General features: G+C 54.1%; 5 protein-coding genes across 5 annotated transcripts; 2 read left to right on the forward strand and 3 right to left on the reverse strand.

Moving 5' to 3' along the window:
• Window positions 1-3,584: 3,584 nt before the first annotated feature.
• On the reverse strand, window positions 3,585-7,364 carry KRTDAP (keratinocyte differentiation associated protein; the record flags this gene model as incomplete). Its single annotated transcript, XM_079907819.1, has 6 exons — window positions 6,993-7,364; window positions 5,576-5,617; window positions 5,438-5,479; window positions 5,216-5,260; window positions 4,297-4,344; window positions 3,585-3,623 (listed from the first exon to the last, which is right to left on the reverse strand). Exons 1-6 carry the CDS (start codon window positions 7,077-7,079, stop codon window positions 3,585-3,587), a joined length of 303 nt encoding a protein of 100 aa, XP_079763945.1. The 5' UTR covers window positions 7,080-7,364.
• A 5,711-nt stretch (window positions 7,365-13,075) lies between these two features.
• On the reverse strand, window positions 13,076-25,479 carry DMKN (dermokine; the record flags this gene model as incomplete). The annotated part of the gene is made up of 14 exons (XM_079906631.1): window positions 13,076-13,289; window positions 13,828-13,875; window positions 13,984-14,073; window positions 15,024-15,095; window positions 17,616-17,672; window positions 20,449-20,496; window positions 20,652-20,699; window positions 20,844-20,894; window positions 22,426-22,520; window positions 22,638-22,776; window positions 23,891-23,989; window positions 24,462-24,521; window positions 24,640-24,831; window positions 25,102-25,479. 13 exons carry the CDS (start codon window positions 25,477-25,479, stop codon window positions 13,828-13,830), a joined length of 1,377 nt encoding a protein of 458 aa, XP_079762757.1. The 3' UTR covers window positions 13,076-13,289.
• A 6,073-nt stretch (window positions 25,480-31,552) lies between these two features.
• On the reverse strand, window positions 31,553-35,105 carry SBSN (suprabasin; the record flags this gene model as incomplete). The annotated part of the gene is made up of 4 exons (XM_079906632.1): window positions 31,553-31,766; window positions 32,642-32,686; window positions 32,795-32,860; window positions 34,287-35,105. 4 exons carry the CDS (start codon window positions 35,103-35,105, stop codon window positions 31,743-31,745), a joined length of 954 nt encoding a protein of 317 aa, XP_079762758.1. The 3' UTR covers window positions 31,553-31,742.
• A 4,501-nt stretch (window positions 35,106-39,606) lies between these two features.
• Window positions 39,607-49,429, forward strand: GAPDHS (glyceraldehyde-3-phosphate dehydrogenase, spermatogenic). The gene is given in 13 exon segments (XM_079906633.1): window positions 39,607-39,790; window positions 42,355-42,472; window positions 43,212-43,308; window positions 43,486-43,592; window positions 46,433-46,452; window positions 46,455-46,525; window positions 46,606-46,724; window positions 47,131-47,185; window positions 47,189-47,212; window positions 47,502-47,653; window positions 47,814-47,976; window positions 49,036-49,133; window positions 49,190-49,429. Coding segments are annotated over 13 exon segments (1,200 nt in total). The 5' UTR covers window positions 39,607-39,723; the 3' UTR covers window positions 49,299-49,429.
• A 25-nt stretch (window positions 49,430-49,454) lies between these two features.
• TMEM147 (transmembrane protein 147) lies at window positions 49,455-51,606 on the forward strand. Its single transcript, XM_079906278.1, has 7 exons — window positions 49,455-49,848; window positions 49,929-49,998; window positions 50,492-50,551; window positions 50,637-50,773; window positions 50,911-50,995; window positions 51,086-51,207; window positions 51,290-51,606. Exons 1-7 carry the CDS (start codon window positions 49,772-49,774, stop codon window positions 51,411-51,413), a joined length of 675 nt encoding a protein of 224 aa, XP_079762404.1. The 5' UTR covers window positions 49,455-49,771; the 3' UTR covers window positions 51,414-51,606.
• Window positions 51,607-52,645: the final 1,039 nt, after the last annotated feature.

Raw genomic sequence — 52,645 nt, forward strand, 5'->3', positions numbered from 1 at the left:
GATTGTTCCATATTTCAACATATATCTCTACACCCTATTTAATGAGTGGCATAATGTCCACACAGAATGCATTGGTTGTTTTTATAAAGTGTAGAGTGAAGTATGGCTACTTCTTGGCTTCTTTCTCATCCTACACATTCCCCAGAGAGAAGAGGTATCTTGTCTTCTGTTCTTTGAATCCTCTGAATTATCTCACCCATGTTGGTACATTTTTGTCAGTTTCACTTGATCTAGAGTGCATCCGTTACCCACTTACACAAGCATGTCTGCAAGTTCTTTTCCTCCAGATTCCGGTCTTCCTAGACTCCAGCTGTTTCTTTACTCTGCATCCCCCCAGCACTCACAAATTACTCAAAGCCATTTTCTTGTTTTGGTCACATATTGGTGTGGAACGCTGCATACATAAGTATGTATAAAATGTGTATTGGCGGGGTTCAGGACACCCTACCCCAAAATATGGTGCCTCAGCATATTGAATATTTCAAGCTGAAGGAATTCGAGAAAATAGGTGCAGGAAGGACTTACTGACGTTCCCTAGAAGCAAGTCATAAGACCCTCATGTGAGAAGTGCCCTCCCTCTACCCAGGGGAAAGGATCATCCTTGTCTCGAAGATAGAGGGACCCCCCAAGAGGAATCTTAGTGAACACACCTTGCTAAGTTTCCCCAGTTTCCTACACTGAGCTCATATCCCTTTTGTCCTGTCACGTTTTCCCATGACTTCCCACTCTCCATCAAAGCTAGCACAAGGGCTTCCCTGGTGGCGCAGTGGTTGGGAGTCCGCCTGCCGATGCAGGGGGCGTGGGTTTGTGCCCCGGTCCGGGGGGGGGGGGATCCCGTGTGCCGCGGAGCGGCTGCGCTCGCGCGTCCGGAGCCTGTGCTCCGCAACGGGAGAGGCCACAGCGCTGAGAGGCCCGAGTACCGAAAAAACAAAACAAACAAAAAAAAAACTAGCACAAAAACATACAGGTTTGACTGCTTCTTTGGGTCTTCATTTACTTACGATTGCTCCCATGTCACGTAAGACTTATACTAGATAAATTTATATGCTTTTCTCCTGTTAACCTGTCTTTCGTCACAGAGACCAAGCCAAGAACCTCGAAGGGTAGAAGGAAAAGATATTTTTTCCTCCCCTCTGATATGTTTAAGGAAAAAATTAAAACATTAATAATAGAAGCCTTCTGTCACTTCCATCCGCCTCCCTGTGCCCCTTCCCTGTCACATGATGGTCTCTCCACCTACGAGGTAACCACTATCCTGAATTTTGCATTAATCATTCTCTTGCTTTCCTTTCTTGGTGGTCCTCCAGCCGTTAGCCTCACCTAGAGAGCTTGTTAAGACATGGACTGCTGGGCCCCGCGCCCAGTTTCTGATTTAGTAGATCTGGGGTAGAGCCCAAGAATTTCTGCTTCTCGGAAATTCTCCGGTGGTTCTGTTGCTGCTGATGCCAGGACTACACTTTGAGAACTGCTTTGTCTCAAAGGTACTCTTGCCTTCTCTGTGATGACTTGTGTCCTCCCCTAAAACCTAGCCACTCAATAAATGTAGCTTAAGGACTTCCCCTCCTTCTTCCTCTACTCCATTTCCTATCACCCAGTTTATGAGCACTCAGTCTTTGCAAAATATTTTAATTGATTGTGACATTTGACCACTTTCCATTTTTTTCTTTTCCATTAATGAGCTCATTTATAAGTTGCTTCTCATTAGTGTGTGTGTGTCTCTTGTTGTAAGTTAACTAGAAGGACGGGTATAAACAACATTTACATGTCTTATTCATCTAGACTTTAAGCTCCTTGAAAGCTGGAACCAAGTGAAGGGATTCAGAACATGCCACCCCAAAATATTCTTCTTTAATTATTGATTACTGATCATTTTGAGCTGAAGACACTTGTGAAACAGCAGATACAGGAAGGGCTCTCCCCCTTTCTATCTAAGAGCAGGATGTAAATTTTTCCTTGAGAAAGGTGCCCTCCCTGTACCAGGAAGAGAAGGACATTCTTATCATCAGAGACTGGGAGTTGACTCCGGTCTGTATAAGCAAACTTACTAAAATAACCCTTATCTTCCATTAGTTTCCCTCACATACTTCCTAGTCACTGAGCCACGATTTATTGCCCCTAGTCCAAGGGCCTTTGCTTTGTCACATGCCCACAATTTATCATTCTTTTTGTAAAAAGGTATGCACCTTACAGGTTTTTGGACCTAACAACTTCTTTGGGTCTCCATTTTCCTTCTGTGAAGACACCTGTGTATATGTAAAAAAAAAAAAAAAAATTAAATTTGTTTGCTTTTCTCCTGTTAATCTGTCTCATGTCAGTTTAATTATTAGGCCAGCTGCAGCATTTAAGAGGGTAGAAGGAAGTTTTTCCTCCCCCTACACAAGTTTAATTTCCCTATGTAGTCTACCACTTCAAGTAAGCTACAGGCCATAATTTGCAAATTCAGTTGCTTGTAAGAGCCAAAAGACAATTAAATAAATGAAACTTGACAAGTGGAACTTTGTTGATCTGGAGACCACGTCCTAGGTAAAGAGGGCAGCTATTACTTGGATTTAAGCCAATCGCGGGTCCCTTGTTTTCTCATTTTCCCAGTTTTCAAGAGAAACCAGAAAAAATCCCAACTAATTCAACATTTTAAGTACACAGAGCAGGCACACAGAGTACACAGATTCCATACAGAGTACACCTGCAGGAGCTGAAACTGAATCCATTCCACATTTCTAGACCTTTTCAGTAAATGGATGGATGGATGGATGGATGGATGGATGGATGGATTGGTGAGTGAGTGAGTGAGTGAGTGAATAATGAGTGGTAGCTCTGGGGGAGGGGAGCGGTTAGTGGAGAAAACAAGCAATTGTTGAGCACCTACTCTATGCCTGGCCCTGTGCAAAGGGCTGTATATACCTTATCTCATTTGACTTTCATAACAAAACTTCAAGGTAGTTATTATCATTCTTGTTTATTTCCACACTCATTTCACAGATAAAGAAAGGAGGCTTAGAAAGACCCAGGGTCACACCACCAGTTTTCTTTATTTATAACCTACTTAATTTTAAAAACAGGATTTCAGATGAACTCTTATGATTTAAGCTGGGTCCTGAGGCTTGGATTCCAGATAGCTCTGTTATACCGAATTGCCACCATCAGAGGAGTCAGGTTCCCAGAAGGCACGTCGGGGAGGGTGCCAGGAGTTCAGGGGGCAGGATTGCTTCCTTGGGGATGTTACCAAACCACTCACCGCTTCATGCTTCTCAAGGATATCAACTAGTACTAAGGTGCTAAGACACAAGGGGTCTCTTGCCGGCTTGATATACCTGCCCTTCCCACTTTCTCCTGTCTCACTACTTCCTACCCTCTCAGAAGTCAAGATTTCTGCCTATCAGCCTTGGAGCTCACTCCATCTTAATTCCTTTCTAGAGCCCAGTAGGATAAGGGCAGAGATGCAGATACGGGAGCCGTTTGTTTGGAAAACATTTTATTGGAGTTACTGAGGCAGCAAAGAGTGATCATAGATAGGATGGTGATCAGATCCCACACTGGCCCCCTCTTTCAGTGGTATCAGCAGTGCTGGGTCTCGAAGGGGCTGGTCATTGGGCATCCACAGCTTTACCCATCATTCCTCTCAGCTGTGGGGAGAGAGGGTACGGTCAGTTTGGAGACCCTTGGGGGCGGGGAGCCAGAGTCCTAAGAAAGCCCAGGATAGGGTGGCGCCCTGGTGGAAAGGAATCTCTGCCCCAGTCTAAGCTCCTGTTCTCCTCTGAGTTATAGTAGTTGCGATTTCCCTTAGCTTTGTTTTTCTTAATCTTTATTGGAGTATAGTTGATTTACAATGTTGTGTTAGTTTCAGCAAAGTGAATCTGTTATACATATACATATACCCACTCTTTTTTAGATTCTTTTCCCATATAGGCCATTACAGAGTATTGAGTAGAGTTCCCTGTGCTCCACAGTAGGTCTGTATTAGTTATCTATTTTATATATAGTAGTGAGTATGTATATGTCAATCCCAATCTTCCAATTTATCCCTCCGCACCTTTACCCCCACCCCAGGTAACCGTAAGTTTATTTTCTACATCTGTAACTCTATTTCTGTTTTGTAGGTAAGTTCACTTGTAGCCTTTTCTTAGATCCCACATATAAGTGATATCATATGATATATGTGTTTCTCTGTGTGATTTACTTAGCTTTGATCAGAAGAAGCTTTATCCTCCTTTCACTTTCCCCACTCTCCCACTGAGATCCTCTGCTTTTTCCCTCACCCCCAGCCTCCTTTCTCTCCTAATGCCCACTGCCTCTTACCTTAGGAAAAGCATCCCAGTTGACGAAAGGAAGTCTCCTTTTGACAGACTAAAACAGAAAAAGAGAATGAGAGTGATGTGTTACAGGTCAGGTGAGCATGGATCAGTAAGCGCTTGCTGAAGACTCTGTAGCGGTGACGGTGTCATTGTTTTATAATTACAGTAAGCATTAATATTTCCTGAGCACTTCTTCTGTGCCTGCCTTATACTGACTGCTTTATGGGCATGATTTCATTTGGTCTTCACAGCAGTCTTTTTTTTTTTTTTTTTTTTTTTGCGGTACGCGGGCCTCTCACTGTTGTGGCCTCTCCCGTTGCGGAGCACAGGCTCCGGACGCACAGGCTCAGCGGCCATGGCTCACGGGCCCAGCCGCTCTGCGGCATGTGGGATCTTCCCGGACCGGGACGCGAACCTGTGTCCCCTGCATCGGCAGGCAGACTCTCAACCACTGCACCACCAGGGAAGCCCCATAGCAGTCTTTTGATGTTGGTACTGTCATTGTCTCCACATCACAGATGAGGAAACCGTGGCTCAGAGAAGTTAAGACATTTGCAAGAGGGCATGTAGCGAGTATGTGCGGGTCACGCACTACAGGCTCTAATTCCAGCGCTACCACTGACTTAGCCTTCTAAGCTTGGGTAAGTCACCCAACTTAGAGCCTCAGTGTCTTCCTGGAGGATGAGGGAATTCGAATAAACTCTTGACTGATTAAGTTTTTCCTTTTCAGAGATTGTCTTTGTGGGCCACGTTAGGAAAATAAGGTCTGGCCACGACAGCCTCCCCGGGAAGTTTTCTTCAGTTGGGCAGCATCTAAGTGGGACAGTTACTCCCTCCCAGGAAAGAACCAAAAGGGCTAGACTAGAATGCGTTGCCACTACCCGGACCAACCGTCAGGAGAAAAAGGGCGCCCAATTGCTTACCTCGAAGAGGGCCTTCCAGTTCAGGAATTCATTACCCTTAAGAACCTTTGCAGAGAGAGAAAGAGACCAGAAGAGAATCAGTTCCAGGGAAGGACAGAGCTTAGCCCCTAGCCCTCTGGGAAAGGTGAAGGACCATGACAGCTCTGCAAGCTCTCTACTCAGGCCTCGATCTCCTTTAGGATTTGGATATATATGGGGGCCGAATTAAAGAATTAAACTTACAGGTCGCGACTTTTCAGTGTTCGGAAACTGGGCATAAGCCGTCTAGGCAAAGCAGCAGGGTGTTCAGAAAGTTATTTAGGAACATGAACAGATGGGGGACGAACTCGTAGTCAGATGGTGGGAAAACAGGTGGTTTACCTCCTTGGTTCCTGCCACATTATTACCAATGGTGATTCCTTCCTGGAAAGCGAAGGGGAGAAAGGAGACAAATGATCGATCACACGATGGCAAATCCCCTTCCCCAAACCCTCTCTGCCAGCTCTGCTCCCCTCCACAGGCCAGTCCCATTCTCCACCATGGCGCCTCCGTTAACCCACTCTGTCCCAGTGTGGCGATGATTGACAGATGTACACATGTCGAGAAGGGATGGGAGAGTGGCACGGGGGAGATAGAGAAGTCGGAGCCCAGGCCTGCATCCACCGTCGGCAGCAGGAGGAGAGGGCGGAGAAGGAGGATTCCTCCCAAGAAAAACGAGCTAGTGCAGTTCTGCTGTGGACTCGGGGTGTTCCCGAGACACCCACGCTCAGCCCACGGAGCTGGGCACAGGAGATTGGAAGGCAGGTGGGGGCCAAGTTTCTGAGGTGCCCTGTCTGCCTTTACTTCTGGAGGTGGGTTTGCTTTGTGGCTTGAATTGCCACCAGAGTCTGAGTCTCCGTCTCCCTGCTCCAGCTGGAAGCCCACCTCCCACCCCCGTACTTCAGTGCCTCCGATCTGTTGCCATCCCGACCTTAGCTGCCCAGCCTCATTGCCCCTCATTTCTTCCTTCCCACAACAGAGGTCACAAACAGGTAGCCTACAGCCTAGACCCAAATGTTTAGATCTCATCACAATTTGGCTTGTTTGTTTTTTAATTTGAATTAAAGGTTTTTAATTAGTAAGAATTCAGAAATCCGATTTCCAGTTTCTCTTGAAAATTTTTAAACTCCGGCCACACTGGGCACATTTTCCCACTTAGCAGCAGTCAGATGGCATAGAGACTGTCCCCTTCCAGGTTGGGCAAATTCATTCCACCTCCCCTGAGGCCCCACCAGCCCTCTTGCGCACGGACATCACTTGCTGGGATCCTAAGCAGTGGAGTCTGTGACCCCTATCGTAGACTTGCAAATCCGACATGCGCATTCCCCCATCCCCCTCACAGTGCGATAAGGTGGGGAGAGAGGAACCTCAGGATTTTTCCTGGCTGGAGACTGACTCCTAAGGATTCTTGGTATGGCCTAAGCTCCAGAGGTAGCAGGGCGCTTCTAGCCACCTGAGAGCCATTCCCAGGGATACAAACAAAACAGATGTGGGGCTGAACCCAGACGACCAACTTCAGCCCCTGTCTCCTCTCAGGATGTCCAGCCTCTACCCCACACTTTACCACCCTTTCCAGAAATATAAGCCTCTCTGCCCCTTCCCAGGAAAGCTTTGTCTCCTTCCTCCTTTCTTCCCTTCCTCAGAGCCCCAGCTTCTCATTCAGCCCCTGGTAATAGCCAAAGATAAGAGCCACTTATCCAGTGACCGATTGAGTCAGCTAACAGGTATAAGAGAAAGAGAACCCAGGTGACGTGCTCACCTCAGAACTGCCCAGGGTAGCCCCCTGAGCAGAGTGGAGCGCCAGGAGAGAGAGGAGAACCACAGCAGCAAGAACTGGGATCTTCATGGTGTCAAGTTTGGGGTGTTCTGAGGCAAGGCAAGGCTTGCCCTTTATATTCCCAGGGAGGCAGATCTGAACAGAACTGGGGTCCCCACCCTACTGACTCACCCCCAGATCCTGTCGCCCACCCCTGGGGCTCTGGGAAGGGGAGGTGTGGACTGTTTCCCACTTGCCTTGGATTTCTCAATTCACATTCTGCCCTGGGCACTTGGAAGGTAGGCTGGCAATGGGGTTCTTCATGCCAATGGAGCTGAGATGGAGACAGGTTGGACCTGTCCCTCCCAGAGACTGGCCATGGCACCCAAGCAACCTCTCCTTTTGTCTTTGTCACTTTGCCTTATATCTCTTCGTTCCTCTCTTATAATTCCGGCTTTTTCCCACCCTATCCAATTCTGTCTAAACTCCCTATACTGGCATTGAAGGCCTTCCATACTCTGACCTCAATCCACCCTTCTAACTTTTCCTTCTTTCATTCCCTTTGCACATACTTCACATTCTGGCCAAACTGGACTCCTTACCAAAGATATCCTTCTTTTTCCTCCTCCAAGCAGCTGCCCATGCTACCCCTTATGCCTAAAATGCCCTTCTCTCATCTCTTGTTCTCAGAACCCAACATCCATCCTGGATTAAGCTTCCCAGATGTCTCCCATCATCTGTCATCCCCCTTCCCAAACTTTTCCCTTCTCGTAATTGCCATAGCAATTCATTTGTATCTCTCTGGCATTGTACCTAGAGTAACTTGTGTTCTTCCCTCTTAGAATATCAAGTTCTTGAGGTCAGGAACTATGTCTTAATCACCTATACATCACCATGCCCTAGCACCATGCCTTTACACAGTGGAGGTGGATTCAGCATACGCTAGGTTGGATATCTTAGAATTCAAGCATCCTTCCACCAAGTTGTGCTTTCTTCCTTTGGGGCCGGACCCATTATCCAGCTGCCCATCTTACACTCTTGGGTCTTCAGAGAGGTAACTGTCTTGAGCTAAGAAGGCAAGGAATAGAGAAACACAGGGACTTCCCTGGTGGCGCAGTGGTTAAGAATCCGCCTGCCAACGCAAGGGACACGGGTTCGATCCCTGGTCAGGGAAGATCCCACGTGCCGCAGAGCAACTAAGCCCGTGCATCGCAACTACTGAGCCTGAGCTCTAGAGCCCCCAAACCACAACTGCTGAGCCCATGTGCCGCAACTAGAGAAAGCCTGTGCAGCAATGAAGACCCAACGCAGCCAAAAATTAAAAAAAAAGAAAAAAAGAAAGAAAGAATAGAGAAACACAAAAGAGCAAAAATAGGTCTTAGAGCTACCCAGTTGGGCTCTAGGTCCTGAACTTTGAGCACCCACACCATTTCGTTGAGCTGATTCTGCTCCCCACCCGACTCCCCCAGCTTGACAGTTGTATCACCTCAAAGTGACAGAACATCCTAATCGAGTAACGTTCTCCACAACTGAGGCTCAGGTGGCCCAACCGGCTCCTGGTGTAAAAGGGAGGTGCTGGAACACAGACGGGTGCTGCCAGGACAAAGCAACACCTCATTTCAGCGTGGGCTCTTTACCCCGTCCTGATGCAATACACAGAGATAACAGGCCTGGAGGCGTAGCGGGCTGGGCTTATCCACCAACAGTCTTCATGAGCCCCAGAACCTGGTACTTCAGTTCGATTCTCCTCCTGCCCCCACTCCCCAGTCCCCGGCATCCCGCCCCTCTTCGGCCTCAGGAAGCCTCCTCCGTTTTTCTAACGGTACGTCCCCTTTCGCAGAGCTACCTGAGGAGACGGTGCTTGAGGAAAACTCGCTAAGCACAGATGACCGTGTCACGCAGACGTCACACAAGGCTGGTGTTCCTAGAGGGGACGAGTGAGAAAATGACAGATGGGTGGAGCGCCTCCCCAAAAGGTTTTTCTGGAGGACACAAGTTTTTATGTGTAATGAATTCTCACCAATTCATTAACAGGGACTGAAAGAGCTCATTCACCGCCGTTCTGTCGGCATAGCGTCAACTGTGAACGAAGTTGAATGAAGCATGAGCAGAATGAAGGATCAACAAAGGAGAGCTGATATTCGGTGATGAAGTCCAATCAGACCTGCTAGTGGAGGAGCACTGCAGCCCGGGTAACTCCAGAGCAACAGAGGAGCCCAACGCCGTCATCCGCTGGGCTCCAGCTTACTTTTCCAACAAATTCATTTCCCTGTTTCCCTTGTTCCTCCTCATGCTAATGCGGCTAATAATAACGTTAGCCAATTTATTGATGTCGTTCTCTGGGGCAGGCCTTGTGCTAGGTATTCTAAATGCATGATCTCACTGAAATATCACAGTGCTTCTGTGAGACAGGTACTAACAGTTATCCACATTCTGTAGGCAGGGGAACCACAGCACATAGAGGTTAAATAACTCACCCTAGGTCACACAGCCAGGGCGTGGCGAGGCCAGTGTTAGACCCCAGAGTTCCAGAGGCTGCACCTGTACTGCCCCTTTGCTGTACTGTGTCCTACCCAGGGCCTCGGCCAGCCCACCTGGCGCCCTGTATGAATGAGACCCATGCCCTGAGAGTCGGGGGGCCAGGCTGCAGGTAGCCCCCTTTTGTCCTCTCGACCAGGTATCCTTTTGTGGTGTGCAGCCCGCACAGCCACAGGTGGCAGCTCCGAGCAGACATGCATTCGTTTCAGTGGGTTAAGCTATGCTCTTGCCAAATGAAAACCGAGAACTGAGAGATGGATGGTACTCAATGAGCATACGTCTCAGGGTGAACCTGCGATTGACTCAGATTCCAGATGCCTCTTATAGTATGAGCATCTTGTCACAGCAAGTGTGTGTTTAAAAGACAGTCTTCTAGCTCTAGTGTGTGAAGTTCTAGTGTTTAAAGATGGGTTCTTTTATATAATGCCACTAACTACACGCCTACTCCTTCATGTGCACAACCAAAGGAATGCTGTTCTTTTTCTGGAGGAAAAGAACTGGCCGGGCTAGACTTATGATCGATCTCCATTTGGCATTTTCAAGGGTAATTTTGGCCTTACATGATTTCTGCTGTAAATGCTAATCTAGAGTCTGGTGTCTCTCTCCCAGTTCCCTCCCCTTCCCCCACCTAAACTGCCTCAGTGAGTTTGTGTTCCCCGAGTGTGCAGTGTCCAACGGTGGGGCAGGCTGGGGGAGAGAGGGTAGGGGGATCCTCACTGGCAGAGGGTCCCAGCGGTTGGAGTAACGGGTGGCAGGAGAATCTACCTGGGATTCAGCGTCGGCTGCATCACAGAGGGTTAGTGGAGTCGGACAGAGGCACAGAGCCTGGCTCTGCGTCACCCCACCTCCAAGTCTGCTTGATCTAGTTCCCACTCCGAGAATACCAATAAACCCCTGTTTTCCCACAGGCCTTCGCCCACCCCACCCCAAATCTGCCAGAACTTGAATGTGGGTAGGAGGCCAGGCCCAGCCTTGTTGCTACATTACAGACACACCTAGGGGCTGGGAGCCAGCCTCCTGGGTTCAGGGAGGGAACGGGGTTTTGAAGGGATGCACACTGGGGCCTCAGGGTCTTGGCGAATATCTAGGGGAAAAGCCTAGAATCATTGGAGAGAAAGGGGGCTGGGGTGTGGGCTACTGGGGGGCAGAGCCCAGGGCATCCCTGTCCCGTCCTGTTCTCCCTCTGCCAGGGTTAGGGTCACACCCAAGAAAGCAATCACGTTGCCCAGCGGGTCTGGTTTCTTCCTTCACCGCCCACCCTCTGCCCTGTGCACGCTTTGCTTAAACTTCTCCCAGGAAGACCTCTGGATTGAGCCCCCTTAATTCTGATCTCTCCTTCCATCCTCTAACCCAGATATTTATTATGCAGCCATTTTGACTCCTGGTGCCGAGGATACGAGATGGACAGGGTACCTGTCCTGTGAAGCTTGTGTTCCAGTTAAAGAGAGACAGATTATAACCTCACAAAAAATTAGGAAACAAGATCATTTCGAGAACATGACAAGGTCTGTGAAGAAAATAAAACAAGGTGACGTGAGAGCGATTGGGTAGGTGTCCTCGGTTCAGCTGGCTTGGGGTTTTGAATTTAGACCAAAAGTCGTTAAAGTTTCAACCTTCTGAAGATCTCGGGTTCCAGGGACAGGTAGCAGCGGTGTTCCTCGGGAGCCTTTCCCAGCAGGTCCAGGTTGACATTGGAAGCAGAGGTGAACGGTGCGGAGCCACGCCGAGGGGATGTTACTCTACAACTAATGGAGCTCGTGGGGGATTCTGAGCAGGGGAAACTCCCCGGCTGCCGTGGGACAATGGACGTTAGGGGAAAATCGAACGTCGGAGGCTCCGCCGTGAAGCTGCTTCAGAGGCTCCGGCAGGACAAAGGGGAGGCTGCCGTTTTATGAGAGTCCTTCACACCTGAGGGCCTTAGCCTGTGCTTTAAACTTCAGAGGGTGGCTTTCAGCCTTTTGGACCAGGCACGCCCCAAGTCCAGAAACAATGTTGACCCCTTCAGCTTCTCCCTCAGTCCCTCAGGGACCGGCACGTGGAGACGAGGTCCAGCAGTCTGTAGCCCTCACCCCACACCCCAGGAAGCCCGCTGTCAGTCAGCGGGAAGGACTGAGCCTCAGGCCCCGGGACGGACCGCGCTCTCTTCCCTGTGGCTGCGAGGAGGTAGTGCAAGGCCCTCCCTTCCCAGGTGAAACCCAAGGTGAACAGAAGGCAGGAGCCGCAGTTTAAGGACAGAAGTGAGAAGAGGATGCACATCAAATTGGTTCCCCCAAGTCCTTTTGGGGCCCGACTCCTTTCATTTATTCATCAACCGTTTGAGGCCCACCCTGTGCCAGCCCCTGTGCTAAGCCCCGGGAACGCAACAGTGATCGAGGCAGACAGCGGTCGTGCCCTCGGGGAACTTGCAATCTCTGAGGGCGTCACTGAAGCTGGCAGGGTGCTTCCCGTCCTCCTTTCATTTCCTGGGTCCGCCAGAGGCGGTCAAGGACCTCCGAGGTGTCAGAGAGCGGTGGGGCCCCTTCGTTTAGGCTCACTGTGTGGGCTTGGCGGGACTTTGCTCAGAGACGCTAAGCACAGACTCCCCGCCCCGTGCCCAGGGCTCCTCCGCTGGTGATCAGCCCGGGCTCAGCCTGAGCCCCAGCTTCTGGCTGTTTCCCTGGTGCATGAATGGAGTAGAAGTTTTTCACCACCCCTCTGTCTCCTGGAGAGCCTCTACGGCATGTGACGAGGGACTGGGGACTCGCCACTCCCCCCAGCTTCCTAAACACATCAACCCAGACTCACCCTTGTCCACACCTTGGCGTGTGCACGAGGCTGAGGCTGCGGCGTATTCTGCCGGTCCCACGCTCTTCCTTCGCTCTTCCTTCTGCCCTGCCCTGACCCTCCAGGATGGGTCTCCTCTCTTGGAAGAGCCCCTTAACTCCCACCTCCTGATTTCAGTAGCTCCCCTGTGGCTTTTTCAGGCCAGCGGAACATCCGTGACTGCTCCAAGTGCAGTAAGCCTGCTAGTCACATGTAAATTGGGCAAAGATGATTTTTCACAGATGGAGAAACCCAGGCCCGGTGAGATCCGCTACTTCTCATCAGGACGTCCCAGTCTTCTCTCTCTCGGCCCATCCTGTATACCCCTCTCAGGAAGAAGGCGAGTTACCTGCCCCTGAACCTCCCTCTTCCCTCCTCCCTGATCCAGGCCATCAGTGTAGTATTAAAGAATAAAATTTGCCAAAGTTGGGCTTCCCTGGTAGTGCAGTGGTTGAGAGTCCGCCTGCCGATGCAGGGGACACAGGTTCGTGCCCCGGTCCGGGAAGATCCCACATGCCGTGGAGCGGCTGGGCCCGTGAGCCATGGCCGCTGAGCCTGCGCGTCTGGAGCCTGTGCTCCGCAACGGGAGAGGCCACAACAGTGAGAGGCCCACGTACCGCAAAAAAAAAAAAAAAAAAAATTTGCCAAAGTCTTAGGGAAACAAGACTCATGTTTTATTTCCACAGAGAAACTCTAAAGTAGGACGTGCCTCCTGAATTTCTGTCACGGTAACTTCAGGTCACAAAATGGAGCAGGTGAAGCAATGGCTGGTGTATCCACTGAGGCTGACGGTCAAGGAGACACCACAGTGGGTGGGAGGAAACAAGGGATAGACAGATAGGTACCCAACCTAGAAAAAGCAGGTGTTAGCACCCATACCAAGAGCTGGGGGAGGGGCACAGTCAGGTCCCTTGATGACTGACGGTTCTCAGGGCTTCAGTCGCAGTTGCAAGTGATTTTCTAGAAGACAAGAAAAGAGAAAATGGTAGAACACGGCCACTCCTAGAGCTGCTGAAACCAGGCATCCTCTCACCCAGCTTCTGCGCCCACAGTTCCCTCGTGTCCTGCCTATGTCACCTGCGGTCCCCTCACTTTCACTCCTCCCTAAAGCAAATATTACCTCTTCCCCACCGGCGACTCGCGTCTTTCTGCCTCTGAGCCTTTAAACCCGAAAGGTTCCCCTCACTACAGTCCCCCCCGCCCCCGCCCTACAATGCCTGTCCTGTTCCCACTGCTTAACCGAGCCTGCCTTGCTCTTCTCTGGCCCTGCCTCTGTCAGGCCACCACCCAGCACTCAGAGGGTGTTCCGAGTGTTCTAGGTCATCTTCTCATGAGCTTTTCTCCACACCCCACGCTGGGGTCTCCTCCTTAATACCTTTAGTGTGTCCACCCAGAGCAAAGGGAGGGCCAAGCCCCCAGCCCTCCCTCCCCCCGCCCACCCCCGGGGCGGCGGGCCTCAGCTCCTGGCTGCAGCCTTGCACAGCTCACTGACACTCACCTACCAAAACTTCACCCACTGCAGCAGGTCAGGTCGCGCCCGGGAAGCCTGCAGGACGAGGAGAATGTCTGAGTGGACAGAGCGCCGTCCCCGGCACACCCTCTGGCCTCAGACCCCTTCTCTCGCCAGCCGGATTTTCTCTGCCCCAGTACTTACCGAGGAAGAAACCGTGACTCCGCACTGTAAAGAGAAGATCAGAGGAGGTGAGGTGAGGACCTCCGTGCCCTCTCTGTTCTCGACCATGTCCTTAGGGCTCAGGAGGGGCCCATGGCGGGGACAGGCTCAGGTCAGGATCACCCCAAAGGTCCTTTGGTCTGATTGTGGCCCTTCAGCCACAGCAGATATCTCACCCTGAGCGCATTTTACCCAAGATGATATTGAATATGGTCCCTGAGCACACACTGACCAAGGGGAGTGAAAAGAGGAAAGGTGGTCTCCCTCTGCCTGCTAGGGGGATAGAAATTGGCCACGAGCAATGGGCAGAAGTGGATACCCACAGGTAGTGTTAACTACACCTTCACCTCCTTTCAGTCAGCAGCTAGTTTCTGATCTCTCAGTAGAAGTCCTCTCCCCAAGGAGAGGGGAGGGAGAGGACTTCTCTCCCTTCATTACTCTGAGAGATGGAGGGATAATACTGCCTGTTTGTGCGTTTCTAACCAGCCTAATTAGTATGTAGCACATTCATTTACTGAATTTATCAGATTGTTTTCTTTGCACCCGTATAAAACAAAATCTTCACATTGTTTTTCCTGTTATCTCCTTTGTGAAAGGAAGCATTTATTTTCCCACCAACCAAGAGTCTCTGGGCTGGCCTCCTCTCCCCAAGAAAGGTCAGCAGACCAAGGAAACCTGTCTGTCTGTTTTGCCGTGTGTCGTGTGATTTTTTTTTTTCTTTTTTGAGCCTTATATTCCTCACTGAGAGGATTTGGGTCCCAGTTTTCTCCATGGCAGGCGATGCACCCACGGCTCCCCTAGAACCTTTTCTGAGTGAGTGGGTGTGAACCTTCTACCCTTCTCTTCCAAACTGCTCTCAGGGAGCTGGAGTCCCCCTGCACAGGGGTGGGGAGACATGACTATCAAAGTGAACAGGATTCAGCCTCAGCTAGCCTACCCAGAGGACCTTGGCAGTGAAGGCCTCCCCTGTCACCCCCAGGCAGACCCCGTGCAGTGGGAGTCAGGAAGGTTGCAAGCCTTACCTTAGTGGGGATCTGGGCTGAGTGCTGCCCCCCACTGGCAGTAGGGTATTTCTGCTGGTTATAATCGTAGTTCTGCGGAAGGAAGCAGGGGGCGGGAGAGAAGGGATGAAGGCATTTTGCTCCCACATCCCGGCCCTGGCTGGACCTTTCTCAAAGCCCCTGCCTCCTCCCCTCCTTGTGTCATGTGTTTTCTTCTACAGAATCTCCTTGAGCCAGAGCCCACGCCCTCACCTCGCTTTATGGTCCCAGCCCAGATGGCCCTGCCTCTCTCATCCCTCTCCACCTCTCCCAGCTCCTCAAGTGTCCCTGGGGAGGTGAGGCGAGGAGACCAAGGAAAGAAGTGAAGTCTGAATCAGGTGGTCGTGTGGCAGTTACTTTAGAAGTTACAGCTGCCACATCTTGGCATCCTGTGCCAGGCTGAGAAAATTACAGAACGGGGGGCATGGGGAGAGAGAACTGCAGATTGGCCAGACCCGGGAGCAAGGCTGAGAGGAACCAGGGACCTTCTAGGGCCTCCTGAGGGAGGGGCTCACCTGACCAGCAGCGCCTACCCTCCTCTGGTCCGATGACGCACGGATGCAAAGGGAGAGGGCGCCACGGTGAGGGTGGCTCCGTGGTGCTTCAGGCCTTGCTGGACTCTCGAGGCTCCAGCATCCCACCACCCAGGCTCTGCCCTCCCTTTAGAGCCCCAGCACCCCGCCCAGCCCACCCCACCCCTCTCAGCGGTCTGTGATAAGCGCTGCCTACAGAGAAGGCCTGGAGGAAACTGATGGCCCAGATAGACACAGGACAGATCTCTACACTCAGCATTGGGCAGCCAGGGTAGAGAACGGGTTGGCAACACCTCCGCCACCCAGGCACCTGGAGCCGGAGCTAGAATAACAAATGAGCGGTACCCGCACAAGCTCCCGGGGCAGAGCTGGGCACCTCAGCCCCAGCCCGCCTTCTGCCTGCAGCAAACCCCGCTCCCCTCATAGGACTTTTAATCCCTGTTCCCAAATGCTGTTCTCTATACGGTCCTTGGAAGGATGGTCTGTTATTCATAGAGGCGAAGTGGAGTACGTTAGGTTAGCTCTGGGTCAAAGGAGAGAAAGGAAGGGGAGAAATACAAGAAAGGAGATGGAGCCCCGTTAAGAAGCACTGCAGGTGCGCTGGCCACCTCCACTGCCCCAATCGAGGCAAGAGGAGAATCTCCTCAGTAGGAGGGAAGTTTAGTTCCTGCCATTGTCACTTCTCTACTAGAAACACACACACACACACACACACACACACTCTCTCTCTCTCTCTCTCTCTCTCTCTCTCTCTCAGGGTCAGAATGTTCTTCCCAAGTCTGGCTTAACTCTCTGCCTTACCCATACCTGAATTCCAACCCCACTATTAGGCCTTACACCGTGGGCACAAACTGGTAGACCGTAGGCCTCCAGACATTTTTTGCTTGGTCCACATGTTTAAATTAAATTAGTTGAAAACCAGATTTCTAGCTTTTCTTGAAAAATCAGACAATGTGGCCCCATCTGTCCAGCCTCACGTGCCCACATGGACAAGTGAGTGGGCAGCCCTTGCCTCAGTGCCCAAGCGTCCTGATTCCCGAAGGCCACTGGCCATGCGGAATGGACGTGTGGCCTTTGACAGGACCCAGAGGCCCTGCCCATCCTTCCCAGAACCCAGATAATCAGACCCCCTGCAGCTGCCTGCACTCGACCATGACCCTCCGTCCTCCCCCCATGCACACTGCCCTCCCGCCGTCCTTCAACTTTCCTCCTTAGTGACCCCTTTCCAGCTCTGAGAGTTGGCCCCAGTCCCAGGTCCCTCCCTCTTCCCCACCCCATGGTCCCCTCCACCTGCTCATGGCAGCTGTGGCTTCCCCCAAGCCAGGCCACGCCCAGCCGGAACAGCAGCAGGCGGAGACAGTGGCTGGCTTCATGATCTTGTGCCTGTGGAGGCCCTAACCCTGGACCTCGGCTTTTATCCCAGGGAGGACCTCCCACTATGCTCCTTCTTCAGTGACTCACAGCTTCCCTCTCCCATCCCACCTCCACCGGTGAGGCGTTGCGCAGAGGGAGGAAAGTGGGAAGGGAGGAAAGTGGGAAGGGAGCAAGGCACCCCCCCTCAGCAGGGATGGGGAGGAACCGGAACAGAACCTGCAAGCCACTGCCCAGGGCCCAGAACCCCACGTCCTCAAAGCTGAGCTTCCCGACCCTGAAATGAGGGGTCCCACTGCCCTTACCTCAGTAATTGCGTTCCAGTTCAAGAAAGGAGTGCTTTGTTTGAACTTCTGGAGGGAGAAGGAGAGATGAGTGGGCCATGAGGAAAGAGAATTCCAAGGGTGGAGGGGGGCAGCTGGTTGGGAAAGTTTGGCGCTGGGTGTAGTTTGGGGTTAGATAAAGATAAGCCTACCGGAGACTGAGGGTGTCAGCATTTCTGGTGGCATTGGTGATAAGACTTGGGTGAGATTACCTATCTCAAAAGTGAGAAGAGGGGGAATTTTGTGACAAGTAGGCTGGAGGGAGGGGTAGCTGCCTTGAGGGAGGGAGGGGAAAGGGACAGGATGACCAGGATCCTCAGTTCTTCAAAGACGGAGAATTCTCCTACCTCCCAGAGTCGACAGAAGTAGAGGAAGATGCGAGTCCTGAGGTCTGGGATTTGGTTCTGTGGATGAAAGTGGGGAACAGGTGAGCAGGGAGTCTGACCCCTGCTCACCTAAGCCCCTCTGCTCCTGCGACCACCATTCCTCAGCCTACAGGATTCACTGTGACTAAGGTCCAGGGGGAGCTGGGTGTCTTTAGGGACACCAGAAAACTGTTTCTGGAAACAAGGAGAGAGAAGCTAGGTCTCTGGAGCCACTGACCACCCCTCCGCCACATACACAGCACACGACACCATTCTTCTCTAGCCCCATTTACCCCCCGGCCTCAGGCAGAACACAGCTGTGGCAAAACCTCAGGACCAGAACCTGCCCCTGACATGCCCACCTTTGCACCTGTCACGCCACCTCCAGCCCATCTCCCAAAGCTGTAGGGCTGAAGTCTCCCCTTCCTAACCCCTCCTGGAACAACAGTGGAGATGTAAGAAAGGAGGAGACACCAGGAGTGTGGGAGAGCTGATATTTATTTCAAGGACCAGAGTTGAGATTAGTGGGGAGACAGTGGCTTCCCTGGTCAGGGGGGCTTCCCTGGTCAGGGGGACTTCCCTGGTGGCGCAGTGGTTAAGAATCCGTCTGCCAATGCAGGGGACATGGGTTCGAGCCCTGGTCCGGGAAGATCCCACATGCCACGGAGCAACTAAGCCTGTGCGCCACAACTACTGAGCCTGTGCTCTAGAGCCCACGAGCCACAACTACTGAGCCCGCGTGCCACAACTACTGAAGCCCGCGCACCTAGAGCCCGTGCTCTGCAACAAGAGAAGCTACCGCAATGAGAAGCCTGCGCACAGCAACGAAGAGTAGCCCCCGCTCTCCGCAACTAGAGAAAAGCCCACGTGCAGCAACGAAGACTCAACGCAGCCAAAAATTAAAATTAAAATTAAATAAAAATTTTTTTAAAAAGAGAATGGGTGGGGCCCCCATCCATCTGGAGGTCACGGGGTGTGAAAAATCCTCTGGTCCTGAGCAAAGAAATAAGTCCTAAGGGGGAGGTCAATGACTAGGAATTCAGGGACTCGTGGACCTAGCCAAGGGTAGATTGGACCCCGGCTCCGGAAATCCGCGGGGACCTTTTGGCCCACGGCTGTCATCGGGGCAAATCCAGAGAGTCCAGCTTGGGCTTGAAACCCACCCCGCCCCCATACTTGCCAGGAACGTTTGGTCCCCCCTCCTTACTCCTCACCCTGGCTGAAGTCCTCGGCTGCCTCGTCGCCCCTCCCTCCGCCGTGAAGGAGCTGGGGATGCTCCATCCTCTTCTCTGCCCACCTCTGTGCTGCCCCTTCCCTAGGAGATCCGATCCTCGGGGGAGCCACCCCAAATGAATGCCGCCTGACTGCAAGCACTCCCCTCACTGCCCCCCTGGATGTGCAAAAACGTTTGGCTGTCAGTCCTCTGGCCCTCTGGGAAGTATCTGTGTGTGCCCTGGTTCTCCCATCAGACCCTAAGTGCCCCATGCTCAGGGGCCTGGGCTCCCCGTGGTCCATGGTAGGGCGTCTCACCCCTACCAGAGACAGTTCTTTACGAAACAGAACAAAACAGTCTATTTTGTGCATCCAGAACAGGACTCCGCTGTAGCTGGGAGCTTCTGCATCTCCTGTCTTTCACTCCCCACCTTACTGCCAGAAAGTGACGTTCCTGAGGGCTGTCCCTTTGCCTCCCCACCTGCCACCAACCCCCTCCCTCACAAGTTCTGGAGGGCAGGGGTCCAAGTCTGCCTTCTTTTACGTGAAGGGTCAGAAACTACGCTGCTCACAGGAGCCAGGCGGGCGGCTAGAAGAACTGTGGTGGGCGGTGGGAGTCTGACCAAGAGGGGCCCGGTGTTGCCATACTGTTCTTTAAAAATGAATCAAACAGTCAGTGGGCCGCAGATTGCAGCTTCTGCCTTTGGTATCTGCATTGTTTGTTTGTCCTTCACCTCCTCTCTCAGTCCACACCCTCTGCTCTGGAGGTACCTCTGCTATTCTGGTGTCAAATCAGCCTGGCCAGGGCTTCCGCTGCAGGAGGAAGGGGTGGGCGGGGAGGAAGGAGAAGCAGGTTCTGGGCCCCAAGCGACTCCTAACATTGCATATGTGCAGGGCCCGGACTCACGACACCGCCAGGCTCTCGGCGTGTTCGCTTCCTTTTCCCATCTCTCTGGGCGTCAGTCCTCGGGTGGTCTTTTAGCTTCGCCTGATGATTCGGTCCGTCCCCTACCTCTGCCTCTGGCTCCTGAGGATTAGGCCTACTGACTCTCCCCTTAACCTTCTGGTGTCAAAGGGGACACTGAGGTTCAGACCAGTTCGGGTCTGCATGTTGAGACATGAAAGAGGCCCATTGCCTCCTCGTCCCCCCACTTCCAGCTGCTTGCAAGTTCCCCCTCTCTTTTCAGGTCTCTGCTGTCCTTCCTCCTTGTTTTCATCTTTTCTTTTTGCAGTACGCTTTTATTTTATTTTATATTATTTTTTATGCGGTACGCAGGCCTCTCACTGTTGTTGTTTCTTCTGTGCGGAGCACAGGTTCCAGACGTACAGGCTCAGCGGCCATGGCTCACGGACCTAGCAGCTCCGCGGCATGTGGGATCTTCCCGGACCGGGGCACAAACCCGTGTTTCCTGCATCAGGCCAGCAGACTCTCAACCACTGCGCCACCAGGGAAGCCCCTCATCTTTTCTTTTTAAAGCACTGGCTGGAATGCTGTCTTCGTGACCATCCTCATTGCTCCCTGGCTCACCAAGCAAGGGTTTAGCTTTCTTCTCTATATCCCTTCTCCCACAAAGATCAGAATGAACGGCCTTCCAGCCCTTACCTTGCTGATGGTGTCCCAGTTCATGAAACCCAGCTTGGATTTTAAATTCTGCAGAGAAAAAGAAGGAGAATGACCAAATGACAAAAGAGGTCAAGGGCCACTGCTGACAGTCATTATAGAAAGAAGACTTCAGCCTGTGGGACCAAGGGACAGAGGTTTGATTTTGCAAAGGAGAGCGAGCAGAGCACTCTTGTCGAACTCACCTTCCAGAAAGTGTCCAAGCCGAAGAGCCCAGGAAACAGCTGAGAGTTCTAAGGGACGGATGAGAAATGGGATGAGAGTAAGGACCCACGCTGTGAGCACGAGGCAGGGGCAGGAGATGTGGGTGTCGGGCGGAGGCAGGGGTTGCTTGACACCACGGTCCCAGCCCAAGGAGGAGTGACGTCCTCATTCACCAAGATGTTGGTTCTATTGACAGCTTCCCCTCCCCCGCTAGACCCTTGCCCCTGGGTGGGGAAAAGGGAGCTGATGGTCAAGGCTCTACATCCTGTCGTACTTGCCACCTATCATCCCACTCCTGGCCCACCCTTCTCCGCCTCTGGTCAAGCCACCTTCTCCTCTTCTCAACACAGTACCTAAGAGCCCCACCTCCAGAAAGCCTTCCTGGACTGACTCGCTACTTGCTCAGCAGAATAACCCCACCCAGTCCCTCGAATCATACCCATATTCGTGCTCCCCCGCCATGCCCTGCCCCCCCCAAACACTGCTAGTAGCCAATATGTAGTCCCACTGTGCGCGGGGCACTGCGCCTCCACCCGCCACTTTCCCACGTGGAGATGCCTCCACTTTACAGATGGAGAAACTGAAACGTAGGGCTGTCCAACAGCTTTTCTCAGCATCTGTCTCTGTGTCAGACTCCAGTGTTGGGACTCTGAACCACCCTGATGTGATTATGATGCAGAAAGCGCTGCAGTAACTGAGGGGGGTGAACAAGTTAGGCTTTGCTGTCCCCATGTTACCCAAGAGGGAGCCTGGGCTCAGCGAGGTTAATCGACTTGCCTGATGACACACAGATGACAGGTAACACAGCTGGCGTTTGAACCCCCATCTTCTGAATCAAAGTTCACTGCCTTTCCACTTGTCAACCCTGCCTTCTTAAATATGGTTTAAAAAAATATCCCCTTGATGATTCTGTCATTTTTGTCTGTTTTTCCATCTCACGATATATTGAAGACTTTGGTAGTATAAAACTAGAAATAGAATTACAAACTGGGAGGGGGTTCCTTAAAACCTGTCTACCCAGGAAAGGTTAGTATCCCTGATATGCAAGGAGCTCTCCCGAGAGCCTTCCAGGTGGCATCACCACCCCTCGCCTCCTCCTCCCCGTTAGGCGTGCTCCTCGCCCTGTGGGCCCCACTCAACCCCGGGGCACGGGCTGGCAGCCTCTCCAGGATGCCTGTTAGAAACCAGAATCTCAGCCCCACCCCAGCCCTGCTGAATGCGAATCTGTATTTTCACGAGACCTCTAGGTGATTCCTGTGAGCCTTAGCCAACACTTCCTCTGTCAGCACAGCAGTTGCTGAGGGAGAGGCAGATTTCCAGAATAACTAGGAGGGAAATGTACGCTCTGGAAACAGTTTCCATGTACGCTCTCGAAACACTGTTTCCATGTACGCTCTTGAAACACTGTTTCCAAAGTCCTTCAAAGGAGTCACCCGAATACTGTTTACCCGCAGGGTATAGGACGTTTGAAACAATCATGTTTCTAGAAGGATTGGTTTTCATAGGATTTTTCACAGCCCCATCTGTGGTATAAAGTGAGGTATATCATGTAAGGATCTGCAATTAATTATTACTTCGGAGCTGGTTAGTCTTTTCAGGAGCATGTGTTTGGTTTCTTCCCTCTAGATTGTAAATTCCCCAGAGAGGGGGTTGGAACCAGAGCTAGCCTTAGGAGGAGGGGCCGGAGCGGAGTTGCCTTGAGGAGGGTGCACAGCTGCCGTGATGAGCTGCCGTCACTGCAAGTTCGCCTCTCACCTGACCCCCAGATTCCCCGGACACGTGGACTTCACTGCGTGGATTATTGCACGGCGGGAGAGAGAAAGAGAAACTCTCATTTCCCACGAAGACACCTAGTCCAGTCCCCAGACTGCAGCATTTTAACTCCGTGGCTGGCCCGGGTCCGCCGACCCGGCGGCAGTCAGCCCGTTCCCCGCCCATCCCTCAACGCCTCTTGTTTTCCTTCCCACCGTTCGGGGGCAGATCTGCACAGACACGCCCTCGCCAGACGCTCACCTCGGGTTTGTTCCCACCACTTCCACCCCTGCTACCCAAGGAGGAGCTGGTATTGTATCCCAGCAAAAGGGAAAGCGAGAGTCCGTGTGGGGTCTCCAAAGGGCTTGGAAGGGCACAAATCGTTCCCAAAATAGGAAGTCATCCCATAATAGGCACTATGATATTTTAACGCCCTGCCCAAGCTCCACACTGTCCCATCTTCAGCCGGTCAGTCACAGAGGGAAGTTATTCGGGGCACGGAGAAGGGTAGGTGTGGCCACGTGTATTTGGAGTTGTGGGGTAATTGGGGGATTCTGAGCTGCTGCCGTCCAACCTCCACTTCATGCCAGGGGTGGAAAAGCCACTGGAGACCAACTTCATAAGAGCCGTGACCCTGGCACCCTGGGGCTCCTTCGGCCCTCCTCCTGCCTCTCCTCACCCCTCACCCTCTCCTGGAACCTAGAAAGGGGAAGGGACCCCTAGAATCCTTACCTGGGAGTAACCGCCTTGATCAAAATTTCTAGAGTTTTCGAAGGGTCAGTTGTAGGTGGCGGGGGAAAGCAGGTAGTACAGGGAGCAGTAAATTAACACTTGGCTTGCTCTTGCCTGAGACCCTCCTCTTGCCTGAGGCCTTTCCCAGATCCCCAAGGAAGCCAGCTGTGCCCCCTCTCAGCAGGACCCCTGATGGGAGTTCCACCCCAATCCGGCTGCCAGGTACTGGTCCCCTCCTGGCCCTCTCACCCCTCACGTAGGGACACTGTATTTGTTAGCGTCCACACCTCAGCTCTGTAAATGTCCTTAAGTTTCCACGTGCGGTTCTGCCCCAATCCTCCTGGGAGCTTCCCAAACAAGTGTCATGTTTCCCTGTGCCCACCTCTCTTGCTCCATCCACTACCCCATCTCTAGTCCAATTCGCCAAGTGGACACGCCTGCAGAACTAGAGGTCAGACGGGAGACAGGGCATCCCCGGCATCAGGGAGTGGATGACGAGGGGCTAGAGTGAGCACCGTAGGCAGGGCACCTCTTCTGGAAATTAGAGGGCACATTTAAGCCACACTTCCTGGTGAGGCTGGGAAGGTGGGGAACAGAAGCTGAGGGAGCCCAGGATGACAACTCCGGTGACGCCACCTACCCTGGGGCTGGCAGCTTTCGGGAAGACCTCGGAGTGGGTTTCCTCAGCAGGGACCACCAGGGGCCCCACCTCTGCCTTCAACAAAGGAGAACTTACCCAGTGGAGCTCAGAACTGCCACCGCTGCTGCTGTTGCTGCCGCCGCTGCTGCCACCACTGATGCTGCCACCGCTGTTCCTGCCATCACTGCTGCTTCCCTGAGGGTCAGGAAGAGATCAGAGTGAGGTCTAAAGATGAGGACACCGAGATTGCTTTCCTCTCTCCCCGGCCTCCCTTGCTCAGGAATATTTCCCGCCCAGTCTGAGGGGTGCAGAATGCCCCAGGTTGTCCTGTCCTCTTACCCCAGAGTTGCTAGAGCTTCCACCTGAGCCAGATGGTGGGCGGTTGGTGCATTGCAGAGGGAAGGGGACGGGTGAGGTTTGAGACTTCAGTCAAAGCCATCCCCACAGGCCAGGCTCTCCTGCTTCCCTGGCTTGGCCTTCTTTCCCATCGCATCTCTCTTCCACGCCCATCTCACTCTTCCAAGTCTCCTCCCCACACCTCTCTCTCCCCTGTCCGACCTGCCTCTTCCCTCAACCCCTCCCCTGCCCATCTTTCTTTCCTCTTCGTCTCTCCCACTTTCTATCACACGCATCCAGACACCTCTTCTCCTCCGACTCTTCCTCTTACCTCTGCATTTGGGTTGTCGCTGCTTCTCCTTGAGCCATAAGGAGGTTGGGCCACATCTGCCTGCAGGGAGGGTGAGACTGAGCATGGGATCGGGAAGGACACGGGGGAAACGCCAAAAGTGTGGGCTTGAAGGGAGGGAGGTGGCAGGCATCAGGGCCAGGGTGATGTCCTGATGTACCTGAGTGTTGGTGCCTAGGTTGAACGCCCCTCCATAGCCTTCGTGGCCCCAGGAGCCTCCCCGAGAGTTGGTCCCAAAGCTGCCACCTGAGCCTCCAGAATACACCTGGTCCCAGGGAATCCCTGGACCTCCAGGATTGCCTGGAGAGCCAGAGGAGCCATGGCCTCCAGATGGAGGCTGCCCATTGGTTCCCTGCAAGACCAACGTGGCCGCACTGAGTGTGTGTGGCCACCTCCCTCTGGGATGGGGTAGGACAGGCAGAGCAACTCAGATAGAGAAGCCACAGGGAGAAGCAGGTGGAGAGAGACCTCAGGGTGGTGGGGGAGGGATGCCTAACGTAGAAGGAAACTGGCCCAGACAGCCACCAATAAGGGAGCCCTTCCTCCTACTAACTGCTTCCCAGGACTCTCAACCCAGCTGCCCGCAGCCTCCCATTTCCACACCCGGCTTCCAGCCACTCACCAAAGCACTGTTGCCGCCAGGCATCCCCTGCGAGGAGCTGTGGGCAGCGTCCACTCCGTGCTGAATGACATTCTCAGCCTGTCTGCCAGCCTCACTCCCAGTGTTTCCAAGAGCATGGGCCGCTTCCTCAACCCCACGGGCGAGAGCATCCCCCACGCCGGGGCCCATGGTCTCCTTGACTCCAGAACCCGCTGCCTCTCCATCCCCTCCGCCAGTGGCCTCCCCGACTCCGTGCTTGATGGCCTCTCCCGCCCCGTGTCCAGTGGTCTCCATGGCCCCTGCTCCAGAGCTCTCCCCTCCACTCAGCAGTAGGCCAGCCTCCCCACTGCCCAGGCACAGGGCCAGCAGGAGGCAGGCCAGACACCCCTGTAGCTTCATCTCTGCCTCGTTCCTTCTCTCCTGAGTGTCTTCTTCCCACCCAAGTTTACTCGCTTGCCCTTTCTCTTTCCCTGCGTCTGCGTGCCCTCCTCCCTTCTCTCCTTCCTTCTGACTTCTCGTTCTCCCTTCCTCTAGGTCTGCAGTCTTCTCTCTCCTTTCCCAGATGTTCCTGTTTTCCCACAGCCCTTGTCCCCGCTGCTACTCCTTATACTGTAGCTTGGAAGAAGGTGGCAGGGCTGGGCAGCCCAGAGTCCCTCCCCACAGTGACTCAGGCCCAGCCACCCATAGGTGAGCTGTAATTGTGAGCCTGAGAGCCTGTGTCGAAACAGAGAGGGAGCCCGTGCATCAGGGAGGGAGGGGGAAATGGGATGAGACCGGTGCCAAAGTGTTCCCATTTCCCAACCCCAGGAGTCTGGGGCGCAGGGTAGGAGGTCGCATCTGAGGTGATAGGCTGGTAGTGTCTTCTAGAGGTGGTGTGAGGGGGGGGGACTTAGGAGAGAGGAATCAGGCAGGACCTCATCAGGGGGGCGAGGGTAGGGAACCCAGCGGGATAGGACCCACCCTAGGTGTAAGCCAGCCTGGGTCGGGGACGCCAGAATGGCAGGACGCCACCTGCCGCTGCAGGTGCCCTTCCTCAGCCTTCCTCTCCGTTTCCATCAGCCTTTGTCTCTCCCATCTCTCTCCCCTCCCATACTGCCACCTAAAGGTGACTGCCTCACACTTCCACACCTTCCAGCCACAGAGAGCCTGGGACCGAGGAGACCGCCCTCAGTGGGGACGCCAGGCATCTGTCGGGGAAGGAAGTGGCTACGACCCTGAGAGGGGTCATCGGGGCGCCTCAGTTAGCATCCCGGCTGCTCTGAGCTGAGAAAGCTGGGTGGAGCTGGGGAGCTGGGCAGGCGGGCCACCCCCAAGGAATGAGGGGGCGAGGAAGACCTAGGGAGGGAGCTGCTGACCCAGGCACCCATCCTGTTTACCGGGCCTGGTGGGGGCACGTGTGTGAGCTCACGGCCTGCCGCGAGGGCTGGGACTACACCAGCGCACCCCACTGCTGCCCCCAGCCCCTCCCAGAGGGGCCAGAGTGGCACTGGCAAGGGAGGAGGGGTCAGCACAGGGGCAGGAGCCCCGGGTCAGCCAGTGGCCCTCTCCCCTGGGCCCAGCTCAGGATGCAGAACTCGGGCAGCCTCCCGAGGTCTCATCGCTGCTCAGCGAGCGAGGCTGCTTCTCCACTCCCAGGAACCCCAGGTCCTCCCACTTGGCACTGCCTTGTATCGCTGGGACTCATCGCCGAGTTAGGAGGGGCCGGTTTCTATCCGCCTTTCTCAGCGTCTCTCCGTCAGTCTCTCTCTCCACCCCAACACCTTCACCCCAACTTGTAACACCCATCACCTCTCACGATGTAAACACAATGCCTGTCTGTCCTCCGCTGCTCCTTCCTAGCTCCTTATTATTCCATCGCTGACTTTTTAATGATGATAATAGTGGTGGGGGTAATAACAATAAAAATCATCATCATCGTTGTAGCTGCAGTTTATCCAGGGCTTTCTATGTGCCCAGCACCGGACTAGGCACTTTAAGGCTCAGACAGCCCTGGGAGAATCGGTCTTATTCTCAGCCTGTCTGCCAGCCTCACTCCCAGTGTTTCCAAGAGCGTGGGCCGCTTCCTCAACCCCACGGGCGAGAGCATCCCCCACCCCGGGGCCCATGGCCTCCCTGACTCCAGAGCCTGTTGCCTCCCCATGGGATGACTCGGCGATGGGTCCCAGTCCCAGTGACCCAAGGCAGTGCCAAGTGGGAGGACCTGGGGTTCCTGGGAGTGGAGAAGCAGACACCACATTTAGGGACCGAGAACTTGGGGCTCAGAGGGGACATGGTGAGTATGCGGTAGAGGCAAAGCTAAGCCCAGCCTGTCTCATTCCTGAGCCTGGCTTCCAGCGTATTCTGTCATCTCCGTGTCTCAGACCTTCCCCTGCTTTTCGAAGCCCTCATTCTTCCCTGGACAGAATTAGTTTGGATTTTGCTCCGGGGCCATGTAAGGGGCAGAGAGCAGGAGGAAATCTGGGGCCTCCGGGGCTGGTGATGGACATCCCAGCCCCCTGAGCCTGCTGCTTCCCATTCCCGCGGGGCAGGACCACAGGGCAGGAGGTGGTGTGTGTGCTCACTGACTCCAGGACTCCTTCCCACACTTCCTTCGCGGGACACCCTCACCATGGTGTAGAGCTGCCCTCTCCCTTCTCTGTTACTAATATTTTTCTTTAAGCCAGCTTACTTTCTTAAGTATATTTTAAGAGAATACTTTATATCACCACTCTTAAGTGGAAAGCCAGGCTCACTGGCCCATATATAGAAAGAACCAGAAAAACAAAGTGAGAAGCAAACAATCGTATTACACTATAGCTGGCGGCAGCTCCTGTACCCTCTTTGTTAAAAAGGGAGATTAGCAAGTATGAGAGAGGTGTTCCAGGCACACCAGCACAGAAATGGAGTCTTCCTCTTTACCTAGTCAGAAAGCTTCAAAGAGAATTAAGAAAAGAGTAAATTTCTCACTGTGCGATTCAGACTTATTCAAAGCCATATTCACGAACCACCTAAATTCTCCCATGCCACCAGCAGTCCCATGTTCTACCTTCTGGGAAAAACTACCCTCAGACATCCCTGGACCTGAGGGGTCACCTCAAATCAGTCTTAAGGCGTATTTATTAAATACCTGTTGTGAACCAAACAGAAGACTAGGTGCTTTCACATGCATGATCTCACGTAGTCCTCACTATAACCTCGAGAGATAAATATTATTCCCATGTTACAGATAAGGTAACTGAGGCCTAGAGCTGTTAAACAAACATACAAAATCATATACAAGATCATGGTAAAATGGAGCTGTCTGGGCTTCCCTGGTGGCACAGTGGTTAAGAATCCGCCTGCCATTGCAGGGCACACGGGTTTGAGCCCTGGTCCAGGAAGATCCCACACGCCGTGGAGCAACTAAGCCCGTGCACCACAACTACTGAGCCTGCGCTCTAGAGCCCGCGAGCCACAACTACTGAGCCCACGTGCCACAACTACTGAAGCCCACGCGCCTGGAGCCCGTGCTCCGCAACAAGAGAAGCCACCGCAATGAGAAGCCCGCGCACCGCAGCGAAGAGTAGCCACTGCTCGCCGCAACTAGAGAAAGCCCGTGCACAGCAACAAAGACCCAACGCAGCCAAAAATTAATTAATTAATTAATTAAAATGGTTAAAAAAAAATGGAGCTGTCAGAATCTGACCCAGGTAAAGGGGTCAGATTGAACTTGGTAAAGGGGACTTATTTTGAAGTAGCCCCTCCCCCACCCCAGGGTCACGGGGGAAGCCTGCCGCCCCTCCAGCAGAGGTCCCCAGCAGGTAGTTGCTCTGGACGAGGAGCTGGCCATCAGTGCTTACTAGCTGCGTGGCCTCCCTCAACTCTCTCCCTTCTCTGAGCCTCGGCTTCACCATGTCTAAGGGGATAATCGTGGGACCTACCTCGAGGGAGGTCGTGAGGGTGAATGAATCATGTCTGTAAGTGCTTAGCCCAGAGTGAACACCCAATAAAAGATGGCTGTGAGGGTCCCGCCCAGACTCCTCTCCCTGTTCTTGCACAACTGCAGAAACTGCCCTCTCCCTCTCATGCCCTCGCCTGGCTCTCCCTGTCTGGCCCAGGTGACAGGTCCTTGCTCACCCTCATTCCAAGGCCTTTCCCAAGTCCGCTCAGGCCAATAGGCTCCCCTCTACTAGTTGCCAGACAAGTGTACCCGGCCTCGACCCCTCCTCTGGAACCTCTTAGTCTAGGGGGAGAATGGACATGAAACAGGTAAGTATATAATTACAGCTTGTCACAGCACTGTGAAGACCGGTATCAGCATGCCACGAGAGAGTAACAGAGGCGTCCCTAGGTTCAGGTTGGGTGAGGTTCGGGGAGGTGGGGCACACAGAGGCATAGAGGCAGGGAGGACGCTCTTAGCAGAGGAAGCAGCCCACCAGGCCTCAAGGCAGGACTGAGCCATGCCGCTTTCACCTTTAAGTCCTGGCTCAGCTCTTCTCTTCCAGAAGCCTCCCAGGATTGACCTCCAGCGCATACTCATTATCCTATATCTCTTTGGCACTTCCCGGACCCCCAACCAAGCAAGAACATGGGCATACAATAAAATCAATGAAAGCTTTTACTTTCTGAAAGAAGAATTCCCTTCTCGGAAGGGACTCCTCCAGTCCAGGTGCAAAGACGTCCAGCACAGAGTAGACCTTCAGGAAATGTGTGGTAGGAATGAACACTTCTGCTTCTTGAAATGCATGAAACAAAGGTCTGCGATTTACTAGGAAATACATCCAAAATGTATCGGTACGTGGCTAGATGGCTAGGTGTGTGATGAGTGGAAGCGCGATAAAGCAAGCGTAGTCATGTGCTAGGGGTGGAATCTGAGTGGCGGGTATGCAGGTAGCCACTATAAAATTCTTTCATCTTTGCAGTAAAATATTGCCAGGGGAGAGAAGCAACACATGTGATTAAAATGGTGGTATTCTGGGGACTTCCCTGGCGGTCCAGTGGTTAGGACTCAGCGCTTCCACTGCAGGGGGCACGGGTTCAATTCCTGGTCAGGGAACTAAGACCCCGCAAGCCACACAGAGCAGCCAAAAATAAAAAAAAAAAAAGTAAAAAATAAATTAAAAAACAAAACTTAAAAAAAAATGGTGGTATTCTACAGATAAGGAAAAACAAGGAGAACATAAAGCGCCAGGAGCGCCACCTTTACTGTGCACGTCAGGCCCCTCCCCTCCCTGCTGTGGCATTTAGTCCTTAGTGATGCACCGCTTTGTATTTGTTTTCATGTTCTGTTTATACACCTCATCTCCCCACGAAGCCTGTAAATTCCCCAAAGGGCAAGAACGCTGTCTCTTATTTCTGGTCCCACGGTTGATGGAATTTTGGAGCTGGAAGCCATGTTTGCAGTCCTCTCCTGCAGACACCCACCCCCCTTTATATGGGAGGAAATGGTGGCCCCTGGAGGGGAAGGATGCGGCCTACAGGCGCACGGTTCTGACTGGAATGTAGGTCTCTCAGCGCTCAGGCCCGTGCTTGGCAAGTGTTCTAGAGACGTTACAGGTGACCGTGCAAGGTCAGGTTCTGGCAATAGACAGGCCTGCTGCTTTCTCCTGGGTTGCCCCCGGCAAGTGCCCTGGCCCCTCTGAGCCTTAGTTTCCTCATCCATACAATGGGGATCATAAGGGAACTTCTGCCTTTGGGTTGTGGGAGGCTTAAATGGTTACAGAGTAGGAACAGCCCTTCACACAGTACCTGGAAGCTACGAAGTGCTCAGGATGTAGTGGTTGCTATCATTACTGGTCCGGGCTTTGAGCCGGGCCTTCTGTGTCACTATTCCTGTCCTTGTAAAGAGGCCTCCTGTCATCAGAGTGGCTTCCCCCCTGAGCCTTTGGCCCTCGTCCCCAAGAGAGGACCTCCCACATGTAAGTCTTTCCTCTCTCCTATTCTCTGAGTCTCCTCCTTACTGATACTAAACAGGAGAGAGGCCTCTTCGTTTTCAGAATGTCCTCGGTAGCTCTTAGGCTGTTTCTCCCTCCACTTATTGTGTGTCCTTAGTCACGTTTCTTAACTTGCGTGAGCCTCCATGGGATTTTCTATAACGTGGGGCAATAGCGGCACCTCTTACCTAACTGGGTGGTTGGGAGGATTCGGTGAGGTCATGCAGGTAAAGCGCAGGGAGCCTCGCATGCCCTGATTGCACAATACACACAAGTGACTATTGATATCCCTTTGGTGCCACACTCCCGAATGAGGATGCTACCCCCTTGGGCTTCACCAAGGTTCCTGCCACTTTTTCCCGGTGCTTCTGCCCCCGCTACTGGCCTGGAGGGGCTTCCCCTGCACGAATTTCCTCCCCGTGCTGAGCATGAATTTTGCACTAGTGAGGCGTGGCTCGTCCCTGCGATGGCCCTCTTCCATCGGATCAGCCTGAAATCTCCAGCTCAACCCATCCTGTGCATCGGACCCCCCAGCGTCTCCGGTGAAGAAGCAAGAGGAGAAAAGACAAGCCTCCCCTCCACGAATCCCTCCTGAGGGAGCACAGTGAACCAGGATGAGAGTACAGTGTGTTGTATTATCCACAAATCTCAGTACAGCCCCTTAAGGGACTCCAGAAATCTATCCTCCTACTTCCCCCCGGTTCCTTCGGGTCATTTCAGCTGATATGACAACAGGAATGTCAGTCTGTTCAACAAGGCCAGTTCGTCAGTTTAGAGAATGATGTTGGTGAGGCTCTGGAAGAGAGGAGAGAGGGGGTGGATGCAGGGCACACAGTCACAAGAACTCTACCCTCATGCACCCTAGAGAGATGGGAGGGAGACTGACTACTCTAGCTCCGGAATTGCTTATGTTCTGGGGAAGAACATACGGAAGGCGGCACCTAGATTCAGGAAGAATAGGGAGACGGTCCTCCCAGGCAGAGGTGCCAGGGGCCTCTGTAGGGACAGAGAAGCCTTGTGTGTTTTGCCTGAGAGGATCCCCTGCCACCTCCACAGCCCGGGAACAAACAAGGGTGTGCCTTTGGGTTCCTGGCAAGTCTTAGGGCTGTTACACACCCTCACCCTTTTGCCCCAGGCTCAGGCATCTGAATGTACTAAATGCAAAGAGAAGAGCTAGGACTTTCCTTTGGGCCCAGAGGGAGGACCAGCATCCCACAGGAACCTTTCTCCTGGGCTGGCGGGGCAGGTAGGTTGCTGTCAACCAGGGAGAGGACAGAGCTACAGGTTCCCGCCACCCAGCACGTTGCTACAAGGCAGCAGGGACAGAGCAGCGGAGGGATGCACAGAACAGGGAGGGAGTCTGAGGGGAGATGCCTCGGAGAGGGGACAGGCACACAGAGGGGAGGGTTTCAGCAGCCCCTCCCTTCCTGGCTCCGAGATGTACACAGGACTTTTGTGCCTCAGTGGGAACGGAAAGCGCCCGAAAGATGAAAGCAGGATGTGAAGGGCAAAGAGCAGTGAGGAAAGGAAAACCAGAGCTGGAAAATGGGTTGGATGGTGTCTGCAGAGGCTGAGTGTCTGTCCACAGTGCAATTGCCAGTGAACAGGCAACGGGAAGAGGATGTAAGAGCATGTCCCAAGTAGGAAGCAGAAACCACGTGGGCACTCACCTTCCACAGAACTGAAAGGTCAATGAAGGGCTTGTTGACCAAAGCCTGAAATTCAAGGACAAGAAGGTTAGTCCCCAGCATCTGTCGCACCAGCCCTCCTAGGAGAGCCTCCACGCCACCGCCCCCCACCCACCCTGTGCTCGCGAGACTTACTCCAGATGTTAAGGTTGTGGTTGCAGCCCCTCCGTTCTGGTGAGTGAATCTGCCTTGAGGACTGCCCTGTGGATGAAGCCCAGGCTGTCATTACACCCCCCCCCCCAGACCCTAAGGGTCTCCCAAGTTCCTTTTCCCCAGTGGCCAGCTTCCCCTAGGGCGACCGGGGCTGGGGCAGAAGGCATAGGCTAACCCCCTGCCCCTCACTGTCCAGAAAGGAAACCCATGTTGCTGTGGGAATTCTGTGAGAGATGGGAGGAGAAGCCAGGAAGAACGTCTGCCCCTACTGCTTAGTCTTCCCTCAATTCCCTTTTCTTTCAGTTAATGAGATGTTCTCAGTCACTGAGAAGGGGCCCAACTGGAAAGGGAACCCAGAGAAGCCACGCAAATACCAGGACCATAGTATAACCCCAGCCCTGACTTCAAAGCTCCCCCTTCTACACACACGCTAACCTGATCCCTAACTCGGGGATCCCTGTCCTTAATCCTCTCCCCACTCAGCAGTGTCTCCCCTGCTGCACTGCTGCTGCCGGCCTCAAATCCCCAAACAAACAGCCCTCTCTCGGTCCCTATTTGGTGAATCCTGGCATCTAACTCAGAGCCCCTCCTTCACCCTGCACACTTTCTACATAGTTTCTTCCTCCCCACCCCACGCCTCTCTGGTTCCGTGGCTGGTAGCCCCTGTAGCTATGGGCTTTGAGGCCTGGGCCAGTCCTCAAGACGGTGTCCCAAAGAGTCCTCGTGGAGACTGGGGAGTGGGGACCTGGGGCAGGCGGGAGTCAGCCTTCTCCTGTTCCTCCTTGGAGCCTGTTACGCTGTGCGTGCTTCTGCTTGCCTCTCCTGGGCTCCGGTATCTATTCCCCCTATGTAAGTGGGGATCAGACATCCTCCAGAAGGCCTCCTCTGGTGGGGCGGTGGGGAGGAAGAGAAGGAACTCCGACTTGTGATTCTCCAGAGCTGTGTGCTAGCCACATGACCTTGGCAAATCCCTTAAGCCTCGCTGAGCCTCTGTTTCCTTACCTGAGAATCAGGGAGTCCTCAGCCCGCCTACCTCACAGGCTTGTTATGAACATTAAACAGAACAGGGCTTTTCTCCCAAAGCTATTCCTCAAGCTCCAGCGGATGCTCTGGCTTTTCTCAACACTCATTCTCTTCGCACCGTGATAGACCTTGGCCTCAGTCACTGCTTCCTGTTCCCCAGGAGAGGCTTCACGTCCCTCCCTTTAGATCTCCTTAACTAGGAGGCAGCCCCTGAAGGTGGGGCTGGGTCCCATTCCCATTCTCTGATACAGGGCTTTGCAGATAAGATGGCTTAATCCTTCTGACCAGCTGACCACCAGCTCCTTTGTAAGGGAGAAGGAGGACACGGTTACAGAGCTGCCCAAGCTTCTTTCACCAAACGATAGGGACCTGGGCGCCCCAAATGTCCCAAGGGTTTAACCTCTCCCTCCCCAACACCCTTCTCCCCATTTCCCCACCCCTGTTCACCTACATTCAGCAGCTGGTTGGCTTCCTTGCCGGCTTGGTTGGTCCCATCATGAACCGTCTGATGCAATCCGTCCTCCTCCTTCCCGGCCTCACCAGCAGCGTGGGGGACACCTTGGCCAAGTTTCTCCACTTCCTTTCCAGCCTGCCCTGCAGCGTGGCTGACCCCCTGACCAAACTTTCCCACCTCCTTTCCAGCCTGATTAACTCCATGATGCCCCCCTTGGACTATTTTTTCTCCCTCTTTCCCAGCCTGCCCTGCAGCGTGGCTGACCCCCTGACCAAACTTTCCCACCTCCTCTCCATTATGATTACCTCCATGATGGACCCCCTGGACTATTTTTTCTCCCTCTTTCCCAGCATGGTGGACCCCCTGGCCCAACCTACTTGCCTCATTTCCTGCCTGGTTGACCCCATCGTGGACCCCCTGAATCACTTTGTTTGCCTCCTTCTCAACCTGTCCAGTAGCACTGTTGACCCCAGGGACAAACTTCTCTGCTCCCTTTCCTGCTTGTCCGGCGACACTGTTGATTCCATGGGTTACCTTGTCCAAGTTGTGGTTGAGCCCCTGGACGCCCTTGTCCAGCTCCTTACCGGCCTGGCTCCCCACACTGTTGAGTCCACTAAAATCTTTCTCCCTTCCAGCTTGAGGGATTCCATTATTGATGCCTTCCAGGGCCTTGCCCACCTCTCTCTCTGTATTGCTCAGCCCTTTGCTGATCCCTTCAGTGACCTTCTTAACGGGGTCAGCACCGGCCGCCCATCCAGGCGAAGGTCCCAGCAGCAGCAAGAGGAAGCAGGAGCTGAGCAAACTGGCAAGATGCATATTGTTGGGGAAGTGGGGAGGATGCAGAGAGGGGCCAGGGAGGCAAAGCTACTATTTATCCTCTGCTTCCTTTCCTCTGCTCCACCCCTCATGACTCAATTACCCTGTGAGGCACTGACTTGATCTCCAGTCAGTGAGGTAATTCCCAGGGAGATTTGGGGTTGAGCAATGAAGAGGAGGAGGAAGAGTAGGTGAGTCATAAATGGAGAAGACTCACATGGCATCTTTGCTCCTTGCCCAGCTCAGGTCCTCCACCCCGGAGCCCAGATGTCTGCCCTTCCAATCACTTCCCCTTTCTATTCCTCACCCACTGTCCAGGCCTCCTTTCTCCCAACTGCACCTTCAGGCACCCTCCATCCCTGGGACCCAGGCCTGGTTCTTCAGCATCTTCACTCCTCTCCGGGGACCTAAGGATCCAGTTTCCCCAGCAGCAAGATTTTGGAAGGGTGGGAGGCACAGTCAGGGGGTGGGGAGCAACCCCGGGGAGTTGAGGGAATCATCAGACCTTGTTCTTGTTGTTTGTTGTTCTTGTTGACCCCCAACGCCCACACTTCTTATGCTCCGGCCTCACGGGTCTTCTCCCTGGTCCTCAAACACACCAAGCTCATTCCTGCCTCATGGCCTTTGCACTTGCTGTTGTCTCTGCCTGGAATGCAGAAGTCAGATCTTCACAAGGTGGTTTCCTCCTCACTCTCTTCTTGGCTCAAATGTCACCTTCCCAAAAAGACCCTTCCCTGGCCGTCCCACAGCTATACTCTGTAATATCATCCTTTAGTTTTTATAGCTCCTACCACGATCTGAAATTATTTTATTGTCTGTCTCACCTATCAGATAGTAAACTTCCAGAGGGCCTTTTTCTGTATTGATCATTGTCACGTCCCCAGCTTCAAGAACATTGCCTGGGGTTCAGTAAACATTTGAACAAATGGATGGATTAGAAGATGCCAGGGGAAGAAAGTCCAGGCCTGAGCCTGAGTCTCAGAGGGTGCTGGAGGGAAGGTTGCCTGTAGCCCCAGAGCAGCACAAGGTCCCTTGTTGAGGGTTGCAGGTTTTGGAGCCAGGATCACATTCTTGTCCTACCTCCCAGCCCTTGGGCAAGGGCAGGGGGCTGACTGCCATGAGCAGGGGCAGGACGCAGTGTCTCCTGAAAAGCCAGTTGAGGCAGTCGTGGGGAGGGGCTGAAGACCCAGGGCAGCAGAAGACTGTCAGCCAGAAGCTGGGCTGAGGGCCAGGAGCTCATCCCTCCTGCCCTCCTCCCCCTGAGGCCTCCTAAGTCCCAGCTGAAGCCTCAAGTGTTGACATATTGGCAAGGGTTGGAGAGTGAAACAGCTGAGAGTGTGGCCTAGGTGTGGAGAGGGACATCAGAGGGAAGGGCAGGGGGTGGTTGGTAGGTCTGTCGTTGGTAGGTCTGTCGAGCTAGTTCAGAGGGAGCCTGAGACCAGAAGGATAGGGGCCAGTGGGTGGGTACAGTTGGGTGCAGGGGTAAAAGATATTTGGTTTGGGTGCCAAGAGGAGAGCCTGGGAGAGGGGGTGGTGGTGGGATCGCTGGTGGAAAGGCCAGGCACAAAGGAATGTGTAGGGTGTGAGCAAGTGGGGTCAGCAGAGTTATATGTGTGGGTGCCCAGGTGTGACGAGAAGCTGCACATGCTTTCAGACTTTGCTCAAACAAGGGTGACAAGGCCCACTCCCCTTGGAGGACCCAAGGTTCCATCCTAGATCCTGGACACTTGGCTCCACCCAGAACCACCTCCCAGACCCAGAGACCCAGAAGCTTCTGCCATCTCTAGGTTCTGTCTACAGAGGGTGACTAACTGTGCCACCTCTCCAAGCTTGAGCTCGCCAAATCTGTTCCCAGTTTCACGGTCCAGGGACAAAGTCAAATCTCTGGGCAACCTTAGGTGTGACTTTCCTGCCCTTGTCCAGCACCTGAATGAGGGAGTTTCCCATGCCAGGAGATTGCTGGGTAGGGAAGGGTGAGCTTCAGAATTCTAATCCGCCCCGAGATTGAGAGGTGGGATTTTTCCTTCGAAACGTACTCCATGTCTCTTTTCCACCTCTCTCTCTGCCCCACCCTACCATCTTCTGTCAGCCTCCGTCCCTCTCCTCAGTGCCTCATTCCCATTTGCCACTATTTGATTCAGGACTTTGGCATCTATCTCCGTACATGAGATTAGCCCGGAGTTGTCCTTTCTCTGCTGGTTTTAGTAACGTGGCTGTGCTGTTTCCTAGAGCGAATAGAGGAGGTTTCAGTAGCTGAGCTACCGCAGCGCCCACAAAGCACGCAATATGCGATGTGCTCATACACGGTGTGCTTGCCGCTCCACAGGGCCTCAGAGCGCGTGCCCTACCCACAGCCTCTCAGCACAGGAGCTGCTACTTGGCTTCCCAGCTCTGCTTCGGCTCTGCAGCAGGTCCTGCAGAACGGCAAATATTTCTTCCCCGTGCTTCAGCAAATCTTGCCCATAAAATCATCGGGATCTGAATCAGCCTTTGGGAAGATACATCTTAACTCTTGTTATTGGCCTACTCAGATTTGCCATTTCTTTTTGTACCAGTTTTGATCTCTCATATTTTCTAAGACAATTTTAATTGCATCTAGCTTTTCATATCTATTCTTGTAAAGCCGTACCAAATTGGTCCCTTTTCAGTCCGGGTTTTATTTGTGTACGCTTTTCCCCCATCTTGATTATACATGTTAAATTTGTCCCCCTTTGTTCTGTTTTTTTCGGTCTTGGTTCATTGAAATCTCCCCCGCTGTACACTCAATTCATTTTCAGTTCCACCTTTCCCGGGCCATCCAAGCAGGAGCGCTTCACCCTTACTCTGTGCCATGGCAGGTGCTTAGCAAACTCAGTTCTCATGGAGGTCTGGCGAAAGAAGAGGTTATGTCATTCTGCCCCTTCTTGCTTCCACACCTCTCTCCGGAATGATGACTCCTTCCTGGCCTAAATCCCACAGCCCCTAAATCTTGGTCACAGCTGTGTGCCAACTGGCCCTGCAGGGGAAGGTGCCTGCCTGTGTGTCACAGATACGCAAGCAAGCCCCCACCTCCCATGCTTTGGGGGATGGGAGCCGTCTGTCTATTTGTTCTTCCGCTAATGTTTACTGAAAGCCTGTTTTGTGTCAGGCACAGTTCTAGGAGCTGGAGGACCAGTGGTGAACAAAACAGAAAAGAGGGCCCAACAGGGAGACAATGAACAAGTAAGTCAGTAACTTGATCCTGGAAAACTACATGAAAAACCATAAGGAAGAGAACAGAGTGCTGTGAGAGGATAGGACTCGGGGGTTGCTCTAAGATTGGAGACCAGAAGAAACCTCAGGGGCTTCCCTGGTGGCGCAGTGGTTGAGAGTCCGCCTGCCGATGCAGGGCACACGGGTTTGTGCCCCAGTCCGGGAAGATCCCACATGCCGCAGAGCGGCTGGGCCCGTGAGCCATGGCCGCTGAGCCTGCGCGTCCGGAGCCTGTGCTCCGCAACGGGAGAGGCCACAACAGTGAGAGGCCCGCGTACCGAAAAAAAAAAAAAGAAGAAGAAACCTCAGGAGGTGACATTTATTCATTCATTCTGGTACTAGTTATTGAGGGAGTACCTTTCAAGTGCCAAACATTCTTCTAGTCAACAGGTATAAAAGTGAGGAAGGCATGGGCTTCCCTGGTGGTGCAGTGGTTAAGAATCTGCCTGCCAATGCAGGGTACATGGGTTTGAGCCCTGGTCCAGGAAGATCCCACGTGCCACGGAGCAACTGAGCCCGTGCACCACAACTACTGAAGCCCACGTGCTTAGAGCCTGTGCTCTGCAACAAGCCACCAGAATGAGTAGCCCCCGCTCGATGCAACTAGAGAAAGCCCATGCGCAGCAACGAAGACCCAATGCAGCCAAAAATAAATTAAAATGAATAAATTAAAATAATTAATTAAAAAACAAAAACTGATTTTCTAAAAAAAAATAGTGAGGGAGGCAGACAAGCACTCTCTAGTGGGCAAATACAATTGGCAAGCTAACGAATAAACTGGATGATTTTTAGAGAGACATATGCTGCGTGGAAAGTAAAGAGTGTAACCCTAGAGCAGTTATGCACATTGCAATATTTAACCCAGGATGGGAAGTCAGACAAGGCTTCCCGGACGACGGGCAGACGGAGGGAGTGGGGTTGATGGCAGATAGCGACTGAGAAAGGAGAGAACTCTAGATGTGGAGTTAGGAGGGCCTCTCAAAGGGCGGCACCTGAGGGAAACCAAGAGGCAGCCAAGGGAAGACCTGGGTAGGACTTCCAGGCACAAAGAAATAGCTAGGGTAATTCCAGAAGAGGGTCCAGACCGGCATGGAGCCGGTGTGCCCAAGGAGAAGAAAGAAGAAAGAAGACAGCAGAGCAAGGGCTTTGAAGACCAGTGTAAAATGTTGGATTCCATTCTAGACGCCAGGGGTGGGCTTGGAACGGTGGTACACGGCCACAGGTCTCAACTGGGAGGGGGCCTTCGCGCCGCCTCCTCTTGTGACGTCACTGGACTGTGACGTCACGGAAAGACGCTCCAGCTCCTCCAGCCCCCGAGCCCCCGTCTCGCAGTAACATCGCGACGGGTGCCGAGGCAGCTGGCTGGGCCATGAAACCTTAGGAGGCCATGTCGAAACGCGACGTCACCCTCACCAATGTCACCGTTGTCCAGCTCCCGCGACAGCCTTGCCCAGGTGAGGGAGGCGGCGGAGTGACTCCGGGGAGGGGAGGAAAGGGCGGTCGGGGAGCTCCTGTAGCCGGGTCTGAGTACCTGACGGCGGGCGGCGCACCAGTAGTGTCCACCGGGAGCCGGGCAGGAGATGCGGGGGGTGGCCTTGCCTGCCGGGGCTCTTCCATCCGGAGCCGCTGCCCCTGCTCCCTCCAGCCCCACCCTCCTCACCACCGGGTTTGCCGGCAAAGTGGTTTCTACGGCGATGGTGGAGGGGACGAAGACTCCCGCCCCCAGGTTGGGTTTTGCACCAATAGCGCGGTGGAAGGGTAGAAACAGGGGCCAGGAGGGAGGCCGGAGCCGGGTTTACGAGGGGACACCTCTAGGACAGCCGCTGGTTGTTGAAGTACCTGGGCGAGCGAGGTTTCACATAAAATTGACGCTGCTGCGAAAGAGCCGCTTGGGGATCGGTGGACTTTGTCCTCCCTGGATCGCACAAAGCGAGGACACTTGAGCCCGCCAGGTGCCGAGCACTTTACAGGTGTGCGCTCTGTGAAGCCTCACAACCACCTTTGAGTTCAGTGTTTAGTGTCCCCATTTTACAGAGCGGCCACCAGATGTAAGAGGACACAAAGCACGTTTCTGGGTCTCAGCACGGGAATAGTGGAGTTGGGACTCGGAGTCCCTGCTCGCCCTACCTCCCCCGGCCAGAGGTGCGCGCACACGCTCCACGCTCCAGCCAGACGAATCCAGGCCTTCCGGAGGGCCACCCCATTCGCTCCCGGCCTCCTGCCTGGCCTCGGGCGAGGCAGTCGGCGGCCTCAGCAATGCAGGGGTGGGCGCGGCCGACGCGGGGCGGGGTTTGGGCGGGGCTCCAGGGTCCTGGAGACCCTGCTAGACGCAGCAGCAGGCAGGTTAACAGCTGTGGGCCTTGAAAACTCTCCCTGCTTATCACTCGCTCAGTGATCTCGGGCCTCGGTTTCCCCACTGTAAAGTGGGTATATAGCACATACCTCACAGGACTCAGTGAACTGATGCATGTGGAGAGCTCAGCACCGCACCTAGCCCTTGGCGGCACCCGGGAAATGGGAGCGATGTTGTAATTGGTAGAGAGCACACCCGATCCAGTGTTTCACCTACCGGCTGATGCTTCATCACTGAAGCTCCTCCGGGCTCTTCCTTCCCAGCGCAGCAGCTCTCCTCCAGCCCATGTACCCCACCCTGGAGCAAAGGGAGAAGGGAAGGCTGGGGGAAGTTGTGAGAGAAGGACCACCTGGGTTTTCTTTTGAAAGGTCACTGAGTGGGCTCAGATCCCCACTCTTCACCCATATGGACAAATCTCCCCTTTTCATGAGAGCAGAAACAGAACCCCCAGGGATACAAACATTCTTAAGGTCACCAATAACCACCAGTAAACACTGACTAATACCTTTATGAACTTGTAGTGCTACTGGAAACACGCACAGCCCAGCCTCACGCCACAAGGCCTGTGGCAGCCTGGAGAGACCAGGGAGACAGGTCGGCTGACCCCCAGCTCCTAACCCCACCCCCTCCAAGATGCCTTTGATTCTGGTGCCAAGCGCAACTCCTACCTTCATCCTCCAGGCTCTCTCCAATCCCTTCCCTCTCCCTTTCCTCACGAATACACTTCATGTCAGACTTTCTCCCCTCTATTAAAATCAGCACCTCCTGGGCCTTGAGATCTCACTGAGTCCTTACAGTAGCCCCCAGGTGGAGGGTCAGATGTGACATCAAGAAACAGGCCAGAGTTTCATTAACTTGCTCAAAACAACTCAGCTGGCAGGTGGCTGAGCCAGAGCTGACATCAAGGCCTGACCCCCGGCTTTCTCTACCAGCTAGGCCCCTGACTGCTGTCTCCACGCTTCTCCTCCCTACCTGAAGCCCTCACCTGTAGCTCAGGTGGCATAGCTTCAAGCACAGGTGCTCCCAGTGCAGCATGGGTGTAGATCTGTGTGTCCGGAGAGGCAGAAGCTGACATGGGTTTCCATTTGTTTCATATGTTACAAGAGACCTGTGTTTCCTAAACTTCTCTGAGGGTAAGCATCACCTTGTTGGAAACAGGATCCTACCTAGAGTCAGATTTCCCTAGGAATCAGCCTCCCGGTGATTCTTACCAGAACAGTTTGGGGACCACTGGACTAGATCAATTATCAGGCAAGTTTGGGAAATGATCTTTGAAATATTAACGTACATGGAATGTTTCCTAGACTCTATCATAAGCACTACATGTATCACTCATTTAATCCTCACAGTGACCCTCTGAGAGAAGTACTATTATCATCTCCATTTTACAGAGGAGGAAACTGAGGCACAGAGACTATCACCCCCAAGCAATTGTTAAAAATATATACCCACTGAGTTAGAATCTCCAGGGAAGAGGCCCTGGCATGGATATTTTAAAACAAGCCCACCCCCTGCTCATTCTGTTGATCAGGTCGGTTTAGGAAACACTGGGCTATATGGTTGGCCACTCAGGGCCAGGAGCCAGCAGCAGGTTCTGGGTGGCAAAGATGGCTCATTCTGTCGCAGTGATGGTGCGGCTCACTGCCCCTCCCCCACTCCCAACAGTGACCAGAGCACCACCCCCTCCGGAGCCCCAGCCAATCAAAGAGCAAGTCCCACCACCTCCACCTCCTGCACCTAAGAAGGTTTCTGTGGTTCGGGAGCTGACTGTTGGCATCAATGGGTGAGTCGCCCCGGCCCTTGAGCCATTCCTGAAGCTTTAGGGCCCGGCCTCTCCTCAGTTACTAACTGGAGCATTTCTTCATGTCTCAGCAATGCTTTCATTCTGCCCATCCTGGAAAAACACAGGGATAAGGTAAACAGGGCTCCACCTTCAGAGAGCTCACATTCCGGTGGGAAGTACAGTAAGACTGAAGAGGGCAGTGTTAGGCCGGGGAACTCAGGGAAGGCCTCTGGGAGGTGACACTGGAGTAAGGCCTGATTGACAACTGTGCAGCAAGCAATGGCTGTGGGGCGTAGGTGGCAGCTCAGTGTAATAAGGACGGGCAGGATTTCAGCATGGCTGGTGTGGCACAAGCAAGGGAGAAGAGGGAGGGCAGCGGAAAGCTGGCAGGGGCCTGGTGGACCGTGGTAAGGAGTCTGGACCTGGCTTTACTGTTAGAGAGTGGTGGAGGTTTTCAGGTCAAGAGATATAATCTGACCCGAAGTTCTACAAGATCCACCCAGCTACAAGGTTGGGAATAGGGGTAGAGGACAGATGGTCAGAGGAAGCACAGAAAGCAGTGAACAGGCTGGTGAGGTCATCTGGGCAAGACACTGGCCCACACAGGGACGGCTGCCTTCTTCCCCACCCAGTCCCCTTGAGTGGGACTCTCCTCTGTCACCCCCTTCCCCCTCGTCCCCTCCTCTGCGTGCTGGTTGAGGATTCTGAGGCAACCCCCTCAGCTTTCGTTCCTGGACAGATTTGGACGCACTGGTCGCCTGGTGCGGCGTGCCTGCATGGAGAAGGGTGTTAAGGTGGTAGCAGTGAACGATCCGTTCATCGACCCAGAATACATGATGAGCAGCAGACAAAGGGCAGGACCGGGGAGAGTGGGACCAGGGTGGGGAAGGGGTTCAGGGGAGCTCTGTGGAAGGCGCTCAGCTGCCATGTGGAACCGTCACTGAAGTGGGGACTCCCTGGCAATGCTCGCTCCCCGTCCAGCCCAAGACTAGGAGCCATTCTGTCTCCTGCAGGTGTACATGTTTAAGTATGACTCCACCCACGGCCAATACAAGGGGAGCGTGGAATACAGGAATGGACGGCTGGCCGTCGGTAACAATGAGATCAGCGTCTTCCAGCGGTAAGGGCGGCTGTCTTATGCAAGCCTGCAATATACTAATGCAGGGGATGTAGAGGTGACTAGAAGGGGATTCCAGACTCTCACATGGGGTTCATAACCCCCCAAATTGTGTGTGCACACGCCTCTGGGTACTGGTTTGGAGAGGGGGCCCACTGTACTCAAAATACTTTTTTATTTAACGCACATGTGCGTGTTTTCTCTCAGGCATATCCGCTCAACCTGTCTAAAACTCAACTCTTGATTATCCTTCAACCCTCAAATCTATTCATCTCCCTGCCCAGGAAATGGCATCACCATCTAGCCAACTGCTCCCACTCAGTTCCTACATAGGAGCCACAGAGACCTTTTCAAAACATCAACTGGACCTGATTACGCCCCCACTTAAACCCTCCAGTGGCTTCCCATCACCCCACAAATAAAATCCCAGCTGCTGATGGGGCCTCCCACCAACTATATGCCCTGCTCCCCAGCCTTCCCTTGTCACCTCAGCGACACTGGCCACCAACCTCCCGGGACCCTGCACCAGCAGCTCTTCTTAAAACCCACTTCACATAGCTCTCACTGATACAAATACTCCTTCACTGAAAGATATGTTTAGAATCTGTAAGTCAAAAGCAATAACACTGGATGTTTAATAAGCTTCAAATACATTTTCAAAATACCAAAAAAAATAAAAATGGGAAACAGTAAACCTACTTTATCTTTCTAATGTAAATTATCAGCCACTGCCGGCCCTGTGGCTGCCTCCAATTTCCAATTTTACACACGCTTGCACACGCACACTCGTGAGCTCTCTCCAGCCCCAGGCAAGATCTGCAGCCTTCCCAGCACTCCTCCCAGCAGGTCCACTCTCAGCCCCACTGTTTATTTGTGGTCAGGTGGTCAGGGGTGGGTGGAGGTGGGGACTGGAGAGTCAGTGAGAATGGGAGAAGCTGCTTGACCCAAATTTGAAATCATGACAGCAAAAACAATTCCAAATTCCAGCAGAGCAGTCATTACTCAGACACACTGGGTCCTTTCCTTCCTCAGCCTGGGCGCCATCGTTGCTGCCACCTGGGGTATTTTCCCAGCGCTGCCCCGTCCCCACACAGCCGCCCCCTCACTGTGTGCCCCGCTCAGGTGCCACCTTCCCTGGCGACTGCAGCGCGTCTTCCCCCTTCCCCACTGCTCTCCATTGCGCCACTGCGGATATCCTCGGATATCCTCCAGGCCGTCAGCACGAGCTGCGTTGCTTGTGTGTGTACTTTGCCCCGCTCCACCCTTTCCACTTGGGTGACCCTGGGCAAGGCAATGAACTTCCCCAAGCCTGTTTCCTCAGCATATCCACCACAGCCACAGCAGGGAGCACGGCCAGAGGCGTGTGAGGAGCACCAGGAAGGGCTCACGCAGCCTCCTGGCAAGGAGGGCCCTGTCAGCCTGTGGCACCCCTGCTGCTCTGGCACCCGCAGGCGCAGGCCCTGGCCCGGGGCAGACTCAGTACTTCCTTGAAGAATGAACAGAATCCTCAAAAGAAGCCCCTGGGCAGGAGGGCAGGGCCCATGACAGCCTAGGGGAAGGGGCTGGGGTCTCCAGGGGCACCGAGTCTCTGCCCCATGCCCGCTCAACAACTGCTACAAAGGAATTTGTTGAAGTGCCCTTCCCCCAGCTTGGAAGGCAGGAAATGAGGGGGGCATCAGAGAAGAGCTACTTGGGTCAGATGATGCAGTGTGACCTGACATTTGACCAGGGAGCATGAAGAACCATGTGTGGTGGCCCAGGGAGAAGAGAGGAAGCTGCTCATTCATTCATCCCTAGGGCCAGCCTGCCTGTGCTCCCAGGCAGCTCTGCCCCTACTCTTTTCAGTTCTGTCCTGGCTCTTCTGAAGAATGCCAGTAATAACAGTACTTACCTCAGGTCATCAGGGTTAAAGGAGTTCAATACAGGTAAAGCACTCAGCACATAGGCACATGGCAGGTGTTCAGTAAACATGTGTAGAATGGCTAATAAAAAGAAACCACACACAAACATTGACTGAACCCCTCTGGAGGGAGCAGACCCAGCCTTGCTGCCATGGAGTGCTCTAGAAGATGAGACAGACACTAACAATCACAAAAGCAAATACTGCAGTTGTGATAAAAGCTGAGGGAAAAGATTCGTATAGAGTTTACCCACGTATTATTTGCTTGCTAAAGCCAAGTAGAAAACGGCAATAGTAGATGTTTAATATATTTCACACATGAATGTTTGATATCAAGTGGAAAATGTATGTTGATAAAACAAGAAACAGAAAATCTCCTTTACCTTTCCAATATAAACCACTAGCCGCTGCTAGCCCCAGGGCCGCCTCAAGGCTTCAGACCCCTGGGAGCTGCTCTCTGGATGTGCTGTGTGTTTTCAGGGACTTGCCTGGCCTCTGGCAGCAGGATCCCTGTTGCAGGAGCTGAGGAGTCAAGAGAAGAAGGGCTAGGAGGGCTGTGATGAAGCTGCCAGGGCTGAAGCCAGAAGCAGTAGGGCAGGCCTCACCCTCCTGGGGTCTACATCCTGGGCAGCATATGTAGTAAGGGCCTGACCTGGCTGGGAGTAGTCTAGGTGGTCCCCCAGGCGGGGCTTGCGGCCTGAGTTGGGGAGGTGGCGGCTTGTACCCAGGCATAGCAGGTACAGTCAAGAAAAGTGGCCCACTCGGGGGGTTAGCGATGAGAGGAAAGGCCAGCAGGGTCGGACCCATCTGGGGCAGCTAGGGGTGTGTGCGGTGAGGGGAACAGACGGCCAGGCAGGAAGGTGTCTGGTCAGCCTTTCAAATGGTGAAGGCCACGGACTATGAAGGCGAGAGACTGACTCACGGTGCTACCGCCCCTCCACAGCAAGCAGCCCAAAGAAATCCCCGGAAGTCTGTCGGGAGCCCCTTTGTGGTGGTGGAGGCCACAGGCGTGCACCTGTCCTTAGAGGAAACTACAGTAAGTCGGGACAGGTGCCCAGGGCCGCCCAGGGGGTGTGGCACTTGAAGCACCTCATGACACCTGTGAGCCTTCCCTAGGCCCACATTGAGGCAGGTGCCCTGCGTGTGGTCATCTGCGCGCCCTCTCCAGAGGCACCCATGTTTGTCATGGGGGTGAACGAAAAGGACTATAACCCCGGCTCCGTGAAAATTGTCAGGCAATGGGCAGCAACATTCTGAAGTGTGTGCCTGGAGGACAAGCCAGCCTGCGGTGGGGAGGAATCCGACTCACCCTCCCCACTCCCACTCCCACTCCCACTCGGCCCCTGGTGCTCTTTTCACATCAATGCACTTCTCCTCCCCAAAGTCTTAACAGCCATCTTGTTAATGTTACCCTAAAACCATCTGTTAGAACTGCACGACTTCTGGAGAACGTGCTTGGGGAGCTTCCCCCAGCTGCACCTCTGGTGCCTCGTTCGGTCTGACGGCATCCCCAATGCTCCCTCATCCCCAGCCTGACTTTTCACAAAACCAAGCCTGGGTGCAAACCCTGAAAGGAGGTAAGGGTGGAAGGGTGGCTCTGCGACTCACCTCACAGTGCCTTGCACACCCAGGCCATTTCAGCAATGCATCCTGCACCACCAACTGCCTGGCCCCCCTCGCCAAGGTCATCCATGAGTGATTTGGGATTGTGGGAGGGCTGATGGTGAGGTGCGGAGAGGGGCTGGGGCAGGAGGCACGGCTGGGAAACTGTACCTCTTCCTCCCATACTTGCTTAGCGTGTGGGGTTAACAGGGAGAGACTGGCTTGGGGACGAGAAGCCCACCAGTGGTGAAGCCTTTTAAACTCTGGACCCTGCCTGCATGTGCCCCTCCTGTGACGGTGGTGGAGGCCCTGCCAGCCTCCACCCCTGGGTCACCACCCTGGGCCTGGGAAAAAGCGGTGTGGGAGCTTGGGGGCAAAAAGGCCTCACCTCAGCCCTCTTCTTCCCCAAGACCACAGTCCATTCCTACACTGCCACCCAGAAGACAGTGGACGGGCCATCGGAGAAGGCCTGGCGAGACGGACGGGGTGCCCACCAGAACATCATCCCGGCCCCCACAGGGGCTGCCAAGGCTGTGGGCAAAGTCATCCAAGACCTCCAAGGGTATGAGGGCATGAAGCTGCAACAAGGGTGGGGGGTGCAACCCAGGAGGACTGGACTAGCCCCCAATCCTGGAGGTGTCTCCTGAGCAGAAAGCAGAGACAAGGGGGAAATGATGAAGTCCCTGGGTTCTGACTCCCGCCCCCGATGTGGGATTCTCCAGGAAGCTGACTGGAATGGCGTTCCGAGTGCCAACCCCAGTCGTGTCTGCTGTGGACCTGACCTGCCGCCTGGCCCAGCCTACCCCGTCCTCAGGCATCGAGGAGGCCATAAAAGCAGAAGCCAAGGGGCCCACGGCCGGCATCCTTGCCTACACTGAGGATGAGGTAGGGGCTGAGCAGAAGGGACCCTGGGAAGAGCCCTCTGGGAAGGGAACGTGATTTTCCACTTGCCAAGGAGCTTTTTGCAGCATAGCAAGATAGGAACTGCAGGGCTGGGAAGGTCAGCTCTCCCCTACCTCAGAGTCTTTGCACTTGCTGCCCCTTTGGTCTGGAAAGCTTTTCCCTCAGGTGGCCACATAGTCTGTCCTCACCTTCTCCAAGTCGCTACTTCAACCTCTCATCTCAGAGAGATGTTCTTTTTGTGGCCCTTTTCCTTACCTGAAGTGTCATTTCACAGTCACTGTGGGCCTTGCTAGCATGTACACTCCAAGACAGCAGAGACTTTGGGCCTCGTTTTTCACTTCCATAGCTCCAGCCATCTTCCCAGGGCCTGGCACATAGCAGGTGCTCGATATATGCTTAGCGAACAAGACAAGGGCTCCCATTTCTCAACACTTGCTCGGGGCCGGCCACAGCCAGATGCCTTCCCTGTGAGGAATGGGTATCACATCTCTTTGCTCCCAGTACTGCCAGTTCTGTCCGTCCACCTTGGTGCTGTCTCCCTGCTTTAGCTCCTGAAGGTCCACCCTCACACAGCTGCCAGGATCTCTTAAAGAAATCAGATCACATCACCCCCAGAGCTGAAAACCTTCCTGTGGCCTTCCACCATGCTAGGGCCAAACCCCCAGGGCCTTTGTGCTGCAGTTCTTTCCACCTGAGACCCTGCTGAGGGCTGGAGTTGACCAGATCCTCCTAATCGTCCAGAGCCAGACTCACTGCCTCCCCGCAGGGAGGGCCTCTCGCTGCCACATTCCACGTGCATTTTTCCCCGGAAGAGATGTCTGTTGGTGCAGCATCAGAGGCTGTTTTCAGTCTGTATCCTTTGGCCAGTCCCCTACCTGAATAGCCCCCATTTGTCTTCCTCATACCCTGTCCCCCGCAGCTGGACAGAGGGCGGCTCCATCAGATACTGTAGATGAATGGATGACAGTGTGCCCACGAGCCTGAGCTCCTGGAGGTCCCTGCTCTACGACCCACGCTTATCTTTGAAATACTGATGGCCGGGTCGTGTCCACGGACTTTGTTGGCGATACTCATTTGTCTATCTTTGATGCTAAGGGTGGCATCACGCTCAACGACAACTTCGTGAAGCTCATTTCCTGGTAAGGGGGAAGAAAGGGGTCAGAGAACGTGAAGGGAGGCTGGGGGTGGTCGGGAGGGATCCCCTGAATCCCCTCCATCCCTCCCTCCCCGGGTACGACAACGAATATGGCTACAGTCACCGAGTGGTGGACCTCCTCCGCTACATGTTCAGCCGAGACAAGTGAAGCAGGCTGGCCCGCCTCAGTTTCCCAGTGCTCCCGGCCGGTACCCGTCTCTCCCGTCCCCGCCCTCGACCCCCCGGGAGAAAGAGGGCGTCCCGCGCGAGGGGCCCGCGCCGCTGGGCCAACGGTGAAATAAAAACCCTGAGGGCTCACAGCTGCGCCCCGTGTCTCTGCGCCGGTCACAGCGGGGTCGGGTCCGGGATCCAGGCCCACCCCGCACGCGCTCGGTAGGCCCCGCGCCCTGACCCCGAGAGCGGCTCCCGCGGGGTCGGGATCGCGCAGGCACCGGCTCGGCCTCCCGCGTGTCGCCCGGGCACCGCGGCGGAGCCTGGTGACGTTAGCGCACCGCGCCGCGGACTCCGGCTCCCAGAAGGCCGCGCGCGCCGCGGCAGAGGCCGGTGGGCGCCAGGCCCGGGCTCGGGCGCCAGGCAGCCGAGGCAGAGAGGTGCGCTCCGGCGAGCCGGGCGGCAGGCGCCATGACGCTGTTCCACTTCGGGAACTGCTTCGCCCTGGCCTACTTCCCCTACTTCATCACCTACAAGTGCAGCGGCCTGTGAGTGCGGGGCAGCTGCGGGGCGGCCGCGGGGCAGGGGGGCGCAGGCCGGGCCGACCCCTCACCGCCCGCTCCCGCAGGTCCGAGTACAACGCCTTCTGGAAGTGCGTCCAGGCCGGGGTCACCTACCTCTTCGTGCAGCTGTGCAAGGTAAGGGCGCCGGCTGTGCCGCGCGAGGGCTTCGCCCCCTCCACCCCGCCCACCCCGCCCAGACCTCCCGGGGAGGAGCCGGGCTTGGATGGGCTGGAGCCCGAGGAGAGGTCCGCAAGCAACTTTTGTATAGCACTTTTAGTAACATTGAGAACATTCAATTGTATGACTAAGAAGGGTTTGGATACTGCTAAGAGCCTCTAACTAACCCCCAAGGTCCCACCGGCACTGCTACCACTGCCCTGGTGGGTAACCAGCCCCAGCACCTTCAGACCTGACCCTGATCCCTTGTGATCACCACAGAACCCAGACTTCCAAGCCCCTGCCCTCAACCTCCCCTGCTCCTGCCTTCTTGCCTCCATCTGGTGGTCCCTCTCCTCATGGGCCCCCAGAACCCCATGTACTGCCCTCCACATAACACACTAACTTCCCACCAAACCCACGTGGTTGGTCTCCCTCACCTTGAGGTGACCTCTCTGTTTTCTGGTCTCAGATGCTGTTCCTGGCCACTTTCTTTCCCACCTGGGAAGGCGGCATCTATGACTTCATTGGGGTGAGTGGGGCAAGGGAGGGGGAGGGATTGCAGGAGTGGGGCCCCCTGGCACCTGTGCTTACTCAAGCCTCAACCTGACCCACAGGAGTTCATGAAGGCCAGCGTGGATGTGGCAGACCTGATAGGCCTAAACCTTGTCATGTCCCGGAATGCCGGCAAGGGGGAATACAAGATCATGGTTGCTGCCCTGGGCTGGGCCACCGCCGAGCTCATTATGTCCCGGTGTGTGCAGCAGCCTGGAGCCCAGATTCCTGAGAAGGGACACCTGGGTTCCAGGGGGGTGCCGGAGGGTGGGGGCTCAGATTCTGGGTGCTGAGGGTGTCTGGGTACTGGAGAATCCTTCCCTTTGCCTTCTTCAGCTGCATCCCTCTCTGGGTTGGAGCTCGGGGCATTGAGTTTGACTGGAAGTACATCCAGATGAGCATTGACTCCAACATCAGTCTGGTACGCAGTCCTGCTTTCCCACACACGCGCCTTTTTGCTGGTGACTCTGCTCCTCCTGAGGCCTGGCCCTGACTTCCCGCTTCCCTCCAGGTCCATTACATCGTCGCATCTGCCCAGGTGTGGATGATAACACGCTACGACCTGTACCACACTTTCCGGCCAGCAGTCCTCCTGCTGATGTTCCTTAGCGTCTACAAGGCCTTCGTCATGGAGTGAGCTGGGTGGGGCTCGAGGATGGGCCCAAATGGGTTGGATTATCTCTTCTCCCTTCTTCATTGCGATGTTTCCCCACAGGACCTTCGTCCACCTGTGTTCCCTGGGCAGCTGGACGGCACTTCTGGCCCGAGCAGTGGTGACGGGGCTGCTGGCCCTCAGCACCCTGGCCCTGTATGTCGCTGTTGTCAACGTGCACTCCTAGGCTTGGTGGCCCAGACTTTCACGTACCTTTTCCCTGTCTCCAGGTTTCAGTGAAGTAAACAGTATTTGGAAAGTTGTTTCTGCCTCTGTCTCTCTGTCTGGAACTATCTACCAACAGTGTGCTCTCCTGGGTCCCAGAGGCCCTTGTTTTGGAGCAGGTAGACAAGCTGGGAGACAAGCCAGCACTCATCTGTCCTGTGTTCCTGGACCAGTTCCTTTGCTTCCTGTTTTCCGCAAGTTGACTGAGGGCTTGAAGCAGACAGTCTTTAAGCAGTGGCAGAGACCAGGGCCCTCAGGGAACAGGTGATAGAGGGGAGCTAGAATCCAAGAGATGGTTCTTGGGGGCTTCTCCTCACAGCCTTAACCTGGCCCTCTCCCACATGGCCCTTCCCCGGCTGGTCACCTCCTAGGTTCCCAGCCCCCAAACCAAACCCCATCCACTTTTTTTTTTTTTTTTTTTTTTTTTGGGCACACCACGCAGCTTGTGGGATTTTAGTTCCCTGACCAGGGATCGAACCCAGGCCCTCGGCAATGGGAGTGTGGAGTCCTAACCACTGGACCGCCGCCAGGAAATTCCCCCCATCCACCTTTTATATGGCAGCCAAGGGGATCTCTGAAACCTCAGTCTTACTAGCTCACCCTTCCCTGCTTACAGCCATCTGGGGCTCCTCCTTGTGCAGGAACAGTCCAGTGACTTGACTGTTGGTTTTGCCCTTGAGGGCCTATTTTGTGATCCTGAGATCCTCAGATTAAATCCTGGCCTGAGTCTTCTTAGGGTGGAGTACAGAGACAGCTGCAGCCCAGTAGTAGAGCTGTTGAGCCCACCAATTTGCATGTTGTCCTGAATGCCACCCTTCTCATCCCAGCCCTTCCCTGGTCTAGTAGGGCCAGCTTCCTGCCCCTTTCTCTCCCCATCCCTGAGGCGGATGGATTAGAAGCAGGGCTTTGAATGTCATGCTTAAGCTGCACCTGGATGCAAGTCCTGCCCACCTGGGAAGGTGCTCCCCAGTCCTGGTGTTCCCAGTGGGATCCCCCAGGGCATGGGATAGGGCAGGTGCCCCCTCCCTCCCTCCACGAGGCTGTCCAGGTCCTGTGATAATGTTATTTGACCCTGGGCCTAGGAAGGCACCAAGCACAGCTCTGTTCAGCTCTGCTGTGAGTCTTGGTGTTTTCAGAGGGAGCATTTACCCTAAGGTGGGGCAACCACCATCTAGCCCCACCTCCTCCTCATCG

The sequence above is a fragment of the Stenella coeruleoalba genome, assembly GCF_951394435.1.
Source record: "Stenella coeruleoalba genome assembly, chromosome: 20".
NCBI lineage: Eukaryota > Metazoa > Chordata > Mammalia > Artiodactyla > Delphinidae > Stenella > Stenella coeruleoalba.

Excerpts from the sequence above, each read along its gene's own strand:
- TMEM147 (XM_079906278.1), top strand. The coding sequence starts at position 49,772 with ATGACGCTGTTCCACTTCGGGAACTGCTTCGCCCTGGCCTACTTCCCC. Across the intron at positions 49,849-49,928 it reads ACCTACAAGTGCAGCGGCCT|GTCCGAGTACAACGCCTTCT; the intron begins GTGAGTGCGGGG and ends CCGCTCCCGCAG. Across the intron at positions 50,552-50,636 it reads GCATCTATGACTTCATTGGG|GAGTTCATGAAGGCCAGCGT; the intron begins GTGAGTGGGGCA and ends CCTGACCCACAG.